This window comes from Pezoporus occidentalis, unplaced genomic scaffold, assembly GCF_034315485.1.
Source record: "Pezoporus occidentalis ecotype Australia unplaced genomic scaffold, CSIRO_AGI_Poc_V1 ctg94, whole genome shotgun sequence".
Lineage (NCBI taxonomy): Eukaryota > Metazoa > Chordata > Aves > Psittaciformes > Psittacidae > Pezoporus > Pezoporus occidentalis.
In genome coordinates, this window is record NW_026916304.1 from 56,094 (window position 1) to 127,926 (window position 71,833).

At 40.7% G+C, this 71,833-nt stretch overlaps 2 protein-coding genes across 3 annotated transcripts in view; one reads left to right on the top strand and one right to left on the bottom strand.

Annotated features, from left to right (window-relative positions):
* The first annotated feature begins 20,034 nt into the window (after positions 1–20,034).
* Positions 20,035–54,420, top strand: SLC44A3 (solute carrier family 44 member 3). Of its 2 annotated transcripts, none has more exons than XM_062606119.1 (16): positions 20,035–20,179; positions 20,406–20,513; positions 23,000–23,142; positions 23,747–23,883; positions 25,249–25,342; positions 26,722–26,891; positions 27,446–27,535; positions 28,105–28,229; positions 28,510–28,696; positions 30,575–30,638; positions 40,521–40,677; positions 41,645–41,728; positions 50,437–50,574; positions 51,044–51,280; positions 53,049–53,141; positions 54,234–54,420. In XM_062606119.1, the coding sequence occupies exons 1-16, from the start codon at positions 20,153–20,155 to the stop codon at positions 54,237–54,239; spliced, it is 1,860 nt and encodes a 619-aa protein (XP_062462103.1). In that variant the 5' UTR covers positions 20,035–20,152; the 3' UTR covers positions 54,240–54,420. The 2 variants fall into 2 exon arrangements, with proteins under 2 accessions (XP_062462103.1, XP_062462102.1); XM_062606118.1 differs by lacking the exon at positions 30,575–30,638 and adding an exon at positions 35,065–35,230.
* Positions 54,421–57,129: 2,709 nt separating this feature from the next.
* CNN3 (calponin 3) overlaps positions 57,130–71,833 on the bottom strand; it is a 21,274-nt gene continuing 6,570 nt past the window's right edge. The window contains exons 2-7 of the mRNA XM_062606120.1: positions 62,172–62,293; positions 61,679–61,745; positions 60,316–60,453; positions 59,634–59,750; positions 58,769–58,915; positions 57,130–58,245 (exon numbers count right to left, since the gene is read on the bottom strand). Of these exons, the coding sequence (XP_062462104.1) occupies positions 57,898–58,245; positions 58,769–58,915; positions 59,634–59,750; positions 60,316–60,453; positions 61,679–61,745; positions 62,172–62,293 (939 nt within the window). The 3' untranslated portion in view covers positions 57,130–57,897. The remainder of the gene's footprint in view (positions 58,246–58,768; positions 58,916–59,633; positions 59,751–60,315; positions 60,454–61,678; positions 61,746–62,171; positions 62,294–71,833) is intronic.

Here is a 71,833-nt window from a genome sequence, read left to right on the forward strand (position 1 = left end):
TTGTAAGGTAGTGAAGGGACACCTAAAGCTCTACATTCAAACGCTGAAAAAGCAAGAGCTAGCAGTGGAGAGTGCAGCATTGCCTCAGGAATCCAAGCCCCACCAACAGGCTAATGACATTCATCTATTAATTTCCAGCGTATTTATTTATTTTGAGACAAAGAGAGGTGATTTTTTTTTAAAGTCAAAAGTAGGGCTGAAATCTTTCCAAGCTCAAAGGAACTTTGCTCTTAATGTTGGATTCATGTGTTGCCAGAATTCTGCCAGAGGCCTCCCACTCCCACAGACCCTACAGGAAGACCTTAAATACTGAAGTTCTTCCAGAGAATTCAGAAACAAATCTGGGAACAAAATCTATTGAAAATGTTGCAAAGTCTTTATACAGGAAAGTTTCTTACTTCTATTTATTTATTTGGCAATATGTATGAAGCAACCCTCTAACTCTCTTGATAAAGTAGCCTACCTTTATGTAACTAAATGAAATAAGAGGCCAAGACCAAGCAAGCTAAGACTCTGGTGTGTTCAGATATCTTAAGATAGGCTTGTATGTGAAACTTTAAGTCATAGGACAGTATAGCAACCTGGCTGTCATCTGATGTTGTTGCAGTGTGTAATGGGATGTACCATGGCAGACTTGGACTGAGCAGGCATAGCCGTGTCAATATTCAGCTTAGCCACACTACTAATAGGCCTGTGTGACAGGGCAGAAGGCACACAAGTGGCCTCTTCCCAATGCTAGCAAACTCACCCAGAACCCATGTGTGAGGACAGACTCTGGTTCAGAGAGCCTGGATACACACTTTAATCATAAACACATGCTTATGTTTAAAATGCTATGTAAGCAGAGCTATCAAAGTGTAAGCTGAACATGTGGATAAATATTTATACCTAATAGATACCACTTGAGGAGAAGTTGATATCATTCCCACCAACAAACCTTTTGCAAAAAGCCCATGAAAAGAGTGATGCATTCAAAGTCAACCAGACTAAGCTTTCTCAGAGCAAATCTCTGATTCTGTAATATTTGCATTAGCAGAAACCTGCTGGGTGATTCCAAGTATTGCAGTACTGCATGAAGATAGACATCCTATAAGCAGTCAGGCTTTAGAATGTCTAGCATATGGATAGCCTCAACCACTACCTGAAATAATACTCAGAAATGAACAAAAAGAAGAAATGCCAGGCATTCTTTAAGGCTTGCATCATCAGGCATGCAGACATCTTATGCTGTCATTACTAAGCCACATAGCTTAAAAATTACTTAGTAGCTTAGAAGAAGAGTACATGACAAATGACAATCTCGATATTAAGATGGCATGTCTGTACAAAAAGTCAGTCTGTATTTGTAGTGTTGTTGGCCAAACTGAGTGTGTGGTAGCTGCTCTCTCCTTTAGTAGTCTGTACCTTATTCTTTGTATAGACTCACAGACTGGTTTGGGTTGGAAAGGACCTTAAGGTCACCCAGTTCCAACCCCCTGCCATGGGCAGGGACACTTCACACTAGACCATGTCCCCCAAGGCTCTGTCCAGCCTGACCTTGAACACTGCTAGGGATGGGGCATCTACCGCTTCTCTGGGCACCCTGTGCCAGCATCTCAGCCCCCTCACAGTAAAGAACTTCTTCCTTAGATCTAACCTGAACTTCCCCTGTTTCAGTTTGAACCCATCACCCCTTGTCTTATCGCTACAGTCCCCGATGAGTTGTCCCTCTCCAGCACCCTTGTAGCCCCTTCAGACACTGGAAGCTGCTCTGAGTTCTCCCCACAGCTTCTCTTCTTCAGGCTGAACAGACCCAACTTTCTTCAGTGTGTATTCTAGGCACTGAAGAGTTATGCACTATAATATTTGCTAATCACAAATATTCTTACTATGCTAACCTTTAACTTGCTTGTGCATGTGACCCAAGCCCGATTTTAATCAAGTTTGCAAAGATAACACTTGTTCATGACAGTATTATTTTAGTTGTACTGTCTTATACCAGATTTGCATATGCTACAGAAAGGGATTAAACAGCCTCCTAAACCAGAGCCTTATGACTTCTGACCAACACCAGAACGGAAAGCACTGAAATTCCTTGAGAAACACTGCGCTTACATAATTTCTAGTGCAAATATGACAATCAGAAATTCTTTGTGGAGGATAATCCTTTTCATGAAGTCGCTATCACAGTGTTGAAATCTTGGTAGGTTCACAGAGTTCAAAAATACACTTAAATGCCTATTATGAATTTTAAACCAACCCTCAATTTTAACCTTTTGCGCTCTTGCTGCCTCTGAGCCCAAGCTAGTTACCTTCAAGTAGTTGAGCACTGTAATGATTACTGATTGTATCCCATAAAGTACTGTTTTGTTGTGGTAGTGTGTATTATGAAACTATGAGACACATGGGTGTTTAGCATTCTTTTCCTACTACCAGACTCACTATCGTGGAATATGTGTTGATGTTTGTTCTTATATTTCAAGGTGTTTTGGAGAAAGCAAACCAAAGTAATGATACTAACAACATCTTTTCATCTGAGCAGCACCAGAAAGAGAAGGTGCAGATCTAGGTGATCTCGTCTTTCACTCTCAGATTAGAAAACTGCATCACAGAGAGTTAAGGGCCTTGCCCAAAGCCACCTACAAACTTTATCTGTCAGTTGTGCTGACAGCTCTGGTGCATTGGTTTGTATCTCTAAACCCATATATCTTTGTATTTACTGTCGGGATAAGGAATATTTGCTGTGATCAAATGTAGCTGTGAGAGCCATGATCTTTTCTCACAGTTTTGTAAGATTAATGTCCCATGAATTAATAATGCTATTTGACTGTAGTGACACCTCAAAGGAAATGGCGTAAAGGAATGTGCAAAACCTCTGGGTCAGTGGAGAAGAGATTGAAGTCAACAAATACAGGTTGATGTAGAGATTAGACAGTTTCAGATATTTTCTATTTGTAGAAGATACAGTGGCTAAAGGTTAGATTACTTCAAAAGGTACTCTATTAAACTAGAAAAGCAATATTCTCTTATTGTCACAGCTGAACACATCCCAGCTTTAGCTGCTTTTTAATATTCCAGTAGTGCAGATTTCACTGCAGTTCCTGATACATGTTAGAGAATTAATTGCATATTTTTATGTACTCCTCTCCAGGGTGTTTAGAGTTTATGGACTCAATAGCATACTGTCACAGCTTCCATATCTCACTGCATATTTCTAGCTATGTTTAATTATGGGAATGTTTGACCAGCAAAAGAAATAAGACCTGGAAGATCACCTGCCTGTACAAATCTCTGTTGTTCACAGTAAGAGCCATTTCTGAGCTAAGTAAACTCTCCTCTCTCCATTCTAGAGTCCTAACTATAACTGTTGAAGTCATGTCAATATTCATTTACAAACCTATGTGAACAGCATTATAACCCCTGACTTTCCTTTTGTTGTGTTTCAGTAACTTTGATAGGAATTTCGGATTCATGAGAAACGTAGAATTAAGACATGATAAACTTTTAGTAAAGCGGACAGAAAGCAGCTCCTTCCTTTTGATTTCACTGGTTTTCAGGTGTATTGTGTTTTCTTTATTTCTGAGTTGTTGCCAGTAGGCATTAAACTCTAAATAGTGCATGTAATGTAGGTTGGTTGTCCAATCTTTTATGTTTAGTATATTATCTTTAGATTCTATGACATGGGGACAGTAGCATTCAGCAATACAGTATTTTGTCATGTATATAGCAGTATGTATATCTATTTCTATAGGTGTACATGTACACATTTCACATACATCTACATATGTGTAAATATATATGTACCTACATAGTTAGCACCATGCAGGAAAGAAAGAGCTCAATTTCACATTTTACATCTCCTTTCCAAGGAAAGAGTACTGCTCAGTGCTGAGGAATGCAGCAGTATCCTATTCATAGCCATTTCTGACACAGCATTTAGTATAACCATACAGAGACATAACAAGCAAAAGAACTGGAAAATATTTGTATAATTCTGAAGTGCCAATAAAGCTGATGAAAAGCACAGCTGCCACAGACATTATGCAACATGTTAGTAGTAAGATCTTCTGTTTCTAGAGGATGTGGTCTGAAAGAATAACAAATACTTTGGAAGAGAGAAGGATTTTTTTTTAAGGGGTAGCATTACTCAGCAAGTTTCATGCATAGGAGTTAACTTGATTCTCTGGGGATTTTTGCTGTTCACTTCTAGCTGGCTACAGGGAGTAAGTATATTCATATTTCCTTTTTTTTTAAACTGGAGAAAGGACACAGTTTGGAGAAAGCAATATCACACCAACAGTAATGATACCACTTCACTTCTGAAGGTGAAAATAGTTCAGAAATATTATTTATCCTATGGCAGAGCAGATAATAAACATAACCTGGAGAAGGGGACAGGAGAGAATGGCACACTGTTCAATCACCTTTTTTTTGCCACAAAATAATAGAGCATAACTATCTTACTATTGCAAGACACTTTTTGGCCTCTCAGAAATGTTGTTGCTACTTGACACAAATCACTGAAGACAACAACCCATCTTTTGCCAAGCAATTACAGGCAGGATCATGGGACAGAGCACGTTGCCACTTGCTCTGTGTGATTTCTTTCTCTTTCCTCTTTATCATTGCAGGGGCACAGAGCCAAGCTCTGGGCATTTTGACGTTTCAGAGCCTCTCAGCTGTGCTGTTCCTTATTACCACCGCACCCCGATGGCCGCACCTATGCCTCTGCTGACCCAGGGCATCAGCATCTATTGGGGCAGGCAGCTGTCCCCTGAGACCCCCAGCCTCAGCGTGTGCCCATTCTTCAGAAGCACTGCCAAGGGCAGTCTTCTCTGTAGCCATACTAGGGACTCGTTACATTTCTGGTCCATCCTGGTGGCCCTCATCAGCCTCAAGCCCCTCATCTCTGTACCTGTCCGACATGTGAAGTGGTGCCATGAGCAGCACCTCCTCATTATGCTCCAGGTTCATTCTCATGGTCCTCCCTTGCTCCAGATTCATTCTCATGGTCCTCCCTTGCCTCAGGTCTCACTCCTTTATGCTTGCCTTGCTCCTGGAAACCTGCCATGCTATCTGCCTTCTCACCACACCTTGTTCCTGTCGTCCTCCTAGCCCCTGAGCTTTATTCCACCATGTCTGCTCTGCCTCCAAAACAGCACTGGGGCCACAGCTCCTCAGTGCTGCCCTGCCTGTCTTGCTACCTCTCTCAGCCCAGGGCCCTGAAGCTCTGTGCTGCACCTCCACTGGCACCACACCTCATCCCAGTACTCCAGACTGTCTCCCATCTTCCCTCTCTCCACAAACTTCAGGCTCAGTCCCACTGTCCTATGTCATGACTGCTTGATAGCATGTCTAAAACTGAACACAGACACTGCCCAAACCTCACTAATTTGTGGGTTTGTTTTTTTTCTCTTCAGATAAATACTAGCTTCATGCTTTACTCAGTGAAGTAATCCAAATGTTAAGCCAGATAGGCATGGAATGAACTACAGGACAAAGTTTCAGGTATAATGACTTTCATCATGGCAGGTTTTTGCACTGACTTGTTGTGGCTCACTTTGTAGCTGACTTCACATGATTAAGTGTTTTCTATATTGTACTTTTTATGGCCTGATCTTCTTAGCCTTAGACCAAGTCAACTGATAACTGTGATTATCATTATTCCTGAACTACAACTACTCTTAGTAGTAAAAAGTAAAGTACAAGAGATTTGTCTCTCTGAATTTCTTCTTGTCATTATGGCATTAAGTAAATTTGACATACGTCTGCATTGTTTCTTTGGTCTGCTTTAACAAATGAAAGTGTGAAGTCCCTTCTAGTTTCAGATTTGACATCATAACCAAAGGAGCTCTCAAATACTACCTAAGCACATACATTTGGGATCATCAAAAGAAAACAGAAACATCTTTGCTTCTGGCAGTAGGGTCCCTGACTTTGACACAGATTAGAAGAAAGAAAAGCTCTGACTTCTCACCTTGCTGTGACACGTCCCTGTGTTACTTTAAATCACTGTTGAAGATTGACAACTCAATTATTAGGGTCTGAAATGCACTTCCAGTGGGGTCTGGATCCTTCCTAATAAATAGCTATAGTCCAAGTCTTACATCTCAAATGCAAATCCAGAGTTCCTTCAAAACTCTAAGACTCATCTGGCAGAGAGGATTTTCAGTGAAGTATCAGACTACACAGACTTAGAAATATGAATAGAGTTTTATTTTACAGAAACTAGGATTGAAACCTGGACTAGATTTCAATTTTACTTGTATTAGTTTGTTAGTGCACTGAGAACAGTTTCTCATTAACAGAAGTACTTTGAGCATTTAACTCTTGAGATACTTCGGCTGCAGAGGCTTATTAAAACAAAGTAGATCCATGTCAACCCACCCAGTAATGCAAAAATCAGGATGGGGAATGTATTGTATTTTCATCACAAGTGAAATACTGACCTTTTATGAGCAACATTACTTGCATATGGTTTCTCAAGCCTCGCTTCTCACAGTGTGTTCAGGTGACAGTGTCCTGCTAATGGCAAAGCCGACTGTGATCATTGTTAGTGTATGTCTGAAAAGAGGCTGCATCTGATGTTTGATATTCCATCATGTCATACCAGCTCCTCCATCTGAAACATCTTCTATGCCTGATTAAGTTAGTTCAGGCAATGACTCAATTTTGTTATGACTTTTAAAGGGCTACATACATAATGTAGTATAAACATTTTGTATTTACTGCTAAGGGTTATTCCTCAAGTTGTTATTTTTGGCAGTCAGAATTTTTCCAGAGGAATAAACACTTGCATTAAACTGAACAAGGCTTGACTCTGTACAGTATAAATGAAGGACAGTAAATGACTATTTCTTGTTTCTAGTTTAATGGGTTTACTTTGTTTGGTTTTAATTTGAAGCCATGAATAGGAAAGACTGGAGTAGTTGTTTCCTAAAGAATATACATTAGAGATGGTTGTTAAGTAAATATTTTGTGGTGTTTAAAAGCCTTGAAGACACTGCATAGCTCCTTACTGCATTATTTAGTCTTTCAGCCCAACTCACTTCAGATATTTTTTACAGTTTCCTAAATGATTTAACAACTGACAGTGGGAGTAAGATGGTTACTGACAACACCAGGAATGGAATAGCATTGGAACAGGGAACAGTAGAATGGGAAAGAAAAAGATGACTAGGGTAATACTAGGGACCAGGACTATTGTGCCAGGATAATGACAGAACAGCGTTTTGGCTATCAAACATTTACCATGGGAAAACGTGGAAACTCTGATCAGATCACTTCAGTCAGAACTGGTCCAGGCTCAGATTTAGAGGAAGTCCTGGATTTCTGGTGAAGAAGGAAGGGGGCATTTCACCAATTAAAGTCTTTGCTTCTCTGATTTCTGTGGCATCATTGGTACAAGACAATGGACCATATTATCTGTCTATCTTGAAGATACAGAATCCTCTTAAAGCCTTAGAACAGAACAAATAGCATGGCTACTTCAGGCAGTTCATGAAATATATGTTCAGTTGGAATATCCAAAGCTACCAGACCTTGGACCAGACCCTGTGTTTTCAAAGCGCTGTGGCTTAGAGGAGGTGGAGCATGAGGAATGGCTATCTGCTCCCTTCCGGAAAGGGAAAGTGAAGTGTGGAATATAATTTGAGATCCCTTTTATGTCTCGGAGAGACCCTTGCAGCAGAGAAAACGTTTGTCTTTGTACTGTGCCCCATCAGTGCATGGATGAGCATTGAATTTAGTCTAGATTGGTGTTCACAGCCTTTTCTGGTAAAGTGGCTGCTTGGTGGCATTGGGGAGTACATATCCCACTGCTATTTGGTATTTCAGAGGAAGATAAATAAGCTTATTGATTAAGAACAGTGTTACTGCTTTACAGTATCACATCTTAGCTGTTCTGCACATATTAATGAAAAATGCAGAGGATATAGACATAACATGACTTTTGGGCCTGTGAGAGCTGCGGACAGCCTGTGTTTGCTAGGAAGCACTGACACAGCTCTGCCAACTCTGTGCACTGCTGTGCATATGGGAGGTGGACAGAGCAATAATCGTTTTGCAGTCATTTTGCGTATCGCTTTCTGATGTCTTGCTGACCTGCGGTGTCCCTGAGTAACAGGCTGATTCCTGCTAGCCTACAGTTTAACCTGAAGAATAGGCATATACACAAGATTTGCTTCTGTTAGACTTAGTAAAGTGAGTACGTTTGTCCACTTCATCTCTCATGACAGCTGGTTTCAGTCAATCGTAACTCTTGTATACATTCCAGCCTGGCATTTCCAGAGACATTTTCTGTCTGTCCAGTGGGCTGTAACAATAGGGCTATCCCAATTTAGACTACATGAGTCATGCAGGCTGCATCTGAACAGGCTATGTATGAGGGTGAGTCTGTCCCTCTACACCCATTTTTTCCTTTATCCACTTCTTGTTTGTTTTCTCTTTCCCAATTTTGGTGTAACAGGCTAAAAAAAGATGAAGTAAACCACAAAAGGAGTATATTAGAAACAAAAAAACCCCAGATGTTGAATATTCTATTTTCTGTCCTCCTTACATTACTTCTTTTCAGAAGAATGGAACCAAGTAATGAATCAAAGCTTTGATTGACAGTTTTGCATTGTCTGCTCCTCTGTCTGGTGTCTGTTCATATATCCATCCCTAGTTACTGCTGTTTCAGCTCTTTGTATTCATATTGAAGATTCACAATACTGTGACCTAACAACTTACTTTTCTATTTAGAAAATGATGCAAGGTAATATGCCTGTGTACTGTGTGCTTGTGGTTACCAGCTGGTTTTCTATGCTGGGTTTCAGGAATGCCCTGTAATAATAAGTATCTGGCTACCTGTATCCTCACACTACCATTACTTTCAAGTTAAATGTATAGTCACGGCATACTTGAAAACAGGCATGAATCATAGAATCATAGAACAATTAGGATTGGAAAGGACCTTAAGATCATCTAGTTCTAACCCTCCTGCTGTGGAACAGGATACATATCCCTGGAGAAGATAGTGGCAAGTCACAATAGGTTAGACATCAATGATTAGTTTTAATATAGATTTAACTACCAGTTCTTTACCTATAGTTTTTAACTATGAATATAGTTTTATTTAACAGGCTCTGATATTGTTTTGCTAGCACTGTTTATACAGAGACAATTAAGGCAATTCTCAGTGTTACTAACTACATGCAGTGTACTGAAAATTACATGTTAATTTGTACTGCTACCCATATACTAATCAGATTTTTATAAGCACAGGGCAAATAATGCATGTGTTTCCTCATGTTTGCATCTATTTTAAATGCAAGAACACTTGAGCATTTCAATTTACTAGCACAGAATGTGTATTATGAAACTGCCTGCTCAGTATTTGTTCCGTAAAAGTCAAATCATTGGTCAATCAGCTTCATTCTAGGAAGAAAAATTACACACAAAGTAACTACTATTCAGATGGTATCTCGGAAGCTATTATTTAATGATCTGTACTCTGAGACCACCAAAGACTGGATGACACTGGTAAATAGAAGTGTGCCTAACTCAGAGTCTTTGAATCAACATACACAAACCCCAGAAAACTGGGACAATGACAAAGGTGTTTCTGTCCTTGGAGAGGTTCAGGCATGAGGTGTAACGGCTCTCAGGAGACGATAATGAGATGTCAGGAAAGACAGCAAATAACCAGGGTTATCTTCTTTCCGTTTAGCACAATGCGCGATGACATGAGAATCACATTGAATGCCTGCTTTTGGTTTTGTCCCCAAACCTTACTGTTCTTTTGTTTAATAATTTACAGTCTTGCTGAATGTTTCTGAATAGACAGACAGGATTTGGCCTGTTTCTATATTTTGCCATTGAAATAATGACTGGAAGTTAGAGTCATGAGATTTCTGAATTCATTTTATCTGCATCATAAGCAGAAAGACAGAATAGCAAGAGACTGTGAAGGCTTGCTGTCTACACACAGAATGCCTGTTTCCTCCCTGATGACCCAAATGCTTAATAGCATTGTCTGAGGCACATCTCTCCCTTTCCCTCTCCTTAACTTTTCTGTTCCAGAAGCTTTTGCTTCTGACCTTGGAGCTGTTGAGACATCACTTGTTTTGTTTTCTATGTGCCACCAAATGTTCTGTATTGCACTCATGTTTGCCACATAACATGCATTAATTGAATCTAAAGAAGAATGGACAACTACAGGGAAAGCAAAACTCCTCAGCCAGTGTTAAAAAGCTACTTCACTCATCACAAGAGGGAAGGAAGTGATATTTGCACATGGTGATTTCTAAATGATAAAAACTTGCAACAAACAAGTATGAGCAATAAAGAACTTCCTCACAGTGACCAAATTACCGATACTTCCAGAACTCTTTAGAGTTCTAGAGTACTGAGGTACCACTATTGTGTTCTCATGGAAAAGCCTGAAAAGCAAGCTGCAACATGAAAGACATGACTGGTGGCTTGGTTGCCAATCATATTAACAGAAGAGCTTTAGAAATAAGGTACCAAGAAACATGCTCCCTTGTACACACCGGCAGTTTTGGAAACTAAGTATCTTCATGCTTTTTTGCTTTTAAACTAAAGGCTTTAGGGCACTCCACAATAACAAGAACTGAAACATGGAGTACAGCTTGTTAATAAGCTGCAGTTTACGTAAGCTTGCAGCTACTCCCCACATATCTGATCAGGTTCCATTCAATAGGCTGCATCCAGAACATGCATTGTTAAACAACTGCTGAAATGCTATTTATGTTGGACCCCAGCATTTTGTTTCATAACTCTCTTAGAAGAAGATAAGTAGTATAGACCACAGACACTAAAACTGTTAGGGTAATAGCTGTTCTCTTCAAAGCATCAGATACATATGTATGTATATATACTGCTCTGGAACTGTGCCTTAGTGAAAAGGGCAATTGCAGCGTTCTGTGGAGAGATGTCATTTAAAACTATCAGGTTTAGGAATGACTTTCAAGGAAATTTGGCTCCAGCTGTGACTCCCAATGAGGTAAATGTTGAAGCTTTGCAAATAGCTGACTCCTGGGGGAGACCTATCACAGTTGAATGTTTTTATTCAGATTATATTGTCTAAAATAAGTATATTTGGGGTTGATGCCTATTTTCTTAGCACAATATTGAATTATTTTTTTTTTTTTAATATGTGAGCTGGAAGTAGGAAAACCAATGTACACTGGATGCTATTTTTAGAAGTTCAACAATCTAGTTACATGGGTAGTATCAAAGGTGTAACTTATAAGCAGTGTACACATTTCTCCTTACACCGAGTATGGGCCGTAGCAGACTGTAACCAGGCTAATATAATGAACAAAGCTCTTTATGGCAAAGATACCTTGCTTCTATACATAGATCCTAGAGTGCTTTATTAGAGGAGATGAATGCAACTGCTCCCAGGTTACTGAGCAAGAGGCAGCACGGAGGCATGGAGAGGTGAAGATGTTTGCATGACAGCAGTGGGTGAGGCACTGAAGAAGGGAGAAACTACTTAAAGGCCAGATCCCTACGTATAACCCCCACATTTTTCCTGCAAGAATGAGCAAACAAATTACTATAAACAAACCATCACTGTGAGTGCAAGTTGCTGGTATGTCCTGATATGCTCCCAAATACTGTGTTCAACAACAGCAGCAAAACCACTACCTGACCCATGGATTTTTTGGGTTTAAAGAAAAGCCAGAAACGGTGCAGAATCTCCTTTGCCTCTGAATTTCCTAGAATAGTAACATACACGAATTGAAAACCATTTTGTTATGGCATGTTGTCTATTTTAAAGCAAAGTGCTGACAGAAAGCTGGCTACATCATTGACTGTTTCACTCCATAACTTTGAGTTTACAGGTCAAAGGGTGAGGAGTTGTAAACTGTATGAATAAGAGTTTGCATTATTAGCCCATAGCTGTTAGTTTTGTCTTACTCCTACAAATACCCTTACTGGTAGACAGGAAGGACCATGGGAATTCCCAGCCACATGCACATCCTTTGGGTGTTATACACTTTACTAGTTGGTGCTATCAGTAACATGTTGTGCAAACATGTTACGTGAACAGGAAACTGTTATACTGCCGTTGCTCAGATTAGTTCAAATTTTAGTCACTGGAAAGAGGGTCAACATTCTGTTTTCAGACTGTGTTTCCAGTATTAAACATGCAGTGATTGCTGCAAAATGTTGTTTCCTCAAATAGCTACTCAACGAAGATATTTTTACCTTCTGTCAAGTAGGGATTTTTATCTTATGTTACGTAATAGTTTACTCCACTATACTGATACAGAGTTAGTGGGGGAAATGTTGCTCTTGTAGGAACAGCTGGTAGAATACTCTTTTTTTATTGCTTGAATATTATCAATATTATCAATATTCAAGCAATTCAAAGTGCAGTAGCTATACCACCACTTTACTGGTAATGTGATGGCCTAGGAATACTGTTGTTCTGCTGTTTAATCACAACAGATGAGTAGCACACTTTGATTTATGTTCAAAGATAAAACTAAATCAGTCCCGCAGCAATATCTAAATATTTATGTACATTTCTCTTTGTATGGGTCTCAACATCCACTACAAAAGTAATACTGTATCTCACTTTACCTAACACCACAAAATAACATTGCTTATAAACTGCATTACGATTCTGTAATAAGCATTATGACCAGAGTAATGAGTTGTTGTTACAGAAGCAGTGTTATTACTTGAAAAGAAGACTCAGAAGAATGCAGTTCTTGAATCTAGACTTCCAAATGGAACAAAAACAACCTTGGTGACAATCCTGCAAAATTAGTGAATATCGATCTTACTACTATTATAGGAAAACTGTTTATTATTTAACTTTAAATGATCAAGGGAAACACTGACACAAAGTGATTAAAAATTCTATGAAGCTATATTTTGATACCTGAAGTAGCAGAAGGCAAATGGATGGAGCCCTGAAACACAAAAGGGCTGGTATATGACAGGGAGCTGTGAGGCTTCTGTTTTTAGAATGCAGCTGCTCTGACCAGCTGAACTTCATGCATTTGTGCAGGAGAACACCTTATGAGAAAGCTGATACATAACATGTAATAATAGCCTATGTCTTTTTGGATAATGGGGAAAATTAAAATGTAATGGAAGACTTAAGATTTGAGGGTTTCTCTCTCTGAAACTGTAGCATATAATGTTGTATTCCAGGAATTCTTAATAGCGTTTGAATTATTTCCCTAGCTATTCAACATTTAATGATGATTTGCAGAACTGGAGAGCTGTTCTTAGTAAATATTTCATCTGTAGGTTCTTATCCTGTAAATAGCTGTGCCTGTAAAGATGACTACACCAGTCCTGTGAGTTAGAACTACTCATCTGAGAGTTTCTCTCATGTGGCCTTGATGCTGATTCAGTATAACTTTAATGAAGATGAATAAACTGTTTACGTAAGTCATGTCATCGTATATTCTGTAACCCTGATTGCTGTTTCCACGGCTGCATTCCACTCACTGATCTTCTGCTCATGAGTAAGTGAGATGAAACTTGAATTGAGCAGGTAATTTGCCAGAAGTCTGGAAAAACATGAAGATAAACCAAAGGTAGTCTAAAGATAAATAATAGGCATTTAATTGGCCATTATCTGACTCAACATGACTTGATTTATGAAATGTGCTGTTTCAAACATCAGTGTTTATAGAGCAGATTGTTGATTCTTTGGCAGGGGAGCCTATTGGCACTAAGCAGAGTCATCTTTCCTCCTGCTATGAGCAGGATGACCAAAGTAATATGTTCAGTATTCCCTTTTCAAGCAACAAAGGCACCATGCGTGGTTTTGAGTCTTTTTAGCATGCATTGCTGTGGAACTTTGGATCCTGTCCAGTTGTGTCAAATTATGCTGAAACATATTGTTGCATATAAAAGGCCTTATCCTGGAACTCCTAACTAAAGTAATGATTATTCTTATGTAATAGTCCACAGTGTGCAGTGAATACACCAAGTCTGCAAATAGCATAATAACTTGAGTAGATTCTCTTCTGGCTGTCTCTAGTGTGGTTGGGAGCATTAGGTTTGATGGTCTGATGTCTTCTCTATGTAAAAACTGTTATTTGTAAGAAGAAAAAACAGGAAAATATATGCTGCTATCCAAGCCTCACTCTGTACGATAAACATATAGACACATGAATTCATGAAATCAGTCTTCAGTAGCCACTAGAGGACCCAACTAGAGGAACCAGTGGAAAGCCGTGCTCAGAAAGTCCAAAACTAAAAGCATCACCAACACTGCACGTAAGGCACTTGGAAGGCCCTGTGGAGAATGTGATGCCCTCTAGAAGGGCTTGCCATGGGGAGTTCGTAACCCTCCAGCTGTAGGCAAGAATCAGGGCTGACAAAGCTGCCTGAGAGTGACATCCTGTGGACGAATCTGCGCAGCAGCAGCTCCTGGAGCCCGTGATGCACCTCTAACGGGGCCCAATGTCCAGTCTACAGCCCAAGCAGTCTGTCTGGTTGTTTCTCATTAGCAAACGTTCGGTAGCTGAAGCCACTAATGGAAATTGTCCTTACAAGAACTATACTGTCAATGAAGACTCTTGTGCTGGCACAAAAGACTTCCTTCTAGACCTTGTAATGAATAATGAATCCGTTGCTTACCTCAGTGTTAATAAAAACTACGCTGCCCTAGTCTCCAGCCAATTAATGAAAACCTTTTAGTTTAATTAATTTAGACCTGAAACTAAATTTCCTTTAGTTCCTTTTCATCCAGAACTAGACCTGACTGAGTAGGTCACAGATAACTTGTACAGGCTCCATGTGGTCCAGTTGGATGCCTTTTGCTAGATGCCTCTTTGATTTGGGTTTATCCTGGGTTATTCTGCTTTCTTTGCTTCTCAAAAATGCCTTCCATCCTTCCTTCCATTTACATAATTTACCAAACAAGCCCTCCTTCTCCAGCCCTATAAATTCATATCTTTCACTTTTCATTTTCTCTGGAATTCAATCAGTTCCCTTCCCTGGCCGTTTTTGAGGGCTGTTGTGAAGAACAATACAATTACTTCTCTGTTCTCTATATCAACACATTGGCATGTCTTCTCTTTGGATTGAAGAGGGACATTAACAGTCCTGACCAACAGAAGTAGTTCCAGTTCAAGCTCTTTCATCTTATGCCACCCATGCCATGTATCAGTCAGAACACTGAGTAAGTGCCTTATAATTCTGACATTCCACGCTCTAGTGCTCTGTTTTGTCTGCATTGGTATATAAAGTACCATGCAATCCTGAATACTGATTCTCTTGCTCAATTCTGAACTTTGAAATGAGGCAGCTCTAAAGTTTATTATCAGAGTCAGCTCAGCAAACACACTCCAAACGCTTCCTTAGGGTCAGACTGTACTCCAGCTTGTGCATTGACAGGGATGAAATGGCTCTTTGGGCAGATCACTGCTTGCTCATGTAGGAAGTGGAACAAATTCACTTTGTGGCATTATACTCCTTCCTTGTATGATTCATACAGTTGGCAAATTGTGGGAAGGGTCGTCATTAGCAATAGTAAGCTGAAACTATAAAGCTGGGCTATAAGATGTGCATACTCTATTTTCCTAGGTCCCTTGGTAATCTACTAAATAATCAATATTCTGAAAAGAAAATAGAGCTTCTTAATACATTGGAGAGATCCAGAAGAAGGTAGGATCAGTGTTCAGTGGAAGCTAGAAATAAGTGGGTTATTAATTTGTTAGTAACTTGTTCAATTCAAGTGACTTCTAAGACTGCAAAGTGGAGCACCTCCAAAATAATCAGATGAATGAAATAAAAAAAATAATCAAAAAGAATGAAATACTGTTTCTTCTATCTTCTGTGCATTTTCATGATTATAGGGATATCAGAGTAGTAAATATTCCAGCTGTAAACTTATTATCACTGGGATTTTCTAGAAGAGCGAACAGAAAAGCTAATGTGGACACTAACTCAAGTCATGAAAAGGACTGGATTCCCTAGGTACATAGGACAGATATCTGCCAGCTGATTCAGTGGGATAACTGACAGCACTAGCGGATTGATCGTAAACCTGGCAGGGTGATTTGAGTTGTTAGTCAGGCCAGAATGTGATAGGGCGCTTTCAAGTCAGCACTGTGGATGTTTGCTCACAGCAGAGGAAAGGTGATACTCCAGGTGTGAAAGGGAGTGGTAGCATACCTGGATTCCTTTGCTCATTCCCCACAGTCTTACTCTTTTATGTGCCTTCAGGATTTGTGCTATTGCTTGTTTAATCCCCACATCCCTTTTATGCTTCTCTGATCTACCCTCTTCTTCTCTGGCCAGTTGTACACTCCCCTGTACCAATCCTAACCTTTCTTAGCTCTCAGGTTTCTTCTTTGTTCAATCTTCACCTCCCTTTTCTAGCCACTTCCTCCTGGCTCTCAGTCTCATTCATACCGAGTTGTACCCTCCAGTCCTGCATGCTGTCCCTTGCCCAGTCCTCTGCCATACTCTGGCTTCTATTCCCTACTGTTGGAGTGTTCTGTTTCCTTTAGGACTTTTTTAAGCCAGTCTTGGCTTTCAGTCACTCACAGTTACTGTGGCTCACCAGAGCATAGTGGCCCACTGTGTCCAGCATCAAGTGAAGTGCTTTAATGATACTTCCTGATACTGACCTTTATGAATCCCCTAATCCTCCTCAGTGAGCTCCTGGGCCTTGCTTTCCTTATTAACCAAGGTATTCATTCTCAACTCTATGAAGCTGTTTAACAGCAACAGCCATTTCTCCTTTTGGCTTTCTTTATATTCATTTCAGGATCTCTGATCCAAATCATGCATAAGGATAGTATTACTGCTACCCTAATGGGGGATAGCACAATGTCTGCTTCTCTGATTTCATTCTCAGAAATGACTGAATAATTGATGTTGAAATTGCCCCAAGATCTTCAACACCTGCCAGGAGAAATCTGAGACTGAATGGTTCGAGTGAGGCGAAGACATAAACACCAGGTCTTGGAATGCAAATTGTTAGCAAACCTGACGAGCAGCTTGAACATAATAGGTGGCATTGTGTTCAGTCCCTGGGTGTTTGAGTTCAGGGTATTCCAAGTAACACAGCCTCTATGGAGAACACTGCCTACTAGCTAAGTTACTCTACGTAAGCAAGATCATTTCAGATTCATTAATGGCAATTATGTTTAGCTGCACCTTCCCTAACTAGGCAGAAAATGTTTGCTTTTAGGTTGACTTTCTCAGTTGCTGTGTCCTGCTATTAAAGTAATTGGTCTCTGTTCCTTGTCTGACCCAGAAGGGGAGACAGATAAGGGTAGTCATCTCAATTAACCAGTCCAGCAAAGAACCGTCATGTTCTCATTTAAAACCTCCCTTTCCCAACTCACATTCCCACCCCAGCTCTAACCAGGGAAGTTTCTTGGTAAGAAAGTGGAGCTGTAAGTGCAGGCAACACGAGGATTCATTCTCTGTGAACAAACCACAAACAAACAACTCATAAGAAATAATAAGAACCTTCATTAAAGCAGAAGCTTGGAGTCAGGAAGCTTTTGTTTAGGACTGACTTTCTTCTATAGAATCTGAGTGACTTTGTGATAAACAATAAATCAAAACCAGAGGAAAATGCTCCTGAGTTTTCACTGCTGAAGTATTTCTGTTGCTGATGCTGATAAACATGTCTCAAAAAATCTCCTAAAAACAACAGGGAGTCTTGACAATGTACATGTCGATCTCCCTTCCTATGGTTGCTCCACTATAACAGCCCAAGCAGGTTGTATTGTTACTGTCTTAATTCACAATTAAATTGCCGTGAGTTCCTGAGTACTCCAGGATTGCAAAGTTTTCTTTCTTTTTGTCTTGAAAAGAAACATTACATACTTGAAAGAGTAGTGAAGGCTCATAAGTGAATGTGGACCCTTCTCATGCTAATCTTGCAGGAGTGGCTGTAGTTGGATACAGGACTTGGATGAAGCATAATATAAAATCAGCATCTTGTGCATGTAGACCAGGAGACTAAAGTCTCCAAGCTGGGCTTCTTACCAGGGAGAGTGAGCACAAGCCAGCACACACCTCTCTGACCAAGTCATTAGTGCTCTCATAAAAGAAAGAATTAATTAACGCAGTACCCTTTTCTCTAAAACTATTTTTTTATCTCATTTCTATTTCAGGTTAAACTGAGTCAACCCTCCAAAATATCAGTTCTAAAACTCCTTACTCCCCACTTAGTGCTTCAACTACTGAGCTGTAGAACCAAGCTTCTTCCTGTCAAAGGGGTAAGACAAAGTTTAAAATTCATCTTGGCAATTTGGGCACTTGCACGATTGGACAAGTAACAAGCAAGAAGTTTAGGTATTGCATTTTGGAGGTGGATGTTTAAATCCCTTATCTGAGCTGACCTTTGCTTCCTGGAGTTTTCTTCAACTGTAACATAAAAATTCCCATTTGAGAATCCTACCGTAAACCTCTCCTCCCCAGTCTGAAACCCTGTGCTGGAACTAAGCAAGGAGCAGAACACCATCTAGTGATACATGAGAAAATTACTCATCTGTTACTAAACAACATAAATGTTTTATTTGATCATGTTTGAAAATCAGACGACTACTATAATTAAAGTATTTCCTTTACAATTTAAGAAAACCCTATTCTAGTCCTGATTTAAGTGCTGCCAAGGATGCTGAGAGGTACCAAAGGGACTGTAGTTATAGGACAAGGGGTGATGGGTTCATACTTAAAAGGGGAAGTTCAGGTTAGACCCAAGGGAGAAGTTCTTCCCTGTGAGGGTGCTGAAGCGCTGGCACAGGGTGCCCAGAGAAGCTGTGGCTGCCCCATCCCTGGCAGTGTTCATGGTCAGGTTGAACACAGGGGCTTGGAGCAACCTGCTCTAGTGTGAGGTGTCCCTGCTGTGGCAGGGGTTGGATCTGGATGAGCTTTAAGGTCCCTTCCAACCCAAACCAGTCTGGGATTCTAAGTATCCGATAGCTTTTCCTAGGCTAATTGAAGGAATACAAGAATTCTGCTTGATAAAAGCAGGCCTTACTGCTGATTCTAGTGGTTTTCCATGAACTTCAGCTGCTTGGAATCTGGATTTTATTGAAAGTACTTGTTCCATTTGTTGTTTTCCTGTATTCACAATAAGAATGTAACACAAGGAGAATAAATGAAGAGAATAGTTCAAAAAGGGCCAGATCAACAGTGAAAACTCATATTAGCATGACAGCAAGCCACCAAATCCTAATATCAGCCTTCATGGTTGGCACTGTTCTTTTAGAATTACTTTTCTTAATCAGTTGTTAAAAGTTATTAATAACTGTGGTTTTTTTTTTTCAATATAATCAAAATACTGAACTGTTAGGGAAGAAAAGTTAAGTTTCACATGGAGTTCTGCATTTGTATGTGAAAGTTCCTTTTTTCACATATTTTGAATGTGCACAAAGGGAAGGAAAAGTTATTTTCTGTTTAGGTTTTATAGACAGAAAATTACTTTTGTAACATCTGTTGAATTTTATTCCAATTTTCACACCCATTATGAAAACTCTCCACATATTGATGAAAAATGAGCACCTTTATTTCCAGTTAGCTTAGAAGGACCCTTGAATGCTCTAGAGAAAGGATTAATTCTCTTTCTTTTTTAAACCCCAGTTTCTGATACAACCCCTTTACTTCTATCTATGCTAGTTTGTCAGCACAGATTCATTCTGCATTTTCACTTGAGAACTGGAATACATTTTATTTTCTAAGCAAAACCAACCTAATGCTCTGATTCCTGTACAAGATGGACCGGTTCTTAAACAGCTTTGCAAAACAGCTTCAATCTAAATCAGTTTATTGCAGTTGCAGATGTTGTATTGCTTCTCTAAGAGGACATTTTTCCCGTTGACTGTCACGCAGTAGTGCCCAGGGAGCGGCGGGGCCCCATCCCGCCTCTGTCCTTGAGCGCTGCCCGCTCCAGCCGCAGCCCTCCAGGCGGCTATCGAGGGAAATAAGCGTAGGGCAGGATGGCTCCGCCCGCGCTGCCGCCGAGTCCCTGCCGGTCGCTGGCGCTTGAGCTCCGGGGAGGGCAATGCCGAGGGACGGCTGCGGGCGGAGCGGAGAGGGGCTGGCGGCGGCAGGGGGAGCTGCCGGCGGTGCCACCGCCCGGCGCTGCGTTCTGCGCTAACGAGCGTGGCCCCGCTGCGCTCCAGGCTCGCCCGCAGCCCTGCGGCCAGGCCTCGGGGGCCGGAGCATGGAGCGGCGCTGGGGCCCGCAGCAGGTGAGCGCCGCGCTGCAGCAGCGGTGCCGTGCCTGGCCGGGCCGTGCGGGGCTGCTGCGCTGAACGCTACGGGCGAGCTGCGCCACTGTGGCGGCAGAGGGCTGGCCGGTGTTCAGCCTTTTTTAAGTGCGCGATCACAAACCTCAGCCTTTTGAAACCTGACCTTAACTTCACAGGAAGTTTGGGGTTTTTTCCTTTCTTTCTTTCTTTTTTCCTTCCATTTTAGGATGCAGGAGATGGCGTTTCTGAACTGAGGGAATGGAGACCAGTGGTTTACAGAAAGTGTACGGACACTCTGTGGCTGCTCCTCTTCTTTCTTTACTGGGCTGGTTTGGTAAGCATGCTCTTTTTCTGGAAGACAAATCAGCTCTAAAGTTTACGGGGTTCTGCACAGTGGTGTACTAAAGCTACACTGAAATTCTCTGGGCACAGGTGTTAGGGTCCCGGGATTGCGCTGAGATACAACTGACTACTGTGGTGGTGCAGTGCTTTATTGCAGTGTCTGCTACACACATTTTTAAGTTCTGCCCATGTGTTTTGGGTGCCAGTGTCTACACAGGGCTGAGTTACTTAGAATTCACTCTTCTGTAAATTGGTCCAGGATCTGACAGGGCTCTTATTTCTACTTACTCGTTATAGCCTTGTTATCTTGCAGCACGCGTCTGATATTACATCAAGTCACTATCTGTCTCGTGCTTGGAACAGCGTGCAACTTTTGGGAAGAGCCTTTGACTTCCTTAAGTATGGGTGCTTTGTCTGAGGCTACTCAGGATTCTCATGAATGTGCTACTAATCAGTTTTCAATTCAAATCATAATAACTCTTTTTTAATAGAAGCTAATACAGAAGAACACATACATATTTGGAATGCTGCATATGCAGAAGATGAACTTTGTTGGGGCTTTTTTAACATGCTGTCTTATGCTTAGTGCTTTGATCGGTGGAGAGAATGGCAAAATTTAAACCTGTCAAATGGTGAGGATTTAGGATTTTGTTTCCTTTCGCTATTCTTGTTGTTCAGTTTCTTTGCAATGGCTTATTGCATACCCATATTTGTTTTCTTTCATTTGATCTGTTTTTTAAAGGTGAACACATTTTTAGTGACACTGATTTGTTCACCTAGTGGAAAATTTGAAGCCAGATTAAATAACTCTGGGAATGCAAAGCACTGGCACATAGGCACACCCCTCCAGCAGTCATACAGCTGCAGCTGCCTATTGCTTAATCCTTATGGCTTGTATCCAGCATTCTACCATTTAAAAAACATAATTCACATGTGTACAGTATTTGCCATCCTGATGGCAATTGACCTGTAAGAGCCATCTTTAGAATGACAGAATTGTCCTGAAAGCCTATTTCAGGTTGAGTTCCAATGCCAGCTCATTTCTCCTTTTTCCTCTGAGAACAAGTTAATTATTAACAAATATTTTGCTTGGCAGATAAATTGGATCTGAAAATATTTTGTTATTGTAACAAAGATCACACCCACAGGTAGTGTTCTGCTTCAGTTGTAGAGTTTCTGCAAAGTTCTCCATATTGAGACAGCATTAATGTGCACCCATCATTTAAAAACAAGTAGTATTTGACTAGTTAGACTGCAAATATATAAGTGAAAATCAGACTACAGTGGGGACTAAGGAAGCAGGTACTTACACATTTGTGTATGAGACTCAGTTTTTGCCCAGGTCCCATCTTTAGTCATGAGTGTTAAAAGCAGAATAACAAATAAAGGCTCTTAACCTTAACTAAGAAAGCAGTTGTGCTGCATCTGGTATGTGCAGTCTGTCTCCAGCACAGCTGTTATTCAGCAGTACCCATGGAAAGTAGTAGTGGTCAATGTGAGACTGAGAAGACATTCTGCTGCCAGCACTTGGCCGGTAGTCATAGAGCTTAGTGTATTGTCATTGGTGTGTGTGAAATGTGGTTTGCACCCCGTGGGACAGAGGAGACAATTGAATCACTGTGTTCTTTAAGAGCTGGAGTGCTGTAAATAACCCCTTGGATACAGTTGTGCTGAGGCCTTCACCAACTTCCCAGAAGAACTGCTGCTTCTTGGCACTTGGAAGGGTTCTTTAAAACGGAGATTTTCACCTTCAAGGGACATGTGAGCAAGGTCTAAGCTGCATTCCTAGGCAAGGTGTCTTATATTGACTAATGGTCACTGCTGCTTGGCCAGGATCGTTGCTTAGCTGCCCCTGGGGTATAAAGGGAGCTGATTAATTAGGGCTTTGACCTGAGAGCACAGCATCTAAAAGATCAGTGGAGTGTCACCTGAGTGCGCAGCGTGGCTCTCTCCAGGTTTTTCACATGTGTTAAAGAAGGAACATTCCTGGAATTTCAGGTAACCTGCATTTTAATTATACTTAATGTGTTTAAAATATACTTCTGATTAAATACACCAGCAGCTGCAAGGGCTCATTTCAGTGGATATATTGCCCAGGTGTGTCTTGAAGGGCACCTGAACAACGAGCAGCAGTGAGCACATGTGAAAAATTACCAGTTGAATGACCTGGCCTAGGTGGGTAGAGGCAGTGTTTAGCATTTTACTACTGCTTTCCTGTCACTTTTAATCAGGACCTCCTATTTTTCTTCTCCTGTGATATTTTCTGTAACTTATATACCTTCAAAAATAGATGAAGGAGAACTCTAAAGCAGCAATAAGGCTAAACTTGTCCATCTGACTTGTTCCAGCCTCGTGCAGAGGGGTGAATTGTAGATTTGACTGCTTGCATTTACAAGACCCAAATGCATAGGTTAAAAGGAGCATTTATTGAGGAGCTGTTGGAGCACGATTCCACCTAATTAAAACATATTTTAACAGATGTTTATAACTGGCTATGCTGTGATGGCTGGTGCTGCAGAAAGACTTGTGCTTGGATATGACAGTTTTGGGAACGTATGTGGTAGGAAGAACACTCCTGTAAAAGGGGCACCCCTTTCTGGACGGGACATGACTAATAAAAAGTAAGTAGACCAGATAATGTCGAAGGAAATCAAATGTTTGAGAACTTCATACAACGTACATCTAGTTGTCAATCATATCCATATATGTGTATATGTATATATACACATGCTCATATATAAAGGAAAAAAAAATGTTTGAAAATGCTACAAAATGGTGAGTGAAACTGAAAGGTTAAAATGTGCTACGTTGTTATCCTTTACACTGCCTTCTTTTTATACTGAAACTTAAATAGGACTTAAGCCAAACCAGCAGTCATTCTATATGGCAAATCTTTGTACTTAAGGAAGTTGCGTGTTGAAGTTCCCACTCATTCTGTCAACTCCCATGAACTAGTCCTTGTAGAATGGTACCCACCTTGGCAGTTTCTGATCCCATTCAAGAAAGTAAAATGAAATATAAAAATGTAGCATGTTCTCAAATCGCTTCTTAACTTCTGACTTCCATTATATGTGGAAAAGGAGTTTCATTTCCTCTGTAGCGCTTTAAAAAGATGGAAAGCAAGCTCAGAATTTAAACCTATAAAAACCAGAGAGGTGTTTTGGGTTTTTTTTTTGTTGTTGTTTTTTTGTTTTTTTTGAAAAGAGGATCTTTTTTTCTTTCTAGGTATGTGTTCTTTCTGAATTCATGCAACCTGGAAATGCAAAACCTCAAAATCAGTTCACTTTCCTTGTGCGTGTCTAGTTGTCCACAAGAGCAACTCAACTCTTTGGAAGACCTCCAGAGTTTTGCAAGGAATAATGGTGTGCAACAGGGTTTATGAATATCTTAGTGTACCTGTAGAATAGTTGAGCAGCTTTCACTTTGTTATTCTTATGTTTGCTACGCTAGGGAGTAATTTCTTGCTGTTAATTTCCTGAGCAGACCATGGCAACAATCTTGTTTCTGCTTTATTTCAAAGCCGTCATTTCTAGAAATGACACAGCTCTCTCATGCAAATACAGTTGTTGATTAATTCCTGCACAATGCTGAGATTATGCAGCAGATAACTGGCTGCTAAGGATGAGCTGGTCTGGTCTGATGGGGGCACTGGGAGGTGAACAGAGCTATTTGAGAAACTTTGCCAATTGGTTCTTTTAAATGTAGCTCAAACTGCAGTGGAAATATTAATTCCAGAGATACATAAGTGGTTTTATCCCTTTAGACATCATATCCCAAAGTCTGCGAGATGGATAGGATGTCAGAAATAGCTATTGTGCAGAAGAGGCAGCTCGAGCTCATTCATGTCCAATGTGTAAATGAAATAACATTCATTTAGCTACAACGAATAACTGTAGCTGTTGGGTTTAAATTGGGCGCCTAACCCTTATTCCATAGGGTATGCATAACCTACAGACATGAATGTGAGTGGCTATTTTTATTGATGGTCAGAATTCCACTCTTCTTTTGCTTTGTTATTGTGTTTGGCAAGGATTGCTATTACAAGTGACAACATTTGTTTTCATTTCATTTTGGGGTAGTTTGCTATCATTTGATACATACAGAAAACTTATACAACTGTGATATTCTATGACTATTTTCAGTGTAACTGAATATAATTGCATGAAATTCCATCTCCACACTTAAACTGCCTGCATGTTTATTTGGAGGGAGAGAGAAGTATTGCATTGTGAATGGCTTGAATGTATCCAGCCTTTCTTTCCCAGAAGCATTATATAATGGAGCACAGTATTATTAGCAGATTACCTGCTAATATTTAGCCTAGAGCCCAGAAAATGTAAAGTTTCTGGATAGATATATATTCTGTTCTAAACTGTGAGGGGCCTGGCTCTATTGTAGTTTCCTTCATTTTAGGTTTTTCTGTTATCTTAATGACTAAGAGCTTAGAGCTGAAGTATCACACTGTGGAATAGACAGTGTGCCTGTTTATGTATGGAAGACCCCTAAATGGTAACTAAAGTGAAGTCTAGAAGGGGAAAGGTTCCTCAGAGGTTGCTTTAGATTTACCTAATTCACTAGTTCGTTCTTTATACACCCACTGGAGTATCAGGGATGAATATGTCCTGCTAAGGGATCAAAGCAGAAATTGATAATGCTTAATGGATAATGTGTTTTTCTCTAAAGCTTTAACATACTAAGTTACCTTTCCGCCTTTCTCCCCTTCCTAGGTTCTTGTCTTTGCATTTACAACCTGAACATTTCCAGTTACACACTAAATCCAAAGGCAGTTGAGCTGTGTCCTACGCTGCCAGTTCCACCGAGGTGAGAATTACTGGGTACTTTCCAACACCCTGGATTTCAAACAGCTTCGTAAGGATTGTTATTTCCTCACATTTTGTGTCTGACTTAATATTGTACAGTCAGAATGGTTTTGCTTTATTTACTTTTGTACGTGTCCTTATGAGTTCTCATGTGTGCCTGTGAACATGCCAGTGTCCTATCCCACAGAATGAACAGAGACTGCATTCCCCCATTCCTCTACCCTTTAGCTTTCCTCTCCAAATCAGGAGAAAAGCACTCCATACGAGGAGTGACTTGCACAGACTTTTGCTCTCCCCCTCAATGCCAAGGAAGAAGAGCTGTGGTCTTTGGCCTTGTTTATTACCCTGAACCCAGAAATTTCCATCAGGATCACATCAGAGCCAGCTGGCTTGAAGCACGGGTCTGTCGATGGCACTGTCTTTAACATTTGGCATTTGTGAGTCAAAATCCTTAAAATCCATGATTTTAAATTCCACTGTGTCATGAAAGTGCAGCAAAGAACTGGAATCTTCATGTTTGCAGAGCTAAGTCATCTGCTCTGAACAAAAGAAAACAGAAAAAAATAGATGAAGAGAGCAGGAGTACTATTAGTACTATTGCTTACATATAATAAGTAATATATAAACTGATATACTATGTATGTATTAGCATAGTACTATTTCTTACTACAGGCAAAGCTGGTCAGAGAAGTTCTTAAGTGTTGACAGATAAACCTCTCCTTTTTAGGGATGAATATGTCTCTGTTGTAGTGCAGCATTGCCGAAGTGGGATAAAAAATATATTCAAGAGGCTTGGCTGGCAATGCCAAAGAATTTTGTATGTAACTATTTGGTGGTGATAATTGTACCTTACAAATATCGGTTTGATGTTGCTTTTAGAATGCTTACATGTCAGAAAAACAATGCAGAGCGTTTGTGGTTTAGAATTATCTACAACATAGCTTACAGCTACGTTAGCGTGAGTTTTACATAAACACATGGGAGCAAAGCAGGTGAAGCCAACTAGAAAGGGCATAGGAGCTACATGCTGATGGGCATTGAGATAGTAGTTTAGTTTTCCCCCAGGCTGTTCTTGAATGGATGTTCTGGTACACTGATACAGGCATGCTGCTGCTAGGAGTTATTTGGTAGATGAAACTACCCTGTGTAACAGACCAATGCCCAGTGCCTGCTTGTGTCAGACTCTCTGTGCAAGGTCTGCCAGGTTACAGATCACACTGACCAACTGCTGTACAACTGTACAACTGCTAAACTGTGTGGAGGATGCTGGTAGGGTACTGCAGAGGGCTTGAAAGAGAATGGTGGAGTGTATCCCTGTGCATTGAAACTGTTTGTCCAGTGGTTAATATTTTTTTACCATCTTTGTTTTTAACATTCTAGTAAATCTTTTCCATTATTTAATCGCTGTGTTCCACAAAATCCAGAATGCTATTCCAAATATGCATCTGTCTTAATAAGCATGGTTAATGAAATGGATGTTTTTCACCGAATTCTGAGTGGAATCTTGGCAGGAAGAGATACTGTGATAGGACTGAGTGTCCTTGCACTAGGTAAGCTTATAAGTAAGAAAAGACTAATGATATTCAATTGAAGTGTGAGGTTTCAAATGTTTCTATTAACTCTACGTGTTTAATTTCAAGGTGGTCTTCTTCATATTTTCTGGGCAGAGTTGTTTTTCTTAAAGTGTGGTTGTGTTTTATCAGGGAGCATTTGATAAACTGATGAAATCCAGCTCTATGAAATATCATTGTGTTTCTTGATATGCTCATTTCATTTCAGGGGACTGTAAGAAATTGTTGATAAAAAAATGGCATTAGTATGAAAATTTTAACTTCAGCCTTATCCAAATATTATAGAAGAGCTAATAATTCCCAAGGTGAAATGTATCAGTTCTAAGTTCACTATTAATAAGCTACAGGTAACTGTGTGTTTTAAACGTTAAAATAAAAGGTTGCCAGCTTTATTAAATGCTGTTGCTTCTGAGACCCTTGTTTAAAAAGAAAAGCCCAAATTCTGCAAGAACCTTAAATGTATGTTTAAAGTAAAAGAGTTAGGTTGAATGTGTTGGAACACTTGTAATAAGCTCACTTTGTATATTTTTCAGCCTTCTCTTTGATCCTAGTTTTAGCCTTCAGATTCATTCGGACAGTTCTGGTTCATACTTTGATTGCACTGGTTGTATTTGGGACGTTCTGTAAGTATCTTTATCTTTTAGCATTTGCTTAGTTAAATGGATCATCTCACTAAACTGAAGGAGAAGCAGCTAAGCAAACAGCTATTCTCTGTCTCCATGGCATCCTCAGTAAACTTAAGCTTAGCACATCCATTTCCAAGCAGAGCCCTGCTCACCTTTGGTGCCAAGGTCTGGCTGTGCCGTTCCAGCTGCTGAGTGTTGGGATGATAATGGTGCCTGGATACATTTCTTTTGTCAGATGAATGCAGTTACTGTTTCACAGAAGTTCAGTGAAGTTTTACATTGCCTGGTTTAGAAATGGAGAACTATAGGAATGTCATTCCATGAAAGTTAGTTTTGTATCTCCTCAGTGAAATGACATGCCTGAACTTCAGAATAACTGCAAGAAAACCAAACATTCTGCTGTGGTTTTACCTCGGGCTAACAGACCGTTACGTGTATTTTCTCTGTGGTAAGGAGGGCAGGAGACTCTTTCTTGAAGGGAGGCCAGGCAGATACCAGCCTGCCAGCAGCAGTGTACTGCAGCCTGGGGTGTGCTGCCCGCCTTTACGCTGCTCTTGTTTGCTCAGTTGTCTCAGGTGTTCTCTGGTGGCTCTATTATGACTACAGGAATGATCCCAGCACTGAACTGGAAACAGAAAAGGAAAATGTAAAGTTTCTACTTGGATATGCTATCTTCTCAACAGTAGTTACCGTAAGTAGCGTTTTACCTTGATCAGTGCAGAGGCTGTAACTTGAAAACCTCAACTACAGTGCTTCTGCCGCGGTAAAAATAATTCCTTGTTCCTTCAAATTTGGAAATGAAAATCGGTTATAAGATCTGCTTACGCTCATTTAAATACTTTTATACCTTCATTGTGAAATTTGTGTGTCAGAACCAGGCTCTGCCACACTTCAGACCTGTACAAACACTTCTAACAGTGGTGTAGGAATACAAGAATCCCAACAATTTGTCTTTTTGTTTCCTATAACAGGTTGTTTTGCTTTCTCTTACACTTGTATTAAGAAAGAGGCTTCAGTTCACCACACAGCTCTTTCGAATTGTTGGTAAAATCATTGGCAGAATTCCCTTCCTGCTGTTCCAACCATTCTGGACCTTTGTGATTCTTGTTGTGTTCTGGGTATTTTGGGTTGCTGTACTACTCAGCCTAGGAACAGCAGGTAGGTACGTGCTTTCCGTGGTTTTGGATGAATGCTCTTTCTTAATTTACTTCTTAAATATGGGGCCTCCTGGTGTTCGTGTGCAAAATGAGGGTTGGCATTGTTACACAGCTCTGTTACTCTTCTTCTGTTTTGTTCTGTCATGAAGACAGAACTCTGTTTCTGCTCTGTAGTTCAGTGACAACTGCTATTACCATTTAGACTGGTACAGCAGTATTTGGATTAATCCAGAGCTTCTTGCAGTTGTAGGGAAGGTGCTCTGTATAAATAGTCCATCGATATGAAAGATCTGCCAGAACAGATTTTGAGTATAGAAGTGATGTTACTGAGGGACATACCAGTATAAGATCTGTCACTGATGGAGCCAGGGTAAGTTGGATGCTGTCTCTTGGCCCAGCATCACACCATCAGAGAGAAGTAAAGGTTCTTCCATGCAACATCACGCAAAGAAGCTCTGTGCAGCTCTGGGGATAACACCTCTTGCAGATATCAGCCTTTGTACCTAGGAAGCATTTTATGATTTGGTGGTTTGTTTTGTTTTTTTACTTCATTTTAAATTTCAGCCTTTCTGTAACTAAGCCCATTTGGCAAAACTGGCAGCGTTCCTCACCTCCATGGATCAGGTACCTCACTCCTCTTCCATCACAACTGCTTCCGTCTCAGTCTCATCCTGTTAATTCTGGCTCTGTAGAAGACTCACTTCACTTGTAACATGGTAGTCTGTCTGCCTGAGGCCATGCTGGCGTTGCAAATCATTCAGCTGTTGCTTAGGCTAGGCTCGGATCTATTTCTGTCCAGATTTCATTGGAGAGTTATGCAGGTTTTCACGGGTCTCTGTTTCTGCTGCCTTTCCCCCAGCAGCTCATACCTGTCAGAAATGGCCGCTTGAAGCACTTGTCTGGCCAGTAACCTGCTTCTCATGCAAAAGGGTCAGACCTAGCAAGGGCAAGTGTCCAACCTGTAGTCCTGTGACTTGTTCCTGGCTAATTAAATGGTCAATCAGATTCTCTTTACTTTAGGTGTCCTGGATATCCCTTCCCCACACTCCTCTGAGTTGGATTTTCCCTTTGCAGAGGCAGCATTATGTGCTAGCCACAGTTTTGTGTGGTTGTTAGCTTTCCTGCAAAACCTTTATCCCATTGATGCGCACACCAGCCAGGCTCCAGTAAGTTTTGCACTGGCCTCGTGGGGTACCATATCACAGGTTCACACCAGTCCTTTAGAGAAAGGAGCATCTCCTGAGCTATCAACCAACTGTTCATTTCAGGCATCTGCTTGAATCAGATGCAATTTAAGATAAACACTAACTCTAGCAAATCTGGGAGCAGGTAAATAAAATTAATTATAACACCCAGATTTGCTAAATATATCATTAAAAATAACTATTAGAGGAAGTATTCTGTTCTCCATGTTCAGCCCAGGTGGCCCATTACCCACAGGAAGATTCACTGGTACTTTTAATATGCACAGATAAGGATGGGAAGCTTGCCCTTGTTAAGTCTAAATTTGGAAAATGCCAGCTGTGTCTGTTGAATTTAACATCTTTTGAAAATGCAGCAGTCATTAGAAGAGTAGAAATATTTTGGCTCATGTGGCACAAACAGCTTGATGGTAAATGCAGGATGGGAAACTAGTCAGGTTATTTCCTGGATGCTTTTACAGACTTTGCAGGAAAGTAGTGACTTGCCCATTATATCTGAAAGCAAATTCCCCATGTATTCACAGGGAAATAAAACCCAATGAGAACTGCTCTTGAGAAGCTGTTTATGCTTTTTCCATGTTGTGCCATTTTTCTTTCCCTGGATATAGTCTTTGTTTCCTGCTAGATGTTTCCGTTCAACTTCTCTTTTTCCTTTCTTTCTCTGTCTGCTTGGAGAGTATTCAAACAGTTTATGACCTGCTGTGACATTCCTAGTGCAAGCACACGTCTCCTGACTCAAAGGTATCTGATTTTTGGTCTTTTCCCTAGTCTAATAGGAATGCTGATGTTTCCAGCAAGTTAGACAAACAGTACAGAAAAAGCATAATCATGCTGCACAGTAAATAATCTAAACCACTTGTAGGTTACCAATTTTAACCTAAGCATGATGCAGGTAGAAAAACACCACTCCACATACCCGATTATTGTTCTAGTTGAAATGTGATTCTATTGATTGTACCATTTGCATTTGTATCTATTCTTTTTGTTAAGCAGACAATGGTAAATCGTGGCTGTTGTTGCTCACCGGATGTACAATGAGTTCTTAGCAAAGTGCAGGGTCTGAGGTGTTTATGTAAATAACATGTAAATGACCTGCAGCAGCCTCCGTGCCCGCTAGAGGCCGATACTGCAGTGTGGGAAAGCCTCTTCTCAGTCGGCTCAGTTGTTTACAGCAGTTCTGACTCCAGCATAACAACAAAGGCAATTTTAGCCTTGTAATGATCTGCGGAGGTAGCAGGGGGAGTAGGATTGTTTTATCCAACCCTCAGCTTGAGAAGTTTTGTCGGGTGACCCAGGAGGTGGGTGTAGGCAAAAGTTTGGAATTCCAGTCTCATACTCTACCTTGGATTTGTTTTGTAGTTCAAACCTGGGCAAGTGAATGGCAGAGTAAATTTGGGATTGGGAATATTCCTTTAGATTGTATTTCAACTTTTAGACCCAAATATGAGTCCTCTAAAACACTGCATACTAAAGCAGCTCACAGTAAGGTAGCTCTTAGGGGGTTGTTTGGCTGTTCTAGGATGACTTGTACTTAACACATCCTGTAAAAATAAATACATGTAGTACTGTATGGTTAATAGAAAAGAACAGCTTTGTATTTTTAGCTTGCTGCTGTGCTGCACCTGTTCTTAATGCTTGCCTTGAATCTTCCCTGTTTAGATAACATTTATAGCATCTCTGCATCTTACAGCTCTGGAGCACATGATCCTTGCTTCAGCTGTGGTGCCCCTGATCTTTATGTGACCACACAGGCACCTTATTTATATCCCCTCCAAAAGTTAGTGTCACTGAGAGAAGACTTAATGGGAGCTATAGAAAACTATAGCTAACACTTGGAAGGGTACTTACACACATGACTGACTTGAAACACATGGATAATCCTATTAGAATCAGTGGGACTACTTATGTATTTTAAGGTAAGCACCTGCTTAAGTAACTTGGTAATTCAGAATCTGTAAGAGCAGCAGAGACTGAATGAGTTCCAGACCTAGAAAACTAGGAGAAATGCCAAGACTCCACAAGACTTGAGACAGCACAAACCGTGGTACCAGTTAGAACCATCATCTGGCTAGGAATGGAATTCAGCTGTACTTTGGAAAAGCTGATATGTCTTGGGTTTATTGAGTCTTTCTGTTTGCTAATCTGTGTGGCATTTCACTGCAGAACAAGTGGCCATGTGGCACAGCAAATGTCTTTCAACTTTCCAGCCTGCAGGAGCTGTGAAGTTCAAGGGCATAAACACTATGCATGTCATGTAGGATGAGAAGGCGGTGTGAGATTTTTACGTAGTGAATGTGCATCCTACAGGCAAGCGAGCAATAAAACTGCCACATAAAGCTGTGCAGTAGCAAAACCAGGAATAAAAATGTATTTCTTGCAGGGTCCTTGACATTCCAGCTACAGTCAGCTAGCTTAGCTGTAAATACCACTACATGGAAAAAGGCTAAATAAAATAACACAGTCAGTTCTGTTGAAGGAAGCGTGAAGATTCAGTGTGTGATGCCAGAACCTTTCCTCACTTAGCAGTGGGAAGGGCATATCATATTCTCTTGTTAACAGGAACTGATAAACAGGCTCTCAGTATGTTCTGGTCAGTAGCTCTTTGTTTCTGGTAAGGAAATTGCTGGACTAGACTTCCTAGGAATTTTTGTCTCTTATAACAGCCTTATAACTGCAGGCATCAGCAAAACCTTGCAGCAGCAGTTGCCGAGAGAGAGCGTAAGTGTGAAAGTATCAAAATGCAGTTAATGATACTGCATGTCCACACTACCTTTTGCATTGCTATGCCGCCCGACATCATGGCACAGCATTGGGCTGCAGAGTCAGGTGGAGAAACTCTTCTGAAGCCTGCTGCAAACACTTGTACCTGTTTGCAGTGTTAACAACACTTCTTGTGAAGCGTTTGCAGCAGGTCAGTGCTTGTACTGATCAGAGGTTTTCAGATTTGGTGATTCAGCTGTAGGGACTTAAGTTCTTTACTGACTTCCTAATGTTATCACTGAAAGTGTATAGTACATCAGAAAGAGTCATGACTCTTGACAAACCATCTTTCAGCTCTTGGTTGAGAAAACATAGCTTGTGTGAACAGATCACAGTGGAGTGATGAGGAAAATGGCATATACTTTTCTCAAGAGGGTATCTAGGATAGCTTTAAAGTTTAGCTGTGCTACTAAGACTGACATATGAAAAGTAGCATTGCATGTAACTCTGTTGACACAGTCACGCATGCACGGTAGGTCCAGAAGACAGGGATTCAGTCACACAGATGTTTACACTGGTAAACAGGTTTCTGTGAAGTACCAAACCCGGTTTGCATACCTAGACAGCAAAGTGGTCAATGAGAAACTCACAGCAGGGTGTGCCTGATGTCTGTGCAGCAGAGCACATACATGCACGTGTGTAAGGCTGGTCAGGAAAAGCAAAGCTAAAGTTGTTGCTGCAGGTGGTTATTTCAGTAGCTGGTACAAAGCAAACAGAATTCTGCAAGTCTTCATGACAAAACTATAGAAGCAAAGTGAAATGAAATGTGCCCTTTTTGGAAAAGAAATCTTCAGGTAGATTGTGTGGTAGAAAATATGTTTAATTCTGCTACCAAATGGCATAATGACTTTGCATAAAAATGAGGATGTAGGAGACCTTTTGGCCTATCATTTGTGTAAGCTTCCTCATTAAGGGCTGTAGTCCGTGGTGAATGCGCATATTTGACACGTGCTGCAGGCAAACAGCTATCTAGAGCCTCAGGAAGAAGTCAGGGAGTTGGGAAATCCCTTGAATTCAGAATGGTATAGTGCATAGCTTATTTTAATGTAACAAAGTACATGAATCGGACCAGTGGCTTTTTCACACCATCATGTATCTTGCATTTCACAGGGTTAAAATACATTTGAATATAATGGAAGCAGCAATATTTCTGCGAATGACCAACTGTACAGCACTGTAAAGAGCTTGCTAGTTTAGCTAAAATTGATAACCTTTCAGGAAAGAAAGTAACTAGAACAGATGTCAGTGTTTGTGCACCTGTGTAGCATTTTTTGAACCTTTCAAAGCACTTTCAAATATTTTTGCAGTGGTACAATGAGCTAGATGAATATTGTTCATCATTTACAGACAAACAGACCTTGGTTCTGAAGACTTATAAAGCTTGGCTAAGCCTGAGGGTATTGCTGAAAACAAATCTTTATTGTTTTCACTTTTAGCTCTTCTTGAGTATTATTATTGAGTATTATCAAAATAAAGGACAGAAATAAGTGAACCATATCATAGATAACTTTACATCTGTGGTAGTTTTGAACTTGAAAGTGATACGCTGTCCTGTGGGAGCATATAGAATCATAGATTCATCATTTACGTTGGAAAAGACCTTTAAGATCACTGGGTCCAACCATGAACCTAACCCTGCTAAGGCCACCAAATGAACACATGAATTATTTAATCTGAAGCTATAATGCTGTTCTAGCAGTAATAGACAACTTGATCTCTCACTTTATTTCTTTCATAGAGTTAGTTAAGAAACCGCTCTCTTCCAGAGATGGTTTTCTTCTGTGGACAAGTTTATCTTTAAGGGTGATAGACTTAAGGCTTGGTAAACTAGAAAAAATAGCAGGTTGTGGACCTAGAAACCTTTCACTCGCAGTGACTGTCCTAATGCCCCTATCCCTGGCTAGACTTGAGGGTCAAGTGTTTTAAATAGGATTGCATAGAGCAAGGTCGGATTGCCAAGTTATCTGAGTTATCCCCACCTTTGGTGAAAAGCCATCTATTGGATATGCAATAAATTCTTTGTTATTGACAGAAGTGGAGGCAATTTTTTTAGCTTTAATAAATGAATTTGTCAATATTCTTGAATATAGTAGTGCCACTGAAGCATATCCTACCTTTTTTTTGGTTTGAGGAGTTTATGTGAGAGCCCACCTTTTTGTGCCTCTATTTTGCACAAAGATTGCAAGTCTAGAGAACAAAAAACTAGTTACCATGATTCTATTTGAATTACATTTTGCCTCTCTAACTTTCTTAGAATGGATAGAATTAAATAGCACCTGAATTTATGTTTTTATAATTCTGTTGAAGAAAAGTTAAGACAAAGGGTGTAGAAGCATGTCTATGCACTTCTTTTTTCCCTCCTTGTTTGGTGTGTTATAATAATACAGTGGTGTGATCCCAACTCCAGGTACTGCACAGACTGCTTCAGGAGGACAAGTGGAATACAGAGCTCTGTCTGGAATTTGCTACATGGCATGGTATCTTTTCATTGGCCTGATCTGGACTAGTGAATTCATTCTTGCCTGTCAGCAAATGACAATTGCTGGGGCAGTGGTTACTTATTACTTCAACAGGTAAGTGTAGAATCATCCCAGTATAGTTTGGGGGATTTTCCAGCATTACTTTCAATCTTGTTCTAGACAAAATAGTCTCAAACTGCAGCTTATGTCAATATCTCAGAATCCCGTTTAATAGAAAATAATGTTGCTTGTTACAAGATCTTGAGAAAGATTTTACAATGCATGTGGTATCATACAATCACAGAACGGTTGGGTTTGAAAAGACCTTAAAGTCATTCAATTCCAACCCCCTGCCACAGGCAGGGACACCTTCCACTAGAGCAGGTTGCTCCAAGCCCCTGTGTCCAACCTGGCCTTGAACACTGCCAGGGATGGGGCAGCCACAGCTTCTCTGGGCACCCTGTGCCAGTGCCCCAGCACCCTCACAGGGAAGAACTTCTCCCTTAGATCTAACCTGAACTTCCCCTTTTTAATTTAAAGTCCTTCTCTGGCATCCTTGTAGGCTTCCCTATCAATGAGATTCACCCCTACCACTGGAATTACTGTGCCAAACTGTGCCTTGATGCAAACCAACAGAACTTGTTTGACTCTGCTGAAATTACTATTCAGAAGGCACAGGCTGCATTTGACCCTTTTCCAGGAGCATTGTCTCCAAATGGAGATGCAATAGATAACTCCTCTGTAATTTCATGTATTTGCGGTCAGTTTGACCCCTTCCTAAGTGTTCATCCCTGCCCTGGGTTTCCATGTGGTCTGGCTGACTGAATGTCTAGCCTGCTACTCTTTTTGCAGGCATTTTCAGTTAACTGTAAATGCTTTTAATACCATGGTTAAAAATAAAAAATTGTGTAAACTTCCTTGAATTTTATATTGCCCTGAAATGTAAATGTGGAGTGAACGAGGGGAAAAAAAACCCTGTTGGTTTAGACTTGCAGTATGGTAAAATGAAATTGGTTTGGTTTCATGCACTGGATTGGTGCTATCCTGTCATTGGGAGGAAGATTTAAATCTCATGACACTTTGATTTTTTTTGACAATGAAGAGTAGTATCCAGAAAACATTGTTTCTCATAAGTACTTGATGAGCTCTCTCACCCTTATTGCTCTGTTCTTTGCCCAGTGAGGAGATTTTCTGATCAGTGAAAAACTCTGGCATTTTAAGGCGTTTCTCCATTTTGTATTAGAGGAATGATAATCTCAAAAGGTGATAATATCAAAAGGTGATAATCTCAATTTGCTGGATAATTAGCCCTTGAGGAAAGTGATGTGAGAGTTGGTTGGGAAGCCTGGCAGGAGAGGGTCTGGAGACCCTGGCACACTGGCTGCAGCTGCCTGGGACTGCAGGGCTTGGGCAGCTGGGAAAGGGAGGCTTTGGGCTCCCCAAAACCAAGGTAGCAGGTTTCTGTGATGGTCTCTAGAGTGAATCCTCGGGTGCTTCAGTTGCTGATGGAAAGGCCTCCTGCTGAAAGGATTCCAAATGGTCTGTTCCGTTCCACCCAGCAGAGACAGCAGCACAGGCCTCACTTGCAGGAGCGACTCCGACAGTGAATCAGCTCCAGCCAAAGCAGCAGAGCTACAAGGGTCACTGCCCACTATTCATTTAAATGATGTTTTGTCATCCCATCCAGAAAACCAAGGCAGGGAAGTGTTTAAAGTGTATGAGGATCCTGTCTCTGCTAGGATTCTCTATGCAGGCAACAGCCATGCCGTGCAACTGGTACTGGTAGAAGAGTAGACAAACCCTAAAATGCTGCTTTTTCAAAGGTTGACATCTGCAGAGTTGCACAGTCACAGAACTTGCATTTCTCATGTCATCTTTTTCTTACTGAAACTCTAAACTCAAATAGCTAGCATGGCTGTGGTTCTGTGGGTAATTGGCTGCTCTTTTCTAAACAAATGTATGTATCTCAATCTTCAGCAACTGATTCAGCTTTAGCAGCTGAACGCTGAGACACCAAGGGTTCATTTCAATTGGCTTGCTTGAGAAAGCACTGGGAAGAAAAGCAGCTTCACTGACTTACTGGGTTGTATGGTGCATGTTGGTATGATATGCCACCCAAATCCCCAACACAAAGATACTGTCCCAGTCTTCTTCCAGGGAAGCACCTATAGAAACCCCTGTGATGACATTTACTTCTCTGCTGGGCTCTTCCGCTTTCCAGCTATTTTTGACTGCTGCAGGGACTGGCCACAGAAGGTGCCTGCACCCAATTGTGTTGAAATAATCTTGCATATCTACTGTCAAGCCCTCCTCTTTCTTGCCAGGTGGCATGTACTGTGTTGAGAGAGTTGTGCTTGGAAGGTGAAATACAGTTTCTCTGTGCTGGTAATCCCTTTTCCTAGCCTTAAGGCTGTGAGCACAGATCTGCAGAGCAGTAAGGGAATGGGCAGAGGCTGCTTAGCAGCAAGAGCAGCCGTACCATCAAGGGCAAGGGTTATCTCAAGCTGTTCCAGCAATTCTGAGCTTGTCTTGCTGTGTGTTTTTAATGTATCCCCTGGGGCAGCATCATAAAGGCATGTCACAAGAGTTTGTTTATGATACCTCACAGGGAGGCTTTCTTCTTTGCTTGTAAGTCCTCCGAGGAAATGGCACTGCCTTTCCCTGCGGAAATCTCAGTCCGCAGCATGCACAGCAATGTGCTGCATGGCCAAGAGTTGCAAATGGGGAGGGCAGCGGTCATTTTAGCTGGATTAGCTTTACAGGTAGCATATGTTTGTGAGGAAACCACCACTGAAAATGGAGTTTGCCTTTTCCTTCAGATGAAACATGAATATATGAAAGATTTTATTAATTTAATAAAATGAAGAAATTTTTTTTGCATAATGATTGCTTTTGGTGACTTGTGAAAAGGGGTCAGTCTTTTAAAAAACCTTCGCTGTTAGTATTATGCCTTACATGAGGGTTTATTTTCATGGTAGGTATTATGTGTGCATATGTACCTTTTCAGTCAGATGAGGCTTTTCCCCTCTGGGTACTTGATCAATGTCACAGACATCACTGTCCTGTCCGTGTCTAAGCTTATTCAGTAGCTCCAGTGCATGTCTGTCACTGCACAGGGTTGAAATTAAGGAAGTATGTAACACTTCTAAAGTATTTTACACTAAATCTCTCTTTAAGCAGTCTTTGAAACAGATGCGGCACAATTGAAGAGAGCTATAAGCCCAGCTCTGAAAGGGACAGGCTTTTAAAGAAGTGCTTCTTGTTCTTTTTCATATATCTACATCTTTTGGATGTGTCAAGATGGCATTTTTTCTCCACACACAAAGAAGTGTTTTTAAGATGAAAGCTGAGATGCATGTGTGATGATTAGATTGAAGGGAATTGGGTGTTAGAAAGATACTGAGAGTCACAGAGCTTACAAGAGAATCAAGACAATTGGCAGCACCAGAGAAAGAAAATTATTAAAAGCTGATGTGGTATTGGATCCAGGTTCACAGGATTTTGGAACAGTAGTGTGCTATGTAAATCAGACAATCCTGTGGTCACATAAAGTTGGAATGCCAAAGAGGAGAAGCAGTCTGTGGCCCTACTCAGTCTTGTAACCAGTTTTATCAGGCAGACCCCTGTTTTTTGTCCCTGATACCTTGTGTGCATGCAGTGGAGTCTATATGCACAGGATTCACAAGGAAAATCTTTGTCCTGGAAGTGCAACAAGAAACCTTGTCAGACCCTGTTCTGGTGAGAATACCTTTACTTGGAAAAGAAGGTGTGGAAGAGCATCCAAACATCTAGAAATGCATTTATACTTCAAATTTTGACATTCCTGCTCATTAGGGAGTCCTGTTAAAAATATCAGGTCCTTTCTTAATTTTTTTTTTTTCTTCAGGAGGAAGTAATTAGTAACATGAGAGTCCTCTCTCTATTTCTCACCATTGGTTAACATTCAACTGGCAGAAACCTAATCTTTTATATTCTGAGATCTGCCTGAGACTGTAATTTCTAAGATGGTGTATGAGGGAAAAGGAAAGAATGGTATGATATGGATAGAATAACTCATCTATATTGCTATGTATGTGCTTCTAACACAGCAACCCCAACAAACCGGCTTATTCAGTATAAAATTCCACTATCCCCCAAGCTGTTCCCCTAACCATAAGACCAAAAATAATAAATGCAGCAACTGCTTTCCTGGAATTTCCTATTTAAAATAATGTGGTATATTCAGATATTTAAATACAACTTTTTTGCTTGCAAAGTATTTAGTGTTTTGAATGAGCTGCAGTGATACCTCCAGGATTCTTGTAGAACTGTGATACCTCTCTAGATACAGTGTGTATGATTGATATCCTTGTGGAGCTTTTTAGCCCCAACCAGTCACTCTCTTATCACTGCCTTTTTATTTCTTAGTTTATTGTGCAAACTATTAACCGTTCAAGATAACAGATGTTTTGAAGGAGTCACTCATGAAAATAAGGCATCTTCTTTGTGATACAAGGTTTGATCTTAACTGCTGAGCCAAGTTGCTGCTGGTCTGTTATCTCTGTAAATTTCACAGGGTTCGGCCAGTTGCTGAAGAGTTGCTTTATAGAAGGGCTATTTATGACTGTTGATGGGGGGGAGGGGTTAATCTCCTGAAACAGCTTTTTATAGGTGTTTATAGCATTAATCTAATTGATTTTTTTCTTACAGCATTTGAAAAAGGGTGGGGGAGCGGCTTGAAGTTCTTTTCCTGGTTTTTATATACATTCTTAAGAGCTGTGTCATACTACTGTCTGTAAATGATTGACATTAAACTGACCTTTAGAACGGGACCAAGAATTCCCTCGGAAAACAAATCATGTTCAATGAATAAGAGATAATTATCTGAACTGTATTTAAAGCAAAAGTTGACCAAATTGCATCAATAAAAGCAGATATTAGATCTCAACTGTAGATATGAAAGCTTGTGCTATTTTTTCTAGTTGGTCTTTTATCTGTAAAGCAGAAAGAGCGGATTCATTCCTTCAGCCGAAGATCTTGCAGAAACAACAGTAAAATGAAAGACTGTGGAGAATAGAAGTGACAGAAAGCGGAGAGGGGTTCAAGGAAGTATTCTCAGATGGTGTTCACTTACTTCTGGTATTTTCCATTGTAGGCTTTTTCTAGATCTTTTTCCATTACTGAATATACCAAAAGAGTCATTGCTTAAGAATTAAACTAATCCAATAAAAGTTACACACTTGGCTGCTTTCCTTTGGACTAAGGTGAACATTCAGATGAAGTCAGTAAGAAAACTGGACTTGTTGAAGTGGGAAAAGAGATACTGGCTTAGTTATTGAAATCTCCCAATCCTAAAAAGATACCATGTATATATCCTTCAGTTAAGCTTTTAAATCAAGTTAAAATTCTTTGGTTTTCTTTCTAGGAACAAGAATAACCCACCACCTCACCCAGTCCTGTCTTCCATATCAGTTCTTTTTTGCTATCACCTAGGAACTGCTGTAAAAGGCTCATTTCTCATCACAATACTGAGAATACCAAGGATTCTTCTCTTGTACTTTTATAATATCCTAAAACAGAAGGTAGGTGTGTATAAACCAGCTTTATTTAGTGTTTATATGTAAAGTTTTCTATGAATGATAAAGGAAAAAATTGGCAGAATGCTCTATTTAAAATTTTTTGCATTGTAAATTTTACAAAAACAAAGGTAAGGAAGAACTTTGTTGTTACATCTAAGATATCTACTAGAAAATATTTAATCTGCCTTGTAATAGGAGTTTGTAGAAAGAATGTATGAAATAAGAACTATTCCAGAGATATGTGTAGGATCCAAACCACATCTTTTAAGGTATATAAAAAATAGAGCTGTGCTGGTTTGGTTGTGCTTGACTTCTTTGTCTTTCATGCATCTCCACATCTCTTACCTGCTGCTGGAAACATACCACTGCAGTTAGTTCTGACACTTTGGCAAGGAGAAAGAGCTGTCATGACTGCACAGCTGTGATTTTAAAGGAAGATTTAGGCAACCCCCTGTGGCAGGGGATCAGAATTGGATGAGCTATAAGGTCCCTTCCAACACAAACCAATCTGGGATTCTATTGCATACAAGCTTTATGCCCATTCTTTTCTTTTTGTCCATTAAGGGTGGACCAGTCATTTCAGAACTGTGAAGGTTTTTAGGTAAACAAAAAAGTTGAAGACTGTCAGTGTACTCCCTGATCGCTGTAAAGTGCTGTAAGGGTTACTGAATTCCCTGCCTGCTTTGCTCTCCAAACAGCTGTTAGCTCACAAAGCTGCTTGTGGCACTTACTTTCTTTTCTCAGAGATGAATCTCCTGTGCACAGGAAGAAAGAAGATATGCTCAGTTCATCAGTCATTAATACTACAGGGTGTGAATTAAAAACAGTTCCTGTAACTCAGAAGGAAGTAGCTTGTGCCCAAATGAGTGCTTTATTAGAAGAGTCAGTCACCTGTAAGGCAAGTTTTCCTAAAATGGCAATTTTGAGTCTAATTCTGTGTCCGGTAACCAAACATTTCATTTTATTGCAGGAGAGTGCATGTGCCAAGTGCCTGTTCAAGTGCTGTTTCTGCTGCTTTTGGTGTCAGGAAAGTTGCTTAAGATACTTTAACCAGGTATGTTCTCACATCTCTGTCACTCAACCATCTGTATACCTACAAGCTGTGTGTATATGCTAGCTATAGTTAGCATGACTAAAGCAACATCCAGTGTGTGCAAGCCAAAGTTTTCTGCTGGCCAACTAAACTAAACCTAAACTAAACTAGTCTTCAAGTGTAGATGGTACTTGTTGCAAAGAAACAGGGAATTCATGAACATGCAAGGTACAAGATTTTAGGAAGCTAGTTATCACAGCTTGGGATAATCCTTTTAGAGGGCCACTTGCTACTTCTGTAGGGAAGAAGACAGTATTTTGTTGAGCTTTGCCTGACAGACTACTGAAATACAGAGATTTCCAGGTGGAAGGAATCAGTGAAGAAGTAAGAACCCTATCTGGAGATGTGTCATTAAACTAGACTCAGTATTTTCCACCTGAAAGTACTGAGTAAAGAAACTTGAACTCCTGGCTGATTTCCATTATCAGTTTATCTGGGAATATGATCCATGATGAAAAAGAAAGATGAATATCATGTTCTCTTTTTTTGAGTGACATCTTTGTTTTGTTAGCAGTTTTGTTTCAAAAGAGGGTTTATTTGAAATGGATGATTTCTGAGTTTTTTAGATACTTAACTCATACTTTTTCCTGATCCTTTTTATCCACATGTTTTCCAGCTCTGTGTACGTCACTATACATAGTTAATTTTTTTCTTTGTCAGTCTCTCCCTTCATTATCTCTGGTGACTGTGGTATTCTTAATGTGAAAGGGAATCAGATATTCACGCTGATTCCTGACTCTGATTGTCATGTTCTTTGTTCTCATTGCTCAGGGTAGTAATGAAGTAAACAAGACAATGCTGATAAAGGATCTGACTTCTCCTCTGAAGGAGGTGCATAAATTAAGTTTAATCTTGGACCACTCTGAAGAGCAAGTTTTTCACTTAGTTCAGCCTAGATTAAATACTTGTGCAGTGAAATTTCAGGTTCTAGATGATGAATTTTCCAGGCTTAGCTTTTTTTAGATAGACCTTATGGTCACTGACTGAGTGAGGAATCTTTGAGTTCCTTTTGATTCCAGGCTTTCCATTTGTAGTCACCCTTTCCCCTTAGCTTCCTGCCTTTCAAAGAGATATCCAGCATCCTAGTATTTACTTTCTTCAGCTGTTGTATGCTACGTGTTTGTTAAAAGAAGAATTAATTACTGTAATGTTCTTCCTTTTGTTTCAGAAGGCTGTATGGTAGCTCTCGTTCCCTTTAAAGATTTCCTGTTTCCTAATCTATTGTAGGCAAGTTTCTGCTTTTATATGAGTCCTGGCTTTTAACCTAATGATCATAGTACAGTTTGCTGTTAGATAACTGTTTGTTGGAACATCTTTTTGGCAAGGATGATGGTGTTCCATGTACTCCAAATCCAGGGCAGTCTGGGCGAGGGTTAGAGGAGAAGAAAAATAAGAACACACTGCAAGATTTTAATAGTAGTTTTACCTGTCCGAAGGGGTAACATTGGTCTCAGATTATTGCATTTCATAGAGAAATTAATGTATCTGATGTACTGAAGTACTGAACTCATAACAGCTCTTATTGAGATCAGTGAGGGAGGCTACAGTCTTGAAATGTCACATGGCTTTTGAACATGGCCTTGAGAGTAGGACCTGGAAGGGGTTCAGAAATTGCTGGTACCGATGTTTCTACTATTTTGAAAGTATTTTTTAGTTCAGATTTTGCTTCTTGTGTGAGTTGAAATGACTCAAATGTGGAACAGCTGTTAGAAAAGTTGGTTCAAAAGTTATTGTATGTGTTAACATTCCTTACTGTATTTTTACCTTTTATTCTATTACTTTCACTATAATAATAGCATAAAATTACCTAAAACTCTTAACCCCCCCCCAAAAAAAAACCAAAAGTTTTCCCCATCACTAATGCACTCTTTTCTTCAACCTGTTGTTATATTGCTTAGATGATTGAAATTCTTTCTGCTCCTTCATTCACAAGTTTAATCAGGATTAAACAGAGTCCCTTGTTTTCCCTCTGGGAAGCTTGCAGATGAGAAACAGGTGCTGGAGGAAGTAACACTGCTGATGTAGCGCAAGCTTCTCTCTTCCCAAGTTCTCTGTTAAGTTATCAAAGAGTACTTCTCAGGCTTTATGGATGGAAAGGTGCCATCTTTCAGGTGGGATTTAACAGCGACTTTGGTAGTTGCATGCATCCTTGAAGTGACTTGTTCTCTGCAGGCTCAGCTCAGTTTTGCTCAGCTCTCTGGAATTTAATGGGAACAGGGCCAAAAAGGTGCCTTGTCCTCTTTCCATCGTGACAGAGTGCTGTGTTAGATGCTGACAGTTGCCATATTTCCAGTGGTGGTTGTTGGAGGGGAGGGGTGATGTAAACCCAGTGTCCTGTGCACATTGCAGTGTGGATAATTAACAGTCTGTCTTCCTAAATTTCTCTTGGTTTTGCAACTGGATCCTGTGCTAAACTGTGGTGTAGTGTTGCTATGTGCTGTTAAACAGTTCACTCCTAAAGCTCTTCCATTTCAGTCATGGGCAAAGTGATTCATGTGTGTGTATAATCCATTAGTAACAATTGTAAAGCACTCTGGGCTCTATCTGGATGAGAAGTGCTTTGTGACTATAAAGTCATTATCCTTACTTGACAGTTCTGTTCGCCAACACTTGTCAGAATTACCACAGATTTTTCATCTGCTGGCTCTGATGGGTTCAGTATGTTCCAGATAAACGGAGCCTATCATCTCCAGAAAAATCTGGGAGATAGAAATTTTTCTTCCATAAAAAGAATATACTGTGTTTTTAATATGGTTTGGGAGCTACAAGGTCTGTCTCCTGCTTTCTTAAATCGTACTGGTAGTCTTCTTATACATCAAAGTGCTCGCTGCTTTTTCCCCATTACAACCTTGTTGCAGTGACTTTTCCATCTATCTATTTCAGGATAGTTTTGCTTCCCTGTGTCTGCTCTGGGTTCATGTGCAGCCAGTTGGCAGTGAGCCTCTCTGAAGTGCAGCACATGGGTTTCTGAAGGAGCTGCTGAGCAGTTTGTGGTTCCTCTGTTTTCAACAGCGTGGTTACTTGCAGTGTAGCCTTCCATGCCCTGTGGTGGGCATTACTGCAGTCAGCAGTGTGTTACAGCCTGCATTTGCCAGTGCTGAGACGCTGGCACTGAAAGCAAGCGACTGTCTAGTGTAAAAAGCCAGAAGCAAGTCTATCTAATGGTCATATATCCCTGGCAATTGGCTTGGTCTTAAACTTTGGATGGAAGCCTATCAGGAGGTTGCAGTTAAATGCCTTGCAGAGAAGTGACCCAGATAAAACCACAATCCATGCATGCTAATGAAAGTACACTTCTCTGCACTGCCAAACACATTTATGCTTCACCCCGTCAAGTACTCCTTTTTCCTCCCAAAACCAATATTGCATTTTAATGTTACTGGCAAAATTGCTTCTAGATGTTAAGCTAAATTTTCAATCATCTTGAAAATCCAGTTGGCAAAAATGTTTAATCTTCAGTGAAATAATATTTGAAATACATTTGGTTTTCTTTTAGTGGCTTTATGCATGCAATAACAGGAAATAAATTTCCTTAGGTCTTTACTTGCTCTGTGGGCTAAACCCTGTAGCGGATAGAGATGAACACGGCTGACTAATTCTTGCTTTGGTACCTTTCTCTTCTCCCCTATCCCATTTTAAAAGAGAGAAAGAAAATAACATGCAGTGAAGCGAATGACCGACAATTCAGTGCGTTTGAGCAGAGCAATTTGTGAACAACTCTCTGGAAATTTTCAGTGCGATTTTATTTCAGAGCTCTCAGATGAGAACACTGTCACACTAACTGCAGAAGCCAATGTAAGCAGCTCCAGTAGTGATGTAATCATGATGCAATGGGCACTTCAAGTAGTATCCTTATGGTCCAAGCCCTGTGGTTGAGATGGAGCCCAGGTGTAGCAGTGCAGGAAAGGAACACCCAAGTGCCCTCTGCAGAGAAGGTTGTGTTGGTCCTTCCCACTGGGTAATAGCCATGGGAGGGAGTAGATGACACAGAGATTAGGAAGCAAAGTAAGTTAAAGGACCACAGTGCAAATATAAGCTAGAATGGAAATAAAGGAAATTTGTGCTTCTTTGGTTGCTTGAAAAAATTTGGGAGGCTGTTGAAGGGTTTCTTACAGATGGTAATTAACCTAAGAATCAAAACTAACTGTGTCTGTATTAGCTGTGTGCTTGCTGGTTGAAGTGGGAGAGGAGAGTATTCTCTGTGTGTGTGTCAACCACAGGACAATAGCCATTAGTTAACAAGGCTGCAGAAAGGGCAGGTTCAGTCTTGGAAGGTATGAGATGAAATACTTGCACCAGAAAGAGGGGGATAAATGCCATTGTGCAAGTTGCTGGTTAGGTGATCAGGCTCATCTCACAGGGGAACTGGAATATCCTGGTGTGTCTACTTTAACAGATGAAGGGTAAGAGCGAGTTACCATCTATGAGTATATCAAGAAGAGAAACAGAAGGGAGGGGGAAGAGCCAAGACAAGGTCAGCGTTAGCAGGAGCAAACTGTTCATGAGTAAATGTTGTCTGGAAGTTGGAAGAAGGGTCCTAGGGATCAGAGGTACAACTGTCTGGAGTAACTCCAAACATAAAGGTTGGGAGAGGGAAAAACCCTGAGCAGTTTAAAGAGGGAGCTTTGCACTTAAGACATTGTATAATGTGCTGACCTGAAATAGCCAGGGGCTGGAGTGGCTGGGAGTCCCTTCCAGTCTTGCATGTCCTGATCTCTTCAGTGAGGCCTCACAGGCACATGTTGCTCTGATTTCCACCACTGTCTGAGGAACAAGCTGCAGCTTTCTCACTGGGTCGCTAACTGCTGTACAGCAGCCACAGAAACATCACTGCCTTTTGCTGCCACTGGATTTTGTTTCCTGAGGGGATTCCACTGGCAGCTGGGACACTTGCAAGCCAAGACACTACTGGCTGGAGCTGACCAGGGCAGCCCCCAGGAGAGTGGGCAGCAACAAGATCAGGTCAGTCAGAAAATACCAACAGAGTAGGAAAAGCTGAAGTGGGGTACGACACCCTTCTTCCCCAAAGCCATTTTATTAAAACAAGTCCTAGAGCGGAGGGCTGAACTCAGTCATTACACAAAGTAGCAATTATTCTCAACAATTGGGGAACTCATGGCCTGGATCTAAGCCACGGTGCCTTTCTCATGAAACCAGCAGGTCAGTCTTTCCAAGACCCTTGACATTCTGTGTTGTGAGGCACAGAAGGATGTATTCTTTAAATAGAGGGTTTTTTGCATACTGTGGTATTTGGAAATATGTAAACATTCACATTCCTTATTTATTCATCCTGACACTGAGAAACTTGTGTCTAGTTCCCAGGCTCCCAGCCAGAGGAGGCTTGTGTTCTTCACAAAGGTGGTGATACAGTACCAGCCTGCTGATGCAAGGGTAAACTGATCCTGGCCCACTGTCTCCCATGCTTTCTGATCAGTGGTGTGCTATCAGTGCCATTATTACTTGTTTGTCACTGCAGCAGAGACTACCATTGTAAAACATCAGTTCATTGAGCATAACAGGCAGGCTGAATCTCCATCCAGCTCAGTATCCCATCTCCCACAGTGGCTGTGAGTGAACTCTCAGGTAGAACAAGAGTATATTTCCCTATATATCTGTTTCCAGCCTAGGGACCACTTGATTTGAGTATGTTTTCTGTGTGTTTATTAACCCAGTGGATTCCTTTTCCCTGAACTCTCCCAGTCCCACTTGAGCTCATGTGTACTTACAGCAGCTAAAGCATCCTTTGTCCAGCAGTTCACAGCTTACAGACTTACAGTGAGGAGAAATACCATCTGTTTTCAAATTTGGCTCTTACTGCTTCCTGCCCCTGCCTAGTCTTTGTGCTGGAAGAAGCAGTGAGCCATCTAACCCTTCCTACCCTCTCTGCATTTCTCATGATTTTGTAGCCTTCTTCCTGCATGCTCCTTCAGTCACCTCTTTTCCAGACAGAAGAGCCTGGTGTTCTCAGTCGTTCCCCAGACAGAAGACATTCCATACCTGTTGGATCATTCCTGCTGCCTTTCTCTCAAACATTTTCAAGTTCACTAAATCTTTTGTGCATGGGAAAAGGGAAGATGTTCTGTAGAAAACCACATCTAAATGACCTGTTTCTAAATAATAGCAGATTCTTAACTGACCATGGCCCACTGTCTTAGCCTTTGGAACTGTCTTTATTTTGAAAGGGATTAAGTTCTTGTGCATACCCTGCCACTGCAAAATTAATGGGATATCTAAGCTTCCTAGTCCAAAACCCAGAATGATTTGCAAATACTCGTAACAGCTGTGTGTGTTAGATGTGCTCCGGTGGATGAGAAGTCATTTGAGCTCATTTCTGTGCAAGTTTCATGGAAACACACGTTTGCTTCAATGTCAGAGATGTGTTTTGTTAGTGAGAATGTGTAGATTTCAGTGTGGCGGGATGGGACCAGGGTATGGGGTCTGCATGGGAACTGGCAGAAAAGTGGATGGGGGGACAGTCTAGGCCAAACAAGAAACCCTTCAACCTCAGGGAGGTATATTTTGCTCAGAGGTAGAGATCACTTGGTTTTAAGTCTTCTCCCTGTACTAGTAACATTCTTGATTCACCTGTGTCAGTGACTTGTAGTGTTCAGCAGTTCATTCCTTTCTGTCTGTTATTCCTTCTATAACACTGGATTATTACCTGCCTGCTTTCTTGTGTAGATGTCATGACTAGCTGTTACTTCCATGATTTGTTGAAGTTGTAATTGTTATAAATGCCATTTTTTTTTTTTACCAATACACCAAACCCCTGTGCAGGTAGTACTCAGTCTCCAGTATTATTTTCAGTCTTCCCAAGATAACTATTCTAGTTAATAAATATCAGCAATTCTTTTCATTGCACATTCTTCGGATACCAAAGTGACTAATTCAAGAGTGCAAACAAATGGGTATTTATCTTAAGTTTGGAAACAATGTTTGAACAAGTGCACGTGCATTTTCAGCATTCTTTTTCATTTTAAAAACAGGACTATTTATAGTGAATATAGAATCTCTGTTTCATTTATTGGCCAGACTTATAGTGACAGCACCAGATCGGGATCTGTTCTGTGAATTGAATTCATAAGGGACAGAAACAAACTTAGATAACCCTTTGCACCTTGTGTCTCAGCTCTGGGTCTATTAATGGAATGATGACACAGACTTAACTCCCCGCATGTTATAAAGGTGGGTCTATTCATGTTTCCCAGGGAAAAGGAGCAGTGTCAGGATAAATGGGAGTTAGCACAGAAAGCATTTTTTCCTATTTAGGAATGAAGTGAGCTTGCTTGTTTAAACAGATTTTTATGCAGATACTCAATGTGTTTCTGTAGAGTTCAGTGGAGTCTTCGATTTTTCTTAAGAGTAGGCAATAAATCTATGTTTTTAACTGACACTTCTTCCATCTATGGATGTAGTTACTACTGTGTAAGTACAATATATACAGGATATCACCCTTTAGTTCTACTTTTTTTTTGCTTACTATGAGAGAAAGAGAAAACCCCTTTGTCATATATAAAATAATATTCACAATAAAGAGACAAAGGATCTTAGACCGCATTTAATGTCTTTCTTTCTCTGTCTTATTTTTAGTTAATACTGCTTTGCCGCACTACATTATGTTCCAGAAATTGCTGTGGGGTAAAACTGACCTCTGCAGAAATAGATTTTCTCTGCCTTCAGATAGCTTATTTTAACTTCTAAGTAAGAAAACCAGGAAGTGTTTTGTAGTGGGCCATATAATTGACTTTCAGCGGACCAGTTATAGGTATTTTTTCACTTTCAGGTGAAGCAAAAGTAATCTAAGGAGCAAATACACGTTTGGGTATATAAATTCCTTCCAAACAGTAATCCATTGCACACTGTGGTTCTTACTGACTGTACTAATCTGGTTTTGAGGCATAATGCACCTTCTTATATTTTGAGTAAAGAGAAACTGCTCTTGAGACTTGCCGGTAAAGATCAGCACATATTTCAGGTGTCTTGAATGGTGTTTTTCTCAGCTGATATTTTTGACATGGTTTCAGTCTTGTTGAGGAGTTCCATAAATGGAACATATATGTCAGGTTATGCAGAACAACTGCTAAAATAATCCAGTCCATTGAGGTAAATATTCTGACCTCCCCACCCGTCTTGGCAAGTTTCCACAAAGAGAAATCGTGTAAAATTCTCTAGTACATCAATAAACTGATGTCTGTTGAAATCTGTGTGTAGAACATAGCACTCCCTGGTCTGGTCCAGGATCCTTTAGCTGTTCTTTTCCAGTCATTTTCCAAATGAGTTTGTTTTATGGCTGCAGGCATAAGCTTGAATTTAAGTAGCATATGAATAGTTTGAAAGGGGCACATAGAAAAGCTTTTAAATCATCAATTTTTCAGTGACTTTACAGCTACATAACCTGATTGTTCCACCTCCATAGTTTGCCAGCAGTCTTGGTGATAGATTCATAGAAAACAAGCAAGTTTGGGTAGTGTGACGCCAGCTAAGTAAGTGTTTTGTGGTACTTGTATTCATTAACAAAAAATTAGAGTAGAGAACTTTGTATTATGCAAAATACTTTTACATTCATAAAGTCTGTATTTCCAAATAGAGTTTAAGGCTTTGCATGTTGCTTAAGTAATACCTAGTGCCTAAGAGTCTTCCCTTTCTCGCTGCGTCTTCTCTCATTTCAGCATGCATATACAACTACAGCTATAAATGGGACCAATTTTTGTACATCAGCAAAGGATGCTGTCTTTGTTTTGGCAAAGAATTCTGCTAAGCTTGCATCCATTAGCTGTTTTGGAGATTTTATCCTATTTCTAGGAAAGGTAAGAGTAACAGAAGTACTGTTCTGTAAGAATGAAGTGAAAAATCAGGGGTTTGAATCTCTTTTCTTATACCTAAAGTAAATAAGGCTTATCTTTGTTAAACTCAGTGTTGTTTATGCTGTAAAATGAGTTCAGGAGAGAAGATAACGTTTAAGGAATTTAATCCTTTTCATAGTTTTTACAGAGTGATTTAGTTGGATCAGTATCCTTGGTGCCACTCCTACAGTTCTCATTAAAATGAGTCTTTGGTAATTACATAGTAAAAGATTGCCTCTGCCCTGTGGAATCGACATGAGGAATTGAACACAAAGTGTGACAAGTGCAGGATGCCAGAAACTGCAGAGCTATTTCCCAGATGAGATGTGCTGTCAAAATACTGGATTGGGGAGTTTGGGGGATTGGGGGTTTTATTAAGAAGCATTTCTCCATGATTAATGAGGCTGCATTTCTCTCTCACTGCCCTTTACAGGTGTTTGTTGTATGTTTTACTGTTTTTGGAGGATTGATGGCATTTAACTACCATCGGGAGTTGCAAGCATGGGTAGTTCCTCTGTTACTGGTTGGATTCTTTGCCTGCCTGATCTCCCACAGCTTTCTGTCTGTGTTTGAAGTGACAACAGATGCCATCTTCCTTTGCTTTGCTATTGATATGGAAACAAATGATGGATCTGCAGAGAGGCCGTACTTTGTGGATCAGGAACTGCTGGTAAACCCAAGTGATAACAGGAAAGATGTTTGAGGCATTCTAAGCTTTGGGGGACTTTTTCTTTCCCCAGGACCTAGTAGTTTGAACCCACAACCCATGCTATTTCCTTTCCAACACCTTAGAACAGGATGGGCACAGGGATACAAATCACAAGTGAATTTATAAAGTGAAGTAAATGGCTCCCTCTGACTCCCGTGTGCTAGCTCTGATCTGCTGCCTTCTCTCAGATCATACCCTGTAAGTAATGGCTGAGTTTTCAGGCCTTAGTAGATATATGTTCAATATATAATTGGTCATTAAAAACCATAAATAACTAGATGAGCTGGCTGCAGAGATCAGTCCATGGGGTGTTTTAAGATTAGATGTTTATGTTTGTTGTGACTTACTATAGCTGCTTGTTGCAAGCAGCAGGTCAGGGGTCCATCCACATCCTATGAATGCTGTAGTTCTGAGCCGACTTCACACAAACTCGAGTTGCTCTGCTTCATAGCTATAGTTTCCTTTGCCAAAACAGCCTTCTGTCTCTTGATTAAATTCTTCTGCCTCTGGATTTGATTGTTCTGTGACTTTACCCTCAAAATTACTGTATTGTATCACAAGCATTTTCATGGGTAACCATTACATAGCTAAAAGCAATGGGGAGCTTTAGCTAGTATCTGAAACATTTGAATGTGTATGTGCCATCCCTTTCATATTAAGAGCATATCTGAAGATGCAGATGTTTTTTCCTTTCATGCTATGTTTGCCAATCCTGTCTTTTCTTTCATAAAGAAAGATCTTGGTGATTCATGACAAACAAACTCAGCAGCCAGAATAGCTTATACGATATGAATGTTCTGGAGGGATTTCTTCAGGACAGTGTTGGAAGAAGTGTTTTGTGGTTTTTTGGATGCTGCTGTTTAACTCCGTGTAATGTTCATAGAATTTTGTTGGAAACAAAACAAACCAACAAAAAGGCAGCCTGAAGATAGGCTTTAACCCTTTATACAGAAGCAAGCAGATGTGCTTTGGCTTTGATTCAGAACAGTACTTAAGCACATATCCCGAATAGGAATATGTTACTGAATGGAAAACTCTGAAGCCTTGACCTCTATTCTTCTCCCTCTGTTTTGCCAAATGCTAAAATACTTCTTAAGCCAGTTCTCCTTTATGAAGCAAACAGAGGCTTTCCTCTCTCCACTTCCAAACTTTGTGGCAGTTTCTCTTTAACTCTGGTCTTAATTCCTTATAATTAGGCATGCCCTAGGGCCTCTGGTGAAGAGGGGATTTCCCCCAGGGGTAAGGATTCTTCCAGGCAGGATAGGCTGTGTAACCTTGTATGGGAAAAAACTGGGGGCAGCACATCCAAACTCCTTCTCATTATATGATCAAGAGTAAGTTTGCTCATATAGCGAAGAACTTTGAGTTTCCCAATGCATGAAGGCATTTCACTTGGGTCGTCCGTGTTACAGCTGGGTTACAAACATCTGGGGATGGGAGGCCCTCAGGGCAGTATGTGGCAGTGGCAGAGAGCCAGGTGAGGGATTTCAGGCAGCCAGAGTCCTTGTTCCTGTAATAGATGTAACAGATTCTCTTGCTTAATCCTTCTCAGCTGCATTCATCACCCCTGCTGCTCCTGCAGGGTCCCTCCTGGTATCACTCAGTGTCATCCAGCTAGGAACCAGCTATAGTTTCTTAGCCTGGGGCTAATTCTCTCCCTCAATCAGGTATTTTTATTTACATGATGGTTTGCATTCCCAAATGATCTCACCCTGTTTTTTGCTCTTAGACCTTTGTGAGTCAGAGTAACAAGTTAACAGATGAGCAAAAACACAGAAGACCTTTCCAGGATAATGAAGATGGGACAGAACTCCAACCTATGGTGAGAGAGGTGTGGGATATGTATTTACCTGCCAGCTAATCTGTTTGCCTTTATGTCCCAACAGGAATGGATGTAGGCTGTCATTTATCTCCCAGTGTCTTACCATACCAACGTGTTGTACCCAGTATCCTGTTTTTCCTCCTGTTGCTTTCCTTCCTCAGGAAACCTTCTGCTGGTGCAAAATGGCTGGGTCAAGTATTTGTTCTCATCCTTCTGCCCATTCCTCAGTGTGCTCAGCAGAGGAAGAGAAAGATGTGATAATGGCAAAGGGGTGGGAGATAAGTGCTGGTCTGATACTCCTCCACATGTCTGCTGTAGCAGTCAGAAGAGCAGTAGGCTGCTTGATTTCAGGCTAGAACTGCTCAAGTTCCAGAGATGTAAGATTAGAGCTTAGAGGCCTTTCCTCTCCACTTCCCCCCCCCCCCTTCCCCCCTTTTCTTTCTTTCCTCCTTGACTTTTTTTCTCCTTTCCTTTCCTGGCATGCCAGAAGGGAGTGTTCCCCTACACCCAGTCTTGGGGAAGTCCTGCAAATAAAGGCTCGCTGACATCTGAAAAACTATTGCAAATTGCCCAACCTGAGAAGCTGCCCCAGCAGGTTCACAGTCTGGGCTGGTACTCCCCCAGCATCAGGGGGGCCAAGCCAGGGCTGTTGGAGAAAGGCTCTGCAGCAACAGCTTCTCTGGCACCTGCACTTTCTGGACACTACCACCAGTGTCTTCTGCCCCCCTCCCTGCTTCTTACAGGAGTGTCACACATGCTGGTGATGTTTCTTGAGCTGCCTTCAGCAAGTACCAGGCTATAACAAGCTCTCACACAATCTTGTGGGCATTTTGCTATAGGCAGATGGTTTATTCCTGCAGCGAGATATAGTTGTGCCTTATTTTTTCATTGTTTGGGTCTATTACTGCATTCTTCAGTAAATTTTTGCCAAGCAAAGAAATTAGGGGGGTGGGGAGCCATTCCCCAGGAGATGATTGTGGATTTGAGACACAAAAGAACCTTAATTGCTTTCCCAGTCTACTCTTATGACATTTAAATGCAGTAACAGGACTAGTGCTACACATGATTTGACTCCTTGTTCTCTCTTTGTAGACTTGAATGTGAAGTGCACCAAGAAGTACAGTGGCAGAGCAGCAACAGCAAAAGCAATTGGAGCAAAAAAGACTCCCAGTACCCCAGGACAACGTATTAGTTCTCTAAATCTCTGTTGTACCTTCTTCATTGGTAAAGTAAGTGACACACAATCTGTATGAATAAAGCATTTTGTGTGTCAGCACAACTGTTTTTTATCAATACTTTTCTGATGGTCTGAAAGTTGTGGTGTGCCAGCTCACATGGAGCTTTTTCATGCTCTTCTGGGCACACTGGGCCAGTTGTTCCTGGATCAGTAAGCGTAGACATGTTTGTAGAGGCACTCTGAGCTGGCTGCTTCCTGATTTATTCTGTATGTCTGAACAGCTGGTGCAACTAAGTAAGGAACAATGCTGAGCTCATCAATGAAATGATCACTGATAGGAGTCCTCTGTAGACAAGATAATTAATGGCTGTGAGGTAGGTGTCTTTCTTTGAATTATACTCTTTTGGGAGTGTTTTTTACAAGTTAGTATCATAAACTACCCACTGGCTCCTCTCCGTAAAGCAGGTGAGGAATAGCCCTTGTTTTTTGTAGATCAACAGCTCTTCCCTTTGCAACTGAAATGACAAAGCCAAAAACATTTGTATCTGGATTTAAAGCTTGACAAAGAAGTAGCAGATGAGCAGCGGCTGGAAAGAGATGAGAAGCTGTAGCAAATAATCATTTACAGAACTGACAGCTACAACATGGATGTGAAATACAGCATGGAGGCATGTAGTGAAGAGACTGTCAGGGCTCTAGTCAGAAGTGGGATGTGGAAAGTTGCAACTTTGAGCTTTGTTTAAACTTTGTACCCGGACCATGGTTCTAATACACTTCTGTGGGCTCCACATCATGCTGAGTGGGGGTAGTTTTAGATTTTATCCAGTGGCACCTGATTTCACTCTTCATTCAAAAGCTCCTTTGACTTTTTGAGGTGGGAAGATGACTCCAGGCAGGGAGTTCAGTCAAGTACACATCAATACAGGCAGTGAGACATCACTGCAGGTAAATGATTCAAGCTGCCAAGGTGAACAGATTGATAAACTCTTGATAAGTCACAGCTTGGAAGTGATATATGGAAGAGCTCACTGATGGCCTGAATGGCAAAACTGTTTCAGCTAAATACTGTATCTGATCTGCTGCTGAAAGATTAGTTACACACTAGGGAATGCTAACAAATACTTACTTTTTATTCTTCACTTTACTTTGGTCTACTTTAATGAGCCACTTACTTAAAGATGAGGAATATGGGATAGATGATGAAAAGGGAAGGAAATAGGTTAATTACTTTCTGTCTGGCAGGTAAAGCTGATCATCTACTGGCTGTGACTCACTAACTCCTTACTTAAAGCTCTACCCTTGGGTACTTCTGGCACTTGGCTTGTGGGTGCTGTGAAAACTGACAATCATGCTGAACAAGCAACAGCTCTCTAACTGCAAGGAAGTGTGAACATATGGTACTCCCAGCAGAGCAATATTGCTCTGCCGTAAGTCCCAGTAAGACTGGTTCCAAGTAGTAGTGTCTCTACAATGTATAAATCCTGTCTTCCAGTTTACAGAGCATACTAGGTTTGCTTGGAATTTAAATCAGTTCTTATTCCACATTGTTGTTTTTTTTTTTCCTGTTTGTATTTGATCCTCACACTGTGTGTTTTGGCCCTTGACTCAGGAACTCTGGCAACTGGGATACAAGTATGTTGCTTTTTAAAGAAGAAAGGTACTGGAAAACTCCAATTAAGCTGTATTTGAGTGTGTTTCGTTTAAGCAATGCTGTACAACCCATAGTCCAGAAATTACAGCTATGTGACAGTATGTTCTGAGTATACCTTATAATCAGATTTTGTACACAAGTACATACATAACATGGGTGCACATGGCTTAAAGCTAAGTTTTGGATTCAGAAAGAGCAGGAGGGCATGATTCAAGCTTTCAGAAGAGACTCTACTTCACCCTTTTTGGAAGGGTGGAAATGGTATAGTTCAGGAAGAGCAGGTGTGAACAGGCATCCTGGCACTAATTCTCTTGCCTCAAATGCAGGGCTTGGACCAGTGACCTCTAGATGTCCTTTCCAATTTAAATTCTGTGAAACAAATAAGCTTAAGTCTTATTAAACAAAGAGGTCAGTTGAAAGTCAGGTCACCACATTACACCCACAGATAACAGAAACTGATGGAACAAAGCAGAAACAACTTCTAGTCTTGAGGGAAGAATCCTTCATGAGTCCAGAACTTGAAAGTACAAAACATTTTATATGTGAATGTAAATTTAACCTGTACCTGCTTTTAAAACACCTTCAACTTTCTTACAGAAGTTAAGATCAGCAGCAGTGGCCCCCACTCCTGTTAAACCCAGCTCAGGTTACTACAGCCCGTCTGCACTACACAATGAGGAAGAAATCATTTTCCATATAAGAACAAAGCTCTGCTACTGGTAACTAAAGAACTGTGACTGCAGAGCAGCAGGCACAAAGACTGGGACATCTCTTTCCATACTCTAAAGCAAGAATGTTTTGAGTTCTCCAGGTTATAGTGTGAAGACTATAGGCTGAAGCAGAGGCAGTTCCTCATTTGCCTTGAGAAAAAGGCAAGGTTTTAGTGAACACTGAAGGATCTCTGGGTTGGTACAGGGGAAGTGAACCCAGCTGTAAAGGTGCTACATTCCTTTCCTGCAGAGTCACTGTCACTCGCTCCCAGGGGATTTTTACGAGGCTGTTGCATTAAATCCTGTGGAAAAGAAAGAACCCAACCTGTGACAGACAGCAGTTCTGCATTACCCTTCACATAGGCAAAGGTGATGCTGATTTGGGAATAATGTTGTGGCATCTAATCTTTAAGAGCAGCAGCATTAACAAATGAGACAGGATCTTCTACATACCTTTAAGAAAAAAATATTTATTTATAAAAATACACTGGAATCAGTTTGAGAAGTGTGGCAATAAATACAGTTCAAGGAAGAAAAAGCATTTCTACATGGATATATTATGGCACAATAAAAGGTAAGTGCACCATCAATCATGGGACTTTTGTTGGCTCAAGACTTTGTACAAGCTCCCTTTTTAGTAAGACAACTATTTCTAAGTTTGGTCAGTGTTGATAATGGAATGAATACACAATCACAAATGCACGCTTATGTCTAATGCAGGACTTACCATTAGCAAACAATACCTAAGAAACATAGTCATGATATTAAAATCACTAATGTGATGTCTTAGATTTAATTGGCAAAGACCACATTTAACCCTAAGCATGGAATTCTTTTCTCTCATCTGGAAAATAGAAAAGCTGTAAATATGTCAAATGAAGGCTTACTGTGGTAGGTAAATACCTGTTTGAGTAGCGATTGTAAAAATGCATAGCTCCTTATTAGACAACCTGGCTGTACAAGAGCACTCCCCCTTTCACAGTATTCCTTTTACTTCATATGCAGTTACTGTTTATGCTGTAGCCTATAACTGTTACAGCACTAAAGGCAACTAGACAGGGAAAGGGCAGAGAAAGGAAACAGGAATGTATGTAAGGCAGTATTTCTTCAGGTACATTAAAGTATAGTGTGTAGGAAAAGACAGGTAACAATTCCACAAGGCTAGTTTCGTTCTTACTGAATAAAATAAAGGACTAATACTGAACTTCTGATGCCAAGCTAATAATCAATGCCCTGGTCGCTGTACTGACCATGGTAATCTCTTTGATAGTCATCCTGGTACTCTCCGTGATAGTCATCTGGGTATTCTGCCTGATAATCGCTATCGCTGATTTCTGACCCGTTCGTTCCTGTTCCTTGGCTGCCGTTATGAATGACAGGCTCTGTTGGTGCAGCACAGTACTTGGGGTCATACACTTGCCGTCCAAGCCCATACACACTCATTCCCTTCTGTGAAGCCACTTTGTTGGTACCCATTTGTAATGAAATAGTTGCATTATCCACAGGTTGCAATATGTGCTTCTGATCGTAGATGTCTCTCCTGGTACCTGGCGCCAGCATACCAGCCTAATAGAACACGGACAGAGAGGTTCAGTCAGAAGGTCAAGAGCTGCAATTACTACATTTATGATTACAACTAATACGCCTTACTGGAAGCACGAGTGTTCACTCATACGTAGGGCACAGAGTAAAGTCTCTGCAGAAAACTTCAGTTTGTTTTCCGTTTTGGAAAGAGCATACTAAGTGTTTGGATTGGGGTAGCACCCAGGAAGCAGTGTCTTTTTTTGCCTGTGTCTAGTTAGTACTTGAAGTGAAATTACTGTTTTCTTCTGGTATAGCAGCCAGGTGGGAATCCTAGAAGCATGAGGGTCGGTTTTACACTTCAAGACACTTAGCACAGAACACACTTGTTACTGATAAGAAATTCAAGTTCTTCAGTTACTGCATAAAAGCACAGCTGAAGTGTCCCCTCTCACTGCTGCCAGTTAGACTCTGCTACTGCACACAACACAAACCCTCCCATCCCACCGAGGCCTCCCAGGTCGAGTGCTGTATCTGCTGTACAAGCGTTGCACACGGTCCTGCTTACCTGACTGGCTCCTTTGTTAGTGCCCATCTGTAGGCTAATTGTTGTCTGGTCAAAGGGCTTATCAGTTTGCATTTTTGGATCATAGAGGTGTCTTCTAGTTCCATAAGCAGTCATGCCTGCCTGGCTGGCACACTTGTTCGTGCCCATCTTTAGTGGGGGAAGGAAGAGGTGGATTTTTATTTGTACAGCAAGCCCAGTCAAAGGAAACAAAGCTGGTTGGTAACTGATGGCTGAGGAAGAAGCAATTACAGTGTATGCTTTCCTCATGTAGCTTGACCACTACTTGTAATAAATTACCCTGTCCCCATACTGAGCTTCAAAAGCATACCAAAGGCAATTCCCATCCCAAGGCAATTCAGTCACTGGCATCTGCCCAACTGCACTGCAATTAGGATGGACATATGCATCAAAATGCAACCGTTACCCTTGCCCTTGGCCAGTGATGATTCAACTGCACTGCCACAACTTCTCTACCACAGGCATTTTAAGATTTTATGCTAGTTATTTTGGGTTTTATAACTACTAAGGGAAGGGGAGAGGAAAAGTTTCTACCATATAAGGAGCTTTAGCTAGCCAAAGAATCTAATACCACTTTAGAGGACAGAGAAGAAACTAACATTAGCTGTCCCCTTCCTCCTTATCACTCTTACTGCAGATCTAAAATAGAAAACCTTCCAGGAAGTCACCTGAGCTTCTAAAGCCAATTAATGGCTTACAAGAGCTAGAAGCTCATACTTCCTTCCATGATAAGAATATGTTGTGATTCTGCAGCTGGTCTGGCATGAACAATAGGTCAGTTAATCAAAGCAAGAAAGTTGTTCTCAACTGTAACATATTAACTTGCAAGCTTGAATTTCAAACTTACCTGCAGGCCAATTACACTCTGACCAGCCTTTAGTTTTCCTGCATCAAAACTTCGTGCTTGTTTCTCTGCATATTTGACACCAATATCAATTGTAGTATGAAAACCTTTAGTTTTTGCCTGTTTAAGGAGAGGGAAAATAAGAGTATTCAGTGTTTGGAGTGTATTTTCTGTCAGGATCTTACTGCCCTGACCCTGGGCTCTCAACTGATGCCACAAGCAGACTTATCTCAAATGAGACTCTGTTGTCAGGGGTGAGATAGCAGTCCCGGTGCCATTTGACAGTGGCACTCCAAAGCTACCCAAGCATCTTGTCAGAAGGATGTTCTGCAGGGATTAGTGTTCTCCTGTGAGCCTTCCCATTTCTGTGTATGCACACACAGCTCCAGAGCAAGACCATGTGCAGTCAAGTCATCTGCATAGGTGGCTCAGAGAAACTGTGGCTGCTCCATCCCTGGCAGTGTTCAAGGCCAGGTTGGACACAGGGGCTTGGAGCAACCAGCTCTAATGGAAGGTGTCCCTGTCCATGGCAGGGGGTTGAAGCTGGATGAGTCTCTCCCAACCCATTCTATGATCTAGCCCCTCGTGACAGGCTGCATGCTGCTTTTCCTATTTACATGTATGGTAAGGGTGCATCTGGACTGGCATGTGGATGTGTGGCAATTCCATGGGTACAAATACTTACCAAACCTGCTAGTGCCACCAAAGTAGTCTGTACTTGAGTCATATTTCCATTTTCAAAAAGATCGTTTGCTTCAAAAATATCATGTGGCTTCATGCCGTAGACTTGGATGGCTTTGATAAAATTCCCAATGTTCTCCAGCTAAACAGAAACAGAAAGCCAGTTTTCTACTCGGTGTTCAATTCAGAAACTAAGGAATTCTAAAGCTTTCTGGTGTTAGTTTAAGATTGACTAGTGGGAAGTCTTGTTTTAACACTGACTTCAGAAATCAATCTGAGCCTTTATCTAGCCTACTCTAATGAGTATCACATACTTGGTTAGACAAAAACAGCCTCAACTGTGTCCCTTCCAAGAGAAATCCTAATGGAAACTCTGCTTCAAACCGGAAAATCTGACATGCTGTCTGACTTCAGCAATTGATAATTCTGAGTAAAACAAAAACACAACTATGTGGATAGTAAGAATGTTTCACTTCGTTTGAAGGTATTATCTCGCTCACCTCCTGGAACACATTCAACTAAGCTTTTCGGGTTTATTAGCACTTTTAGCACTGTGCACCACAGAAACTGGAGGAACATATGGAGTACAAGGAGTAAGGATTGAATCCCACCTTTCCTTCTGAGGTCTTAAGAGGTATTAAAACTTGTTAAAAATATAGAAATCCTCCACCATATCTAATAGGATTCAATGCCAATAAAACCAAGAGGCTGACACAGCAGTATCAAGCTAATCCCAGCAGCCGTAAAGGCAGTCAGCTCTAACCAGCAACCTTCCAGTGCTTGTTCTAAATGCATGTTGCCTTTGATAATCCCTCAGCTAGGGGGAAGTGCTGGGTAGAGCACTCAGAAGAAATCAAATCTGGATACACTGAAATAGTGTAGTCTGCACCATATTGTTTTCCGTTACACAACCATTTCTTCCGAGACTTCCCCTCCCAGTTGTGGTTTAATTCAGTATTTAACAGTTGGTTTGCGTTTGGTGGGGTTTTTGTTTGGGTTTTTTTTTTTTGGGGTGTGTGTTTGTTTTAAACTTGGAAAAAGTCCTTGCTATACAGCTCTACGTTCTTCTTCCATCTGGAATTTCACCTAACGGCTACTACACACCTAACAGTAGCTACACTACTATTAAATATGCACTCAACTGCCATTTAGGAGCTATCTCAGCTGTATTTGTTTTCTGTTAAATGCTGTTAACGTATGCAGTGTCCTCAGCTGTTGCGTATGTATCATACAAAACTCAGTGCTATTAAGATTGAAGGTGTACCATATTCACAGCAGATTTGTTAATACAGAGCAAAAGAACTGAAGAACTGTTTGGGGGTTGGAGGTGTTAGAGGTGTAGTTTTGGGGTTTTTTTTTTGGTTTACCTGGTGCCAATTTAGTTTTGATTGATTAATTTTCTTCACTGATCCTGGCTGCAGCTTATTTATAAGCCTGGGGAGGTGAAAAAAAGGGAAATGCTTAAACAATAAATATCATCCTTATACCATCTGTTGCAGGCATCATGTAGTATTTTCACTCATGCTTTATTAGTTGCATTAGTTTCATCAAAATGGTTAATTTCTTGGTTTATACCGAGTGTCTAGCTCAGATCTCAGCTCTCATAGACAGTGAGAATTTTTGTATGCCATTTGGTTATTACAGAAAGAGCTTCACTGTTAAATTTAGGAATATTTAAGAAATCTTTGCTGAAATATAAAGGAGATTTAAGTTTTCATTTATCCACAGCTGTCTCCCACCCTACCGTCAGCTATCTTTGACTATTGTTGTTGATGTGTTTGAAGGGGAGTCTTCAGAAAGTCCCTTCTTAGTTTCTCAAAAGTAGAAAACTGCTAAAGATACGGTTACTTTGATGCTTACTCGCATAAGATGATGCCATCTTTTAATCCCAGTTGAAAGTTTGCACCAATGCTCAGCCCAGTCACCTCTTCTATCCAGTTCCGCAGATCTTCTTCTATCTGAGGGTCATACTTCAGGGCAATCTGTAACACAAGCAGTCATAAAGTTACTTCACAAGGGAAAACTGCAACCACAAGAACTCTGAACTGCCATGCCAGCAGTACTGCTGCTCAGATTTAGATTTCTACACGGGAACTTTCAGGTGATAGATTTGAAGTTCTTCATCTGAAGATTATCATGGGATGGGTATTTTCAGCTAGATTATACTTAATGGAGATGACCGAGTAAGTTTTCCCCTTGTTGCTACAACATTCAGAGTTATCTTGCTGAGGATTCTGGGAGGTTTGTGTGTGGCTTTTTGAAACTCCAGCTTTGGTATGCCTGCTATTTCTCTTTTCTTTGGCCTTGCTGGAAAACTCTGATGGAATAAACTGTGATCTCATGTCTTTTAATTGAAAAGAGAGAAAACCTGCAATGGTCTTTGAAGTTAAGGCATTAAACAGAGGCCCAGAACTGTTAGCAAGATGATTTAAAAACTCTTTTTCCAGATGTTCAGACTGCACTACTCAATGTGTCAATCACTAGAAATCAATCCATGTGAATGGAACGCTTAAAACCAGTGAAGTTGAATGCTAGCAGCTAAGGTGGTCTGTGCTCTACTCTCTGCCCTTGTTCCCCTCCTCTGCAGACACTGCAAAGGAGCTCAAGCTTCCTTCAGCCTAAACCTGTTATTTTTGCAATGCTTTTCACTATTGGCAAGTAAGAATTCTATCCCTGAAAGCATTGCTACTTTGTCTGCAAACAAAACAAGTGATCTGAACCCAAGATTTTATGGCATAAAGAACCTCCTCTAGTGCGGAGGTTGGCAATGCTTTTCCACCTTCATAAGACAGGCAAAACCTGATAGGCAAGCACAGAACATGTAACTAATGGAAAACCAGCTCGGGTCCCATCAGCTGCTTACAAATTCCTACCAGAAACTCATGTAAAGCTGTTCACATTCAGATGAAAAAATGTACATTTCAGAGTTTTTACATATAGTTGTAGACTTAAACCCAGAAAGGGCAGATTATTAGCAGCTATTTATACTGCAGGAGATTAGAATTCCAACCATTCTGAAGGACTTGGGTAGAGACAATTGCTACATCTTGGCTCGTGTTAGTAATCCCCAACTCCAAACTGACCAAACAGAAAATTACAGTATTCTGTTCTCTATTTTTCTGCTAAAGGGAACGGAAAATTCCAGTAACCCTGGCTTTACTTCAAAAACTTGCCTAAGTAATACTTATTTTCCTTAGACTATTTGTAATAGTGGTGCTGTAGTGCCTTACTTACAGATCAGGATAATGGGCTAACCCATTCCCTTACTCAGATCTTAACAAAGGTAAAAATGTTGTGCAATGTTCTGCACAAGATGACAAGTACCATATTGTTTATTTATAGTGATGGTGATGCCAGTAAAGGGTGGGCAGTCCCTTTACTGAGGGGCTACCAGAAAGGTTAACAACTTAAAACTGGTGTATGAGGAAGTTGGTTATCTTTCTCCTTGCTAACCTGGTGATTAGCTTACAAACTACTTTTCATGGCTATCTGTATTCCCTTATGTGATCCCAGCCTTATTCTGTCTCCCCAGGAATATCTGCAGAACTTGATGAGCTAGTTCAGGGTTACAGCAGAGCAGCAGTCTTGGCCATAACTGAGTCAGTTGTTATTTTGCAAAAGAGAAAGGTCCCAAAGCATCCCTTTTAGACTGAACCATAGCATCACACTCTTCTTATGCATTAGAGAACCTACAGAGAGAGACCTTACAGAGCTTACCCACAACATCTTAAGGTGGGTGTACAGACAGGACATACAGTAAATAATGTTTTTCTGTACTCTAGTTCAAAAGAAGAAAGAGGATTTGTAGAAAGGCCAGAACCTGGTATGCTCTTACATTCCAGTTAGAAGACAGAAGACAATTTGGGCTGGTCATTTGTATGTTGGCAGTTCATATTACATTAAAATTGCTATTCTAACATGCATGTGGGTACAGTGACGGGGTTAAACTGATCTCTTCCACAATTCTTAGTGACAAATGTAATGTATGTTATGCTTTCTGGAAATTCAGGCAGTTTCTGGTTTGGTGCAGCTTAAAGAGCAGGCTCAGTCGCAGCTGAGCCATCCTGCAGCTGGAATTGGTTTTCTGCAACTTTTTTACAGCTTCATTTATTTTTAAGTACTGGTAATCAGGTTTTTTGGTTAAAAGAAAAGGAAATCAGATCTGTGATCATGCCACCAAAAGATACATTTAAAGATCAATCACCTCCCTCCCCATATTGAAAGAAGAGTAACTGTGGAAGCTAGTAGGAGTGAGAACCCTAAAGGCTTGTGCAAGTGTGCCTGGTTTAATCTTTCTTGGCAAGCATATAAAGGAAAAAAATGTCAAAGATTTCCCTCATTTGCTACTAAGTGCATTCCATAGGTGAGATTACAACTGAGCTGCATACTAACTTGCTGCCCCCATTGCTTGGGGAACGTACAAGTAATCAGATGGAATTTTATCCCTTCTGAAACATATTTACTTGATGTTGGAGCACTTCACCATGTGTTCAAATCTTGAGCTTTTTAAGAAGGTTTTAATTGTCTCAGAGTATCACTACAGTGCTTATATAGAGACAGGAAACAGAAAATGCTTATAGATGTGCGGAAACCTGTCTTACTGTCACTAAAAGCATTGCTATTCAATGTGCTGGTTTTCAGAACTTCCTTCATTTCTGTACTGACTCAAATATGGTACACATTTTGTCCTGGCTTTTGAACTGGTGGGAAGTTAGGTTACAAATAGTGAGGAGTTGCGGTAGTTTCTTTGAGAGCTACACTTTGAAAAGCTACAGACATGGAAACTTCAGGGTTTGGATTTAAACATGTGACAAGGGGTTAAACAGGGAGAGGGACAGGTCACGTACTACCAGAAGCCAGGCATTCTGCTTACTCTGGATTCTTGGCTCTTTTACTCCCTATGGCACAAGCAGAAGTTCTGTAAAACTGCTAGTGAATACTCCAGGTTTTCCACGTCTATCAGAGTTGCTCCAGTTTTCCTTTGATTAATTCAAAGGAAAGGGGCACTAGCTATGAGAGAGGGCTGGAAGTTTTGCTATAAATGAAAACAACTTAGGCTTTTTCCATTACTCCTAATCAATATGCTGATTAGTACTATTGATCTGATTAGTAGTATTATATCTGATCCCTTTTTAAGCACTGAACCTTCATAGAAGACACTTAAATCTTCCAACTCCACTGCAAAAGAAAACACCGTCTACTAGAGATGAAAGCAGTAGCTGAGCAGCTTCATTCAAAGTATACATCATCCCTGCCATGACAAAAGCTGTTTTGGGACACTGCAGAAAAGATTCAATGGTAGCCATGGATATAAAGATGTTACAGAAGTTTAAAACAAGACAGCAGGAAGTCAACTGTTAATTCCTTTACTTTGTTCTGACAGCTCTTGAGAGATACACAAAGTTGTAAATGCTACTCTTCTTGCTTCAGAGATGTAGATTTAAGTGTTAAAAACACATTTGAAAGGAAAGTATAGTTTATAAAAGTGGTCAAAAGTATTGGTGATCTCAGGTTGTGGGAGGAAACAAGTAGGTGTTACTTGCTATTAGAAGCTGATACGCATCCATTTATGACAATGTATGCCTCAGGCTAGAGTCCTTGGGATTAAACTTGATTCCTCTGGCAACCTCACACCCGGTTCTCCCAACTTATTCTGTTCAGGCAGAACTTTGCTGTTTGGGACCTCTTAACAGTGTAAAAACCCTCCCTCCATTTGTAGTACAAGAACAGCAGTCACCGTTGTTTTTATCAAGTATATAGATTCCTGGACAGAAATGAAGTTTTGTTGGCCAACTTTAATTATCTGTGTCCCTTGAAGTTACTCAGTGTGCCTGTAGAATGTTAAGTTTGAGTGATGATGTTAACCAGCATTTCACACCATAAGTGATATCATATGGACTTTCAATTGTCCTTTCATACTAATCTTTTCCAAATTACACAGAACACACTATCCACCAAGGGCTATGCATATGCCAAATCTCCAGTTTAAGAGTTCAGCTGTCTGTATTGCTGCTACTCTGGAAAAATCCTGTAACAGTATCTCAAGGAAGCACTTAAGCACGCTGCACAGCTCTCTACAAGTCACTGGGACCAACAAGTCAAAAGGTTCAACAATAAAAGCATGTGCTTGTCAACGGGACCAAACAACTCTATCACAGAAACAGCATTTGTCAACAAAACCTGTTCTCCACAGGGAGAGATTTGGTGTGGACCACGTCCTCGCTTACAGTGACACAAAATACCTAACTCTGCAGTCAAAAAAAAACCGAGAAAGCTTAAGAGCTGGAAACTCCAGCTCTTTAGGCCTGAAGTTGCAGAGTTTATGTTTTAAGCTGGAATTTGTTCCTTTGTCATCTTTTCAGTTTTTATGAATCCAGACTTATCTGAGTGAAACTGAATTTTTATGGTTTCAGTGGTAACTACGGAATGTTCTTTGCAATGAAGTAAGTACCACCCTCAGGAGTGATTGGTCTTGCAGAGGCCAAATATACTAACACTAATACTTCTTTACTGCTTGCTTGGCACTAGTTTGCAATGAGACCTTTCTCCTTCCTTTTTTTAAGGCTTTATAGCGGCGTGAGTGAAGATGAAGGATCTTCTGCTTTCAAGGCAGGAGCTTGTGGAAGCGCTTATTCCTCAGAAGTGGGAATGACAGCAGACTATACAGCCAGTCCCAAATTATCCAGAATTCCAGCTCTTGGCACCTGAGTTCCCCATTCCATTCCTCACCTGCTGTTCTAGAACACAAAATCCAATCTAGTGACCCTTCATCAGAAGGACAAATTGAAATTCCCTCTTCACTTCATGTATGTTCAGCAAGCAGATGTCAGAGGAGGCATTATTTGTGCATGAGAAACCCAAAGGTAATGGGAATATAAAAATCCACATGAAAACCAAATGGGCAAAGTACTTCAAAAACTGAAAGCCACCATTAAGTATGTCCAGATACATGTGGTATCTGAACACATATTGTTTCGTGTCATTATGGGCTGTTGTATAGAAACTAGATGGAGCTAAATGATCCTACGGTCCTTTCCAACCCTAACCATTCTATAAAGGTAGAGAACACCCTGTGTTAACACTAATACTGAAAGGTCTCACTACATCCTACTGTGATACTTAGCACAGATTTTCCACCTGTATCCATTTTGCTCAATATTCAAGACTATTTTCTGTTATGTGCAGCAGAATTGATAACTTGCCCACATCTCAAGTGTTTTCTCTGTAAATCAAAACTTAGGCTACAACCTTTAAAGGAAGGATGGATACGCATCAGTCCAAAATCCCTGGCACCCTTCCCATGGGTACCAGTTTAAACTCTGTGAAGTAAGAACAGCTATGCCTCAAAGTTTCCAAGTCATTGTACAAGTGAGATACCTGTAGTCATGCATGCTGTTTGCTGCCAGATCAGCAAGCTGGAAGAACTAAGTGTTCTACTCCCTGGCCGTCAGATCCAATTGTGTGACAGCTTCCAAACTAGTCCAGAAGCAAACACTACCATCTCTCCCTCGGAGTGAACCAACAACTTGCACACCTGCGCTTTGACTGAGTGCTGGTTCCCTCTTTCTCTGCAGCTCAACTACTGCAACACTCTTGCCCCTTCAAATCTGTTCTCACCGTTTTCCTCATGTTACTTGTTCTTATCATTTCTTGTCACAGTCACAGTTTTCTGGCTTCGAACTCCAGTTCTCCTTAGTCATCAGCTTTCACCTTCAACTGTAGCACCTTCTGGTCCTGCCACCATAAACTGTACTTCTTGATACTGAGTCCCTTCGCACCGTATCTTTAGTCTGCATATTGCTGAACAGTTTAAGTTTCTTTGCGAACATGGTTTCGGTAATATTCACTCCCTATTATTTGAAATCATTTATGTTTGCATTTGAAAAAGCACTGGAATGTGAAGTTTCTCCTCAGCTAAGACACTGTTGATCCAACCCAATCTGTTGCATGAACAGCAAATCTGAAAACAATCTGGTTTTCCTAAGAGTAATCCAAGAAGCATCTCCTGAGATGACTTCTAATGTAACTCTGGTAGTTATCAAAGGCTAGATGGAGACTGCAAACAAACAGTAACATCAATGAGCACTGTACCTTGCTGTGTTTTTCTAACTTACTGCTACTACAGCAAGCCAGGAAATTACAGATTACTTCACATTTACTTATTTTTCTCCCCAGTAGAAAAGCTCTTAAAATACGTCATGTTACAAGGAAACTGCATCGTGACCCTCTGGTCCTCCCCCAAGGCCCAGTGGTGTTGATGAGTCTTCCAACTTAATCAGAAGAATGGGCAACATGAATTCAGCACAGAGAATGAACTGTAACAACCAGCTTCTGCTGTGCCCTGCTCTCCACTCTACACCCTCGCTTCCCAGGGGTATTTCTGACCAGTTCAAGTTCAGGAGGTGAGGCACAATGTTGATTATATTCCAGGAAACATCCCAAAATATTTTGGATACGGCCACCCAGGCAGGTTGTGCTTTAATCACGTAGAGAGTTATAAAAAGAATATGATCTATAATTAAGGTGATATTAAAGAAAAAAACCAAAGACTATAAACACACTAGAAAACAGTTACTTAATTTTTACTATCCATCTTTTTAATGAAAATGCAGCTTATGTAAAATCAAGCCCTAAACCTGCTATGCTGAAGTTTATGATCAGTACGAAAGGAAAGACTACAGTTCAAGTAGAAAAGCCAGCCTAACTCTAAGGAAGAGGCTCTGATTAAACATGCTGTAAGAACTTCTAACCCAGTGTTTTTCAGCAATAAAGCATGAGCAGGAACCACAGTTTGCTGTTCTTTTACCTCGGGGGTGAGTCAGGGATGCAGATACATGCTCAGGCTACCACAAGGTAAGTTTTAGTCTCACTACTGTGCATACCTGAATTCAGTGCAGGTTTGAAATACACGAGCAGCAGTACGTGTGGGCAATGCTGTGTGGCAAGTGACACATGAGAGAGGTCCCAATCCTTGGTTATTTAAGGTTCCATTATTATTCTGTAGAACAAAATGCTCAGGTGCCAGGACTGCACTTTAACTTTGTTAATATGTTTTGTTCCAATTCTTTTCCATCCATTCAAAGACCAGTTCTTTACCTCTGATGGTTCATCTCACAGTTTTTGTTCTTTATTACAACCTGTTAGATTCTTTCAAAGACAATGTACCTTTCCGTATCACAAACATTCTCATACCATCATTCCATCGATGATAATGGATGCTATCAAGACAGACCATGGCAAAAAGGCAACAGTCTTTATCTTCTTAGAAACTTACTTGTGCTTTTTACTTCTTTGGAACATGATTAGTACAATGATGTCAAGAAAAATAAGCGAAGAACATTAGTCTTAGAACACTAGATATGTGTCTGAACTACATATGCTTTGTTGACTTAACACTGAATTGACTTTCAGGTGACTTCAACTGATCTCACACACTGTTACGCAGTTAACCAAATCAGAGACAGCTCAGGTTGGTCAGGTGGTGGGAATCTCATCAGGAGCTGCGTTGCAGCTCCTGTTCCAGTGTTCTTCCACTTGGTGTGTACTGACCTGAGCTCTAACTTGTGCTTTGTCCATGCTCAACATGGGAAATGTTCTTGGGAGACCAAAGTCAGCAGCAAGGTAAAAGCTGGCTTGCACCATGGACATCTGAAGATAACCAATCCCTTCTCAAATGCATGTGCCTGTTATGCTTTATCTTTTGCTGGGAGGGCTTCTAGCATTTAGACAATTGATTATGGACAACAGAAAAATACTGTTCCATGAAGTTACTCTTATTCAAGCAAAGCCTAAGTAAACCTAACAAATACGCTAAGATGATGCCCTCTGTCTATAAAGAAGAGGCTGTATCAGTGGAAATACTGACAGGAAAGCAATGTAATAATAGGAGAGCTTTGTCAGCAGGAAAGCAAAATAAGGTTTTATGGTAGTATTTTAGAGTTTTACTCTTCCTACCTGTGCAAAGTAGGATAGAAAGACTTGTTTAGAATCCATCTATAATTCAGCCAGCTTGGGCTTGTAGTAGATCATATCCCACCTTCATGAAAGCATTTCAGAACAGCAAGGAGCTGCAGAAATAGTTTTTGTCCAAATTCAGGAAATGACTTGGCATTCAAGTCCTGCACAAGCCACATACAACTTCAGTTCATCACACCCCTTAAGGATTACTCTGCAACCCAAAAGGATGTCTGCCTGAAGTCCCCAAGAAAAATCCTGTTTAGACCCCAGAAGCCCAGGTCAAGACTTGGAGAGGAAGCAGCAAAGGCACTGAAGGGTTAAAGTCCAGTGTCCAGGATCAGTGACTGGAGCAAGTTCAGACTCCCAAGGCTTAAAGCACGCTTGGGACTGGGTAAGGCAGCTTGGCCAGAGTCCCAGCAGGGCACTGGAGCATAGCTGTGACAGCAGCACTTCATGCCTCACTGCAGTGGTCTTCTCTTACTGCCAGCTCCTCCAGTGTGACCAATACCTTCATCCTCTGTAATTTATATGTCCAGAATCGTATCTGCTTCAGGTAAAAGATGGCTTTATATAAACAACAGGAAGTTTAATTATGTCTCCCCTCCTAGTATCTACTAAATGAGGTTAAGTAGCTACTCCTTATGCACTGGGTTAAAGGGGGGGGGGGGGGGGGGGGGGGGAGAGGGGAAGCAGAAAAAGGGGTTGTTGAGGGGTTTATTTTTGTTTTAAAGACACAACACAACAAAACCAAGCATCCAACCACCCACCTGAAGCAAGACAAAACTGTTTGTGAGAACACACTCTAATTCAATCCCACTAAATAGAAACAACACTGGTTACTCTGAGGCATGACTGCACAACCAGAAGTATTTACCCAAGAGAAAGCATTTGCTGCTGAACACAGCTCTAGCAGTTAATAGCTACTCTCTGTAAGCATCTGATTCTAAACATTTTTAAGCCAAAGAGTCCCTCTTAAAGGGAAAAGAAGGATTTTCACATGATCTCACTTAGAAAAAATCTGTTTCAAATTGCCCTACGTGTCCTGGCCTCCAGCCCATTTTCACTGAAGGCCTTTCCTGTACAGTTCCATAGGGGATGGGAATCTACAAAGTTTGCCTTAAAAGGATGTGTCAGATGCACACTGCATATGGTGTTATGGTGTTACGTCGTTACAGAAGCTACAACCTGGAGTACAAAGAAGTTTTTATCTTTTATTCTCCAAAGCAAATTTTGTTCAGCAAGAAAAAGCCTCCAAATATGTGTTCTTGCAGAAAAAGCTGATGTGAGGAGAAAAAAAAAAACTATCAGTGACTTGCCATTATCCCCCAATTCTGCCTGTACGCATCCAGCTCTCTCTTGAGGATATTGACTCAGCAATCAGGATATAATAGGTATTTGTCTCTACATTTTAAACTGTCTAACACTGAAACCATACAAAAAGCACCTTCATTTGTACATTTCAAACAAGCATTACCATAATGCAAATTAAACTTACTCTTTTCTGAGACTACTAATGTCATTTAATAGTCATGACTCTGACAGACTCCGTTTGCTTTCTTCAGAGG

Excerpts from the sequence above, each read along its gene's own strand:
- SLC44A3 (XM_062606118.1), top strand. The coding sequence starts at position 20,153 with ATGGAGCGGCGCTGGGGCCCGCAGCAG. Across the intron at positions 23,143-23,746 it reads CGGGACATGACTAATAAAAA|GTATGTGTTCTTTCTGAATT; the intron begins GTAAGTAGACCA and ends TTTTCTTTCTAG. Across the intron at positions 40,678-41,644 it reads ATAATATCCTAAAACAGAAG|GAGAGTGCATGTGCCAAGTG; the intron begins GTAGGTGTGTAT and ends ATTTTATTGCAG.